Source organism: Erpetoichthys calabaricus, chromosome 8 (genome assembly GCF_900747795.2).
Source record: "Erpetoichthys calabaricus chromosome 8, fErpCal1.3, whole genome shotgun sequence".
Classification (NCBI taxonomy): Eukaryota; Metazoa; Chordata; class Cladistia; order Polypteriformes; family Polypteridae; genus Erpetoichthys; species Erpetoichthys calabaricus.
This window is the reverse complement of record NC_041401.2, coordinates 179,636,878-179,698,573: the sequence shown is the minus strand read 5'-3', so window position 1 is coordinate 179,698,573 and position 61,696 is coordinate 179,636,878. Positions and strand designations below refer to the sequence as shown.

The following is a 61,696-nucleotide window of genomic DNA, read 5'->3' as shown; positions in this document are numbered from 1 at the left end:
TGAGGGTTCAAGGTGTTGACAGCGCCCCCTATCTGTCACACAAGTTAAATTGTAACATGGAGAGAACATACATCTCTCAACTAACTTGATTAAGCTACCACAACATAATTTTTGTTTTTAATCAGTGATTTAATTCAATGTAGCTCAAATTACTTACAATAGTAAGTTGAAGTAATTATTATTATTATTGTGTCAGCACAACTTATTAAATAATGTTTGCAGTGTAAAAAGTTGCAAGTGACAGGCAGGATTGTCTAGCATCCCGACCAGGACTGAAGGTAACCCCTTGCCTGGAAGGGAGTCTAAAATAATAGAATTGATAGGGGAGATAGCCTTTTTAGAATGCATACTCCCCTGACATGATAGAGGGCCTATGTCACTGCTCCCATGCACCTACCTGCAGGGTATGCTGGGAATAGTAGTCCGGTGGGTTTTAGGGCTGCTGCCAGGTGGAGCTGTAGGGATGAATCATCCATACTTTAGGAAACTTCTTCCTGACTCAAGTACCTCCTCTGGACCATGCTCAAACACTGGATGTGCTGTACAGTTTAAAAACAGACCTTAGCCTCACCTCAAGGAGTCAGAAGGCAAAACTAACCAGAAGGAGTTAAAGGAGTAAGAGAACTGTTATTTCATTTAACAATTCTGTTAATATTGGTTGTGTTCATATTAACAGTGATCATGGCAAATAAAAACCCTTTATTTGAACCCAAATCCGTGTTGGGTGATATTGTGTCTGAGGTTTGGGGGCTCAGTGGCATCCTCTATTGGTTTTATAAAATCATTAAATTGGATTTATTTAAGTATTGGCTAAAATTCCCCTAAATATTTTTTGGAGTGTAGTGCACAGCACCCATCATGGCCTATAGGTCAGGCACTGTCATGCAATATATAGATATAATGCAGAATTAGGAATATTTTATCTCATAGTTAAATAAACCATGAGGTGGGGTATCAAAGACAAAAATGTATATGTTCACCTAATACAGCATTTTAAAAAATTCAGTCCCAACCCATATGCTACCAATGTAAACTGGGCATGTACTCTGATTTTCCTCCCACACCTCAAAGACATGCAAGTTAGGTAGGTTGTTTATGTCAGAAATAGGTGTATGCAGCAGGCAGCATTAGCTCTGTGAATGCACCAGTGGTGGAAAGGTAGTTCTGCTCAAAGTACCATCACAAAGCCACAAACAAGACAAAATAACTGCAACAAAATTCAAATATGGCACAAAAAAACAATTTTACACTTATCTTATATTAAGGAATTATTCAACATATTGTCCACATCAGAATCTGCAAAGAAACCCTCACTGAATACAGTAATCCCTCCTCCATCGTGGGGGTTGCGTTCCAGAGCCACCCGCGAAATAAGAAAATCCGCGATGTAGAAACCATATGTTTATATGGTTATTTTTATATTGTCATGCTTGGGTCACAGATTTGCGCAGAAACACAGGAGGTTGTAGAGAGACAGGAACGTTATTCAAACACTGCAAACAAACATTTGTCTCTTTTTCAAAAGTTTAAACTGTGCTCCATGACAAGACAGAGATGACAGTTCCGTCTCACAATTAAAAGAATGCAAACATATCTTCCTTTTCAAAGGAGTGCGCGTCAGGAGCAGATGTCAGAGAGATAGAGAAGAGCAAACAAATCAATAGGGCTGTTTGGCTTTTAAGTATGTGAAGCACCGTGGCACAAAGCTGTTGAAGGCGGCAGCTCACACCCCCTCCGTCAGGAGCAGACAAAGAGAGAGAGAGAGATAGAGACAGAGTTTGTTATTCAATCAAAAATCAATACGTGCCCTTCGAGCTTTTAAGTATGCGAAGCACCGTGCAGCATGTCGTTTCAGGAAGCAGCTGCACAAAAGATAGCAACGTGAAGATAATCTTTCAGCATTTTTAGACGAGTGTCCGTATCGTCGAGGTGTGCGAACAGCCCCCCTGCTCAATCCCCCTATGTCAGGATCAGAGAAAGTCAGCGCAAGAGAGAGAGAAAAGTAAGCTGGGTAGCTTCTCAGCCATCTGCCAATAGCGTCCCTTGTATGAAATCAACTGGGCAAACCAACTGAGGAAGCATGTACCAGAAATTAAAAGACCCATTGTCCGCAGAAATCCACGAACCAGCAAAAAATCCGCGATATATATTTAAATATGCTTACATATAAAATCCGCGATGGAGTGAAGCCGCGAAAGGCAAAGCGCGATATAGCGAGGGATCACTGTATCAGCAGAGTGAGTTTTGCTATAGTAATTAGGATACTCACCATGTGCCTTTAGAGTTTAATGCAAGTTGTTTTTACTACAGGTTCTGTTGAATGTTAGAATTGCTTTGCTTTTCTGTTTCAAAAACTGGTTGATAACTTTTTTGAAACTGGTTATACTTAAGCTGCCTAAAGTCCTGCAAAAATATTGAATTTACTCATCATTTGCTATGGATTAACTGTTCTGTTTCCTTATTTACCTTTAAACCACAACTGTCACACATATATCACCAGACTGAAGAACTGGATCTGGGTATGCATAGAAAATAGCCAATAAAAGGATTAGATGTACAGTATGTCTCTGCTTTATTCTCTGACTCTCTGACCAGAGTCCCCATCTCTGAGAACTGTCAAACCATACATTTCAGAGGTCTCACCTTGATCATACTTTGTGTTAGATGAGATGCTTTGGTGCTCCATGTGTTATTTTCCCTATGTGTTGTCAGAGTAATATGTTTGGAGAGTATAAGGTAACAGTTCCAGGGTTAAGCAGGTTTGTTGCAATGTGTCTATAGAGTCCAGCAGCTGTGCGGTCTCAAATGCAAGGTTATGGTAATACTTTTTTAACTTTTAAGATAATATTTTTGTTACAATAAATCAATCAGTATCAAGCCACGACCATTATCTGCATCTTTTCTTAGAAATCTCTAGAATTAAAGAACTTTCTAAATGTTTCTTCTGGCAGAGCCTAAGAAATATTTTTTCACATACTGACAACAGAAAGAAAATGAAAACAAAAAGCAAGAATGTACCATATAAAATATAACAGGGAAAAACAAGTAATGTAACATAATAGTAATAACTTGAAATAAAATACAAGTTGTATGTGAAAGAATAATGTGTCTTTTTAAAATATATAGATTACAGCTAGAAACCGAACAGTAACTAGACTTCACTGCTGCCCATAATGCGCTGGATTCTGTCTCTACCTTCTCCTTTATGTCTAGGATTGGCTGCGGCTCTGCCACTAGCTCTTTCCTCATCTAGAATTATCTGGGGGCTTTGTCATTAGCCCTACCCTTTGCCTGCGGTTTGCCTCAATCCCTTCCATCTATATATGTTGCTATGCAACACTTTATTATGTAGCAGTCACATCTTGAGAGGGTAAGAGAAATGAAAAGAGGGACGTTAGATTGTGGCATCGCTTGAGGTTTGCATTAGGTTATCTGAGAGACAGCCACCATTTAGAGCTTCAACGTCTGTTGCTTTTTTAAATTCTTTTTCACTTCTGCTTTGGCAATGTGGATCTTGCCTTGCAGTCTGGTTTTCAGTATGATCTATAGTTTATGGCATTCTGCCTGTTTTTTCTACGCTGTTTGTATTTCTGTATTTATTTTTTAATTTGTAGCTAAATCTCTTATTTTCTTTGTCATGTCATTCCATTTTCTAACCTGCTTAATCCAGACCAGAATCATTGGATGAGCTGCAGGCTGTCCCAGCTAGCATAGGGCACAAGGCAGGAACAAATTCTCGACAGGGAGCCAACTCATCATAGTTCTCTTGTTTTTGAATGACTGTATGCCTTGTTTTGTCCACTCATTTTGGATAACAGACTTGTTTATGAATACCACTAAAATGACAATATTTTTTTCAAGCCAGAATTCATGTCAGCTTCTCCCAGTCTGTAGTGCAACCAAGATGAGTACTTCCAACTGAATTTGTTCAGCCATGCTAAATATGTGTCCATCATGTCAGGTTGTAGTGAGCCTAAGAGGTAATTCGTAATGGGCAATGTATATGTGAGTGCAGGTGTGTATTTGTGCATAAATGTTTCTGTATCATGGAATGGCACAATTTCCATAGTTGGATCTTAAATTAGACCCAGTACTGTTGGGTTAGGCATATGGCTGTTCTGAAGTCACTACAGTGTTGTCTTCAGGTCATTGTCATGCTGAAAGGTGAACTGTTACCCCAGTCTAAGGTTACGTGCACTCTGGAGCAAAATTTCTTCAAGGACCTCTCTGTATTAGGCTGCATTAATTCTTCCCTCAATTCTGACCAGTCTCCCTGTCCCTGCCACTGAGAAACATTCCCAAAGCAATAGCTGCCACCACCATGCTTGACCATAGGGTTGGTAATAGGTAAGTGATAAGAATCACCAGGTCTATGCCAGTCATATTATTTGGAGTTCTGCCAAAACAGTTCAATTTTTGTGTTTTTCCACATTCTCCTAGACACCATTAAATGCAGTTTGGCATGAGTGGCTTTTGTCTAACCATTTTACCATAAACACCGGAGTGCTATTGAGATGGGTGTCATTTCCAACAGGTTCTTTGTGTCTATATATACTTTGACTTCTCTCTTCAAGCTCCTCTGTCTTTATTCCAGTTTACATCTGCATCCTAAAAACATGTATATCAACTTACATGTTACATACAGAAAGGTTGACATTTCTGCTCCAACTACCTGTCTTGTTAGTTTGTTCTAGATTCCCACAGCTCTTTGTATGAAGATGTGCTTCTTGGCTTCATTCCTAAATGCACTTCCCCATAATTTACACTGGTGTCCTTGAATACATGACCCACCAGAAAGTGAAAGAATTCTGCTTGACCTACTTTATCATTGCCTTTGAGGATTTTGAACACCTGGATTGGGCTCCATGTAGTCTCCTCTGGTTAAAACTAAACAGATTTAATTTTCTGAGTCTGTCAGAACAGAACATATCCTGAATTCCCAGGATGCTTTTATTTGCTCTCCTCTGCACAGCTTCAAGTGCAGCAAAGCCTTTTTTGTAGCATAATGCCAAGACCTGCACACAATACTGAACCTGCAGTGTTACATGATATAGTCTAGGCATAATACGTAATTCATAATACATTATATAGTCTAAGCATAATATCCCTTGATTTAAATTCAATAGTTTTTGGTAGATAATATTTTATTTGCCTTTTTCATTGCTTCTGCACATTGCTCAAATGATGAAAACATGTCTTTATAAGCACCTAAATCTTTTTCAGTGGTTGCTTTCTGTACGACTGTGTCTCCCATCTTGTATTTACAGATGACATTCCTTTTGTCCACATGTAGTACTTTTAAATTTCTGCATTAAACTGCATTTTGCAAGTGTTCGCCAAGTTCTAAAGTATGTCCAGGTCTTTTTGATTTTTTTTCATTACTTTTGCCGCCTCCTTAGTATCTGCCGTTCCTCTAATTTTAGTGTTATCTGCAAATTACACACGTTTAGTAACTACTAATCAATTTCATTGATATAAATCAGAAAAAGTAACAGTACAAGGACAGACCCCTGAGTGACACCACTGATGAACTCACTTCATGTGGTGCATTGCCCTCTTATCTGTATTCTGTGTCTCCTGTCTGTTAACCAACCTGAGATCTAATAATAATAATAATAATAATAATAATAATAATAATAATAATTGCATAGTTTCCCTCGATTCTTCAAAATTAAAATACAACAAGACAGTCTTGCTAGTCCAAGGTCTCTTGTGATATTTACACTGATGCAACGTGCATACGCACTGGGCACCATATCCCAAAATGGTATACAGTAATGAGATACACAGTAGGCTATCATCTGCTAAAATTCAAAAATAGGGATGTTTAAATATTTCAGAAAGATAAATGCCGTGCATCTCCGTCTGCTCACCTGTACAAGGATCAGCAGTATCAGGTGTTTTCGTTAAATGATCCTTCGCTGTAGTGACACTCACGCAAGATGAGTTTCGATTGAGCATTCGATCATTTGAGCACCCGTCCAGACACAGATGACTAAAGGCTTGTTATTGCCACGTACTGTATTGTTCGACATAGCATTATGAAGCTTTCTAATAGACTTAGCCAAAGCCTAAAAGAGCTTCAAAAGCTTTCGAAAGATTTTAAGCTTTCGGAGGATTTTAAGTAGGTCAAGCCAGATTAAAAACTGGAATTACAAAGTGCTAGAGTTGGATACTTCTATAAGAAAACAATAAGAGTGCTGCAGGGCTAAATTGCGAGTGGGCGGGTTGCTGGAAAGGGCGTGCCCGCTTTGAGGCAGCTGTTACGTGAGCGTCCATTGGCTGTTGGCAAAGTAAGGCGGAGTCCACCTGCGAACTGCTTTAAACGTTCGAAATCACAAAAGCAGTCGAGAAAGCAGAATTTGCTCCGGTTGTAAATCGTTTAAGGGGACTCAAAAAGTTTATTGGCGAAAAGCGGACGTCCAAAATGTTTGCACAGCGTACGGTTCGCCTTCAGTGTGGCCAAGCCAATCAAGTCTTGCATGTCCTGGGCACTCAGCTGCGGGTCGACCTGAGCAGGTGAGCTGGCAGAGAGAGGAGCAGGGCATAGCTAAAAAAGAAAAATAAGCAGTTGATATTTACATATGTTCCGATCATTTCTCAGTGGTTTTCCTAGAAGATGAATATATTATCATTCTTTAAGTTATACTGTGGGATGCATTTTGTTGTTTGTGTTTGCTTGCTTGTCAGACTGTCAACATGCATGATCTTGCAAGTGTTAGCATTTGCAAAAAGCAAGTATAGCATTGCAAACAAGATGTTAAGTATGTGTGTATAGAGGTGCTTACATTTCCTCTCTTAATTTTTTGTTAGTGAAAGCTTCAAATGTGCTGCCCAATATGTTTTGTATTCGTGTTAGTATCTCTGTTTTGCATAATGATGCTCTATAATATTGAAAATGTTGAATGATTTGTGCTTATACGGCAATGACGGTGATCAAGTGAGACATCGTGGAAATTTTTTCAATACACAGTCTAACGTATTTTGTATTACTCTGTTCTTTTTTTTAGGAACACCATTTATAAAAGATAATGTTCCTTCAAGGATTACTCGTACGTCTTCCACAAATTACGCATGCGTATGGTATATGTGTTATTTATGCGTGAGCTTGTTGGTACTGGTTTTGCAACGTTCTGCTAAAAGACAAAACATGGTGGACGTTATTATAGGGTGCTGAGGAAACTCAGACCTTTGTATCATATAATAACATAAAAGAGCTGTAATATGAGCGCTATAGCAAAGGAATTGCAGTCGCCTTAAGGAAACTTTTTTGTTGTAGAAGTTCACGGTCATACAATTAATAATTAACACTTTATAATGGCAATTTTTGATATAATTGACAGTTCAAGGCAAGAAGCGTTAAGGCCTGTTAAACAGTTCTTCCAAGAACAGTCAGTTATGTTGTATTATTTTAATTTTGTTTTCTAAATTACTCTTTATAGGTGTGCTTGCATAATGTACAATGTAAAATCGTAGTGGTTATGGTTTTGAACTTCAACCCATAAAGTTCTGGGCTCTCATTGGTGACGGTGTACGACCAAGAACAAGTCACTTCATCTGCCAATGCCCCAGTTAGGAAAACAAAAGAAATGTAAACAGTCATACCTTAAAATGTTGGATAAAGGGGTCAGCCAAATATGTAAAATGTAAATAACATTCACCAATTTGCCTAATCCATTTTTGGCTTCTGGGAAGTCTTTTGCTAAAGCACTGGGCTGAAGGTAGAAACTGGCTCTGCAGCCAGTCCATTGCAGTAAAATAAACACACACTAGTAATTCTGTGTATCCATTCATTTACTGAGACAACATTATTAAATGGTGTAATATGTTGTGCTTCCATACAACACAGGTGGAGCTGAATGTTTGTCAGAGTATTGCTTGTGAGTAACAGCATTTCTTAAATCTAATAATGCTGATCCTTTCTGGCTGCTGGTTTTCATTTTCACATATTGACTCAAGGTGACATGCTGCCTTTTAATAATTTGGCTTTACAAGGGTTGTGTTTCTGTTATGCTCATACAATTTAGCTGCAGGATACTTGGTGGTTCTAGTGTCAGAAAATGTTTTCAATGGTGGTAAATCAATTACAATTAACCATTTTAATTCTGTTATATTGTTTTCTAAATATTTTTCACAACGCCCCAAAGATGTGTGTCTGAGATTAAATAATTATAGATGCATGAATATGCCCAGCAATGGAGTAGTGGTTCCTGCCTGATGAAGTCCTTTCCTAACTGTTTTTATTTTGGTTTATTTGAAATAAAATTAAATGAAAAGATCATAGCTCATTTGAGCAAAATATTTGTGTTTAAGGATTAATGCATATTCAAGCAGTGTTGCCTACTTGTGGCTAAGGCTTTGGACTCTAAAGCAAGATGTTGAATATTCAGCCCATGAATTTACTATGCCGTAATAATTAAGTCATTTAGAAATACTTAAAATATAGAGTTATGTAAACAATTGCACAGAAATGTAGAAAAGTTTGTAATGGTCTTTACTTTTTCAGATAATTTTGGAGTTGCTGTAAAAGTCATATTTTTTTTTATATGTGAACAATTTGCAGATTTACCAGTCATCAGTTGACAGAAGACTGGTCTTCAGGGATAATTTGTAGCAAGTCATGAAGGAATAAAAGATATCAACTGTCTCTTACTCTCTCTCAGATAGATGTAAATATGTCGATTAAGCTGGCATCTTAGGAATGTTGCATTTAATTTAAATAGTCTTTTGTAAATGCTAAATTAATAAGAATAAACCAACTGGTTTGGATGAATTTCATGGCCTTTTCATAGGATCAAAAATATTTGATAAGATTTGAGGTGCAAAGCTGCCTCTCTGCAAGAAATGTTATATAATGGATAGGGGAACAATATGAATGACCAGAATGAGGAAGCAAGGCTGTACCACTCAAATTTTCTTACGATTACTGGAAAATACAAAGCCTGTTCTTTTATAAGCTGTAAGATGATAGCAATCTCCAGATATGCTTATTTGTACGTTGTAAGGGATGGCCGGCCAAATATTCCGGTCCATACCTCCAGGCCGCCAGATGGAGGTCTCCCAAAAAACATGGAAGGTCCCCAAATTCCAGCAGGGCATTATGGACATTGTAGTTGTTATAAACAACCCTGCTGGATACCATGGAGCTGCTGTAGGGAGGCTTACGGAAGGCTATGTGCCCTATAAACCGGAAGTGCGTCATGATCACATGACCGGAAGGAACGACTTGCTTCCAGGTTGAAGAAAAGGACTTTTAATCTGACCCGGAAGTGATGAGGACTTATAGACTGTTGGGATGGAACCACTTCCAGGTCAGGGACTATAAAGGACTCCAGACGGGTGAGCTGAGCTGGGAGGAAGGGTGGCTAAGTGTCTGGGAGAGGAGGATTGGTATTTGATATTGTAGTGTGTATTGGTGATTATTTATGAGTATTGTCGAGAGAAGGGTGCTTGGTGCACATTATTATTATAAAATAAATAATAATTGGATTTTTATTTGGTGTCTGACATCTGATCTGAGGGTTCAAGGGGACAACAGTACCTCTGTCTTTCACAATGTATATAATATAATAGTATAGGATTTCACTGTATTGAGTTTCCAGGATATAAATGAGAAAATGGCCCTGCAGGGGAATCAGGAGTCACCCCATTCTTCTAAATTCTTTGAAGTGTTTTCAGTTATAAAGCTGTCTTCAGCATTCTTTATATTTTATTAGTTCAAGGTATGTCTCCCCCTCTCTTCAAGAGGTTCTTTAGTCAGGAATGGGTAAAAATGTGAGTTTAATCTTAAGAAGGGCTTGGCAGATTCCTGAGTGAGTGCTTAGAAAAAAGGAATTGAATCCTAAGGGGACACTGGTTAAAGATGCTTCAAAGCCCCCCTCACTTTGCCTTTCAGCATCATGAAGATTTTATTTTTTTGAGCTCACACACCTGCATAGTACTAAATGAGATTTATATTTTTTTGTACTATGGTATGTCTGACAAGTGCCACTTAAAATAAATAATGACTGTTTGGAGGAAAGTGGTCTTTTTGGTGACGCTGCTGTCACCATTTTGTAGGCTTCAGCTCAAGATACATTAGTCAGGTGATAAGAAGTTTAGAATTGACACGTTATTTTATATGTATGTGTTTTGTTGTTATTCTTGTATGTGTTTATAATAAACCATATAATTTGAGTAACTACGTAATTGTGTGCTACCTTATACTGAACTTCTCAAATCTCAGCCTTTAATATCTTTGTGTTTTGTGAAAGTGTAGCTGGATGCTTTACAATCTGTTATATCCTGTTACTCAGAGTTTACCTTCAGCCCTTGTTACAGTCTAACTAAACATTTCAATTGTATAAGAAAAGAATAGCTTCACATTTGTAAGGCAATAAATACAGGGAAATTGAAAGTAAGGTGTTTTTTTTTCTTTCTGTGAATTGTTCTTGTCTTTTTATATACTTAAAGCAACAGTGACACATTTAGCTTAGATAATAGAATAATGTAGTTTATGGAAAAATAAAGATTATGTAAACTACTTGAATGGTCATACTTTATACAAAACTGAATAAAAAGCAAAATAAATTATAACAAAGGTGAAATTTGGAGGATGTTTTACTTTTTCAAAGGAACAGTGGGATACACATTTATGGTGCAGGGTGAGGAAGATCGGCTGACTTCTTAGTCCACAGCTATTGTGTGACTTTAGTCTCTGCAAATTTATTATAAATCTCTGAGTGGGATAGTAGCTAATTGCTTTCTGGATATGCAGTTATTTGTGATACTTCATGCATAGAAATAGTTGATCATGCATTTGTCTGTTTGCTAGCAATTAAAAGTTTAAGTTTATCTTGGCTCAGATAAAATATTTCAAAGTACCCTAGCTTTCTATGTGATGCTAGGCATTCTGTGGATTGTATTTGTTGTCTTGGATCCAATTTCCATTAAAGAACTCTGAGCAGTCTTGACCTGACCCAAGGTACTTTGCTATAAGTCTGAAGAAATATGTGATCTGTCTGTCGTGACGTGTCTTTTGAGGCTGTTTGCCCTTTGTTTTGTAGCTTTTGGAGTTCTTGAAGGATCCAACTAATGCATGTTCTACATTGTAGCAGTCCAGTTCTAGGATTTACTTCTTAAAGCAGAGCCTTATGGGAGCTGGGAAGCTTACACAACTTGTCTGTATACTTCCCTTTGTTAAGAAAGGACTGTGTGTCTTGCACAGACTGACCATGCCTTTCGCTCACACAGTGACTTCCAGATGTCGGCTTTCATGCCATTGTGAAGAGAACAAAGCAGAAAGCTGCCCTGTCACTTTCATCTGGCAGATCAAGCTAAAATGGGAATACAAACCGTTTAAGGACACACGTAAAGTGAAACAATAAGGAGCAATGTAAAAATAAAAATATTTCATTTTGTAGTTTCAGTAGTCAAAAACAGGCAGGAGATTGAAACACAGGTGGACAAGCACAAAAAAGCAGATGTATCCAAAATATTTAATTAAAAAACTAAGCAATAGAATCAAGAACAATAAACAGAAGAAGCATGGAGAATGGTTTTCAAAGAAGAAGCGCGTTCAAGCATTGAACTATGGAAGTGCAAATTTTTTATATCTACTTTAAGGGACATTTTCATTATTGCTCTATAATTGGACCTGCCAGTTAAAAGAAACACATTGGCAAGCAACTTGCAAAACGCATGTGAAAAGAGCTTCTGGAATGGAGGCCATGCCAACACCTGACAAGGATGTGCTCTCACCCCCCAAGTAGCCAATAGTTCATATTCTGGGTTTTTTTGGAGCCTACTACTTTGAAGGTCATAGATGCCTGAGTATTCCCATCAGATTTGCCAAAAGGTTATTTTAGGCTTAGAATTCATACTTGACTGTGTTTCTGGGTGTCTTTTGCCTGGCAACATTTGGAAAGTTGTCATCTTGTTCTTGCTTTGTTCTTCTCAAAAGGAGAGCAGCTGAGTTGCCAGATGTTAGTATGTATGTATATTTTATATATTTATATATATATTTATATATATATATATATATGGTTGAAATAGTTTACTGTCAAATAATGCAAAGAGTACGCGACACGTGTTTCGCCCTCATTCTGGGCTCATCAGGTGTACACACTCTAATGCACTCCCTCTCGGGAATCAAACCTCGGACGTCAGCGCCAGAGGCAATGCCCCTAACGTTGCGCCATGGCGTGTGGTTCGTTTATTTGACAGCATGTAGATCGGGGTAATTACATTCACGGCATTCGTAGTTTGTGTCACAATCTGATTATTTGGGTGGTTACCTACTAGGTAACGCTTGTGGTTGGTCAGCAACCATTCTATGATCTGCTTCTCACAACTGAGGGCACCGTGGCGGATGTTAGCAGACTTGCTGACCAACCACAAGCGTTACCTGGTAGGTAACCACCCAAATAATCAGATTGTGACACAGACTACGAATGCCATGAATATAATATATATATATATAATATACATCCATCCATCCTCCAACCCGCTATATCCTAACACAGGGTCACGGGGGTCTACTGGAGCCAATCCCAGCCAACACAGGGCGCAAGGCAGAAAACAAACCCTGGGCAGGGCGCAAGGCAGAAAACAAACCCTGGGCAGGGCGCCAGCCCACTACAGGGCATATATACATATATATATATTTGTAGCTGAAGATCCACAAAGGGAGAATATGAATCACGTATCATAAAGTAGTTTTTATTCCTGAGCTTTCAGATACTGGGTGGTTGCTGGCGAAGTGTAATATCTTGTCTGCATAGCATTCCTTATGGGAAACACTAGTGGTCAGGGTGGCATCATTATTTCATTCAATGTAGATGTCCTCTCCACTATGTAATTTTTTGCTATATATTGCTGTTGATTCTTGTAAGTCTAAGCATTATCCTCTGATGAAGGCCCCTGGTAGGGGCTGAAAGCTCAGGAATAAAAACTACTTTATGATACGTGATTCATTTTCTCCCTTTGTGGATCTTCAGCTGCAAATATGCAAACCATATAACAGACCTTCTCTTATATATATATATATATATATATATATATATATATATATATATATATATATATATATATATATATATATATATATATATATATAATATAGCCTATACAGGCCAAACAACTAATGGTATTTATTATCTTTCAGTGTTGTCTTTAGCACAGTTTACAGCTTTGTAGGCATTCTCTGTTTTGCTGTAAGAAAAAAAGGGGTAGTTTTTTTGTTTTTTTTTTATTATGAGTCACTATTGTGACAATTACAGAGTTAGGCGTGCCTCATAAACCACAATGACATGTTGAAATAAAGTTTCAGGCATTTAGGTATATTCTTAAAAGTGATTAAAAGTAAACTATGTTGTATCTAACTTACTAATAAATAACCGTTTGATCCACTTCAGAATGCTTTTTCAAACAACCTGATCAAGTGTTTTGTTTTTCTCTCAACCATCACTGAGTAATCCTTTGTCTATTGTTTTGCTTCATTTTTGAATTTTGCTCCTCAGTTATGCTTATAATTACCATTAATCTAAAATATTCATATATGTCAGAGATGACATAGGTGTGTTCTTTTTGAACACTACAACATTTCCCCACTTCTCATCTAGCTCATCCTGTTTGCTTTTAAGGTGTGCTCCTCATGGTACTAAGTTTTTCAAAGCCCAATGGACCGATGTGTTGGACTGCAGAATTTCTCCTGGTGTCACAGGTCCAGGCGAGTGGCCATTAGCAAAAATGACCAGCATGCTTGTGAGCATGGGTGCACCAAGCAAGGAGGCCAGTGATGCAAAGGTGATCTTACTCTTGTCTTTTTAATTTATTTATTTTGATGTCTATTGCACAAACAACTAACCCATACCACTTGGAATGACTTTATCAGGATTTAGACAGTAACATGAATTGCAGAGGAAATTTAGCTTTTTAATACTAGATGTTCTTTAAATATATGTATTGGGCAAAAATGCACAGTGGTTAGCAAAGTGTAATTCTCAATTATGTTAGAATTGGTGAAGTGCTTGTGGCATTTTGGGTGGGGGGTTGGATTCTTGCAGAAGTTGTACAGGCTTGCTTGTGTGTGCTGCTTTGTACAGAGGTAATGCATATTGCCCTTAGACACTAATTCAGCTTAGGCAATTGATCTATTGTGTCAGTGTATCCTCTACTGGTCAAAATCTACTGTCTAAGTGAATGCATGGGTATGGTGTCCTCTCAAGTAAGCCTATTTCCCAGTGCTGTTTTTTTCCCCCCAAGAATATATTAACATGTGTCAGACACATAATTGTTGTTTTTGTGTGATAGTAAACAGGTATAGTATCAGGTGGTTAGCACTCAAAACTTGTTCAGACCTGTGTTTTCAAAAAAACTGTTCAATCAATTTCAAGTGAACTTTGCTAATGTTGGTGCTTGCTATCACAGGGAGGTTGTCTACATAAAAACCTCTTAAATAGACAAGTACAACTCTTTTAAACACTGAACAATCTTCAAAACTTATAGCGCTCTACATGGACACATTTTGGGATAATAGTAAGTATTCTCAAGTGATATCGTAGACATGAAAATTTTTCCTTGAAGTTGAACTCTACAACTTCACCTAGAGGTCTGTAAGCCCCACATACAGTTGTGCTTGAAAGTTTGTGAACCCTTTAGAATCTTCTATATTTCTGCATAAATATGACCTAAAACATCATCAGATTTTTACTCAAGTCCTAAAAGTAGATAAAGAGAAACCAGTTAAACAAATGAGACAAAAATATTATACTTGGTCATTTATTTATTAAGGAAAATGATTGAATATTACATATTTGTGCGTGACAAAAGTATGTGAACCTCTAGGATTAGCAGTTGGTTTGAAGGTGAAATTAGAGTCCGGTGTTTTCAATCAATGGGATGACAATCAGGTGTGAGTGGGCACCCTGTGTTATTTAAAGAACAGGGATCTATCAAAGTTTGCCCTTCACAACACATGTTTGTGGAAGTGTATCATGGCACGAACAAAGGAGATTTCTGAGGACCTCAGAAAAAGAGTTGTTGATGCTCATCAGGCTGGAAAAGGTTACAAAACCATTTCTAAAGAGTTTGGACTCCACCAATCCACAGTCAGAGTGGTCGACCAACAAAGATCACTCCAAGAGCAAGGCATGTAATAGTTGGCGAGGTCACAAAGGACCCCAGGGTAACTTCTAAGCAACTGAAGGCCTCTCTCACATTGGCTAATGTTCATGAGTCCACCATCAGGAGAACAATGAACAACAATGGTGTGCATGGCAGGGTTGCAAGGAGAAAGCCACTGCTCTCCAAAAAAAACATTGCTGCTCGTCTGCAGTTTGCTAAAGATCACGTGGACAAACCAGAAGGCTATTGGAAGAATGTTTTATGGACGGATGAGACCAAAATAGAACTTTTTGGTTTAAATGAAAAGCGTTATGTTTAGCGAAAGGAAAACACTGCATTCCAGCATAAGAACCTTATCCCATCTGTGAAACGTGGTGGTAGTATCATGGTTTGGGCCTGTTTTGCTGCATCTGGGCCAGGACAGCTTTACTTCATTGGTGGAACAATGAATTCTGAATTATATCAGAGAATTCTAAAGGAAAATGTCAGGACATCTGTCCATGAACTGAATCTCAAGAGAAGGTGGGTCATGCAGCAAGACAATGACCCTAAGCACACAAGTTGTTCTACCAAAGAATGATTAAAGAAGAATAAAGTTAATGTTTTGGAATGGCCAAGTCAAAGTCCTGACCTTAATCCAATCGAAATGTTGTGGAAGGACCTGAAGCAAGCAGTTAATATGAGGAAACCCATGCCGGTGTGCAGGACTGATCAACAGTTATCAGAAATGTTTAGTTGCAGTTATTGCTGCAAAGGGGGGTCACACCAGATACTGAAAGCAAATGTTCACATACTTTTGCCACTCACAAATATGTAATTAACTGGTTTCTCATTATCTACTTTTAGGACTTGAGTGAAAATCTGATGATGTTTTAGGTCATATTTATGCAGAAATATAGAAAATTCTAAATGGTTCACAAACTTTCAAGCACAACTGTATGGCCCAAAGTGAGTATTCATAACATCATGATTACTGCAGCAAATGAAAGGTCTGAAATATAAAACCCCTTTAACATCAAACAAAGTTTATAGTTCTGAAATAGTTTGCTGTAGTCAGAATTTAGACCTTGGCCTCATTGGAGTGTTGTTATGCTCACAAATTTCATTACACCGAGGCAATGTCACAAAGGAGATGGTTCAAAAAACATCTTTAGTACTGTTTGAAGACTGACAAATAACTGCAGGAAATATCTGTCTATAGGTATTATTACTTCTAAAGAAAACCTAGATGATGAATCCAGTGGGTTAGTTGTTCTTTCATAGAAAAAACTGGATACTACATACATTTCTTTGAATAAATAAATCAGAAGTTCAGATTATTTGCTTACTTGGAATACCTTTTATATAAAAATAGGATTGTGTGAGATGGTCTAGCATATACCTTAATCCATAATTTTTGCAAAGAAGTTAGACAGGACAGACCAAAGATTTTTTTTTTTAACACATCGCTGTGTATGTTGGTGGTGCAGCATAGATTAATTAATATTTATTTTACGCTATTAAGACTCTGGCAACCATCACAAATGGATGAAGCCATACTCTGTGTATATCGTTTCAACAGGGACATCTTGTAGCTATAGTAACACTATAGTGCCAGCAAAAACAATGACTGTTACACAGAGAAGCTCCTTAATCCCAGAGCTCAAGCTATTTGTGTTCCATTATTAAAGGATTTCTTTTTTGATTTATTGATTCCATAGATTCCTGAATTTCTCAAATGCAAGCTTGGAGACTTAAAATTTTTTTTTTTTTGTAATTTTTGTCTGTCATTAACCAACATGTGCTGGAAGAAATTGCAATAGTTCATAATTTCTAGAATAACTAATAGTGCTGTAATATGAATCTGTCCATATTTTGAAACAGTGTATGTACGTTGGCCCTCATTTGAGAGACATTTATAGGGTCCTTATTGTCATGTGCTTAGGGTACAGGTGGCGCAGTGGTAGTGCTGCTGCTTTGCAGTAAGGAGACTGTGGAAGGTTGTGGGTGCGCTTCCCGGTTCCTCCCTGTGTGGATAGTGCTTTGAGTACTGAGAAAAGCGCTATATAAATGTAATGAATTATTATTATTATTATTATAGTATAGTGAATTTTTTACTTGCATGTACAAATTGACAGTCAACATATTGCCACTCTATAGCACCATGGTTAAGAGTTATAAATGCCTTCCCTCAACTTCTGTCTTTCTTTTCTAAAATATCTACTTTACCTCCAAATGTCTTTCTCTTATAAAAAATCTTATTTAGAAGTGAATCCAGTAGTATGCAATAGCAAAAAACAAGTTTATTTTTATATTTATTAAACTAGGAAGCTGTAAGCTATGAAATTGGAATATACTGTGGTAGAATGCTTTTATAGCAATGGAGCCAGTGTAGATTTCCTACACTGTCTTAAAAGATGTACCAAGGATTCCGTGAGACAAATATTTTGCAGAGGAGTTGGGTGGAAGAAGACCGAGCTTGCGAGGAGTGGAATAGAGACGGCAGAAGAAACATAGATAAGGACTGAGAGTATTGTGGTGGTTGGTGTTGAGTGTGAAGAAAAGAAGAATAAAAGTGTGCTTTTTGGACATCTGGCTATCTCACTGTCTGTCTGTGTCTGGGCTATCTTCGTGTCTCTGCTGCTCACGTTGTGAAGGGAGGGGGGAGGGTGAGCTGAACGCACCCTAAGAAGATGCAGACGGATCAGCTGCTGGCTTGCTGCGTCTGCTGCCAAGCTGCGTGTTCTTCTTGTCACACTGCATGTCGATCATTTAAAAGCCTGTACAGCAGCTGTCCTTTTGTCTCGCTGCCTTGTCTCGTGGGACGTTAAAGTGTCTCTCACGGGACGTCAAAGTGTCTTCTGAGAAGATCACGTCTCGACCCAAGATTTTTTATTATAACAGAGATATATATACACACACACACATTATATATATATATATGTATATATCTGAATGTGACCAAGTCCCTTAATTTGTCTGTACTCCAGTTGCAAAAAACACATCTGCAGTTGTATTTTAGATTTGTACTGATAAGGTGCCTTGACACAATAATCAGCAAAACAAAATGCTTTTTTAAATAAAACAAGTTTGATATTTTGCTAGTTACCTTTCCTTGTATTTTCTGACTTGGCCAAGCATTGTAGAAATTTTCATAGTAAGAAATGCTGCATTGTGATTGTGAAGAAGATGAAAGTTGCAGGTATCATAGGGCTATTTCTGAATGTTGGGTTAGAACCATTAGAGTCAAAAGAATATGATGGTGGCTGATGTTGCACACTAATAGTGAGTCAATAGTTTGCCAAAGAATGTAAGAAGAATAGAGTTGGGGAAACCTGAGTTCATAAGAGAGTTTAATAATGTAAGTAACATTTATTTGTCAATTTTCAATACTTTCTTCCAATGTTATGTCTGGTTCTGTCAGAAATAAAGCCGGTCATATAATTCATTCAAGAAGAAAGGTGTTGGGAGGTATGCTGTATTTTTAATCACCTAATAACTAACTTTGCAAGTAGTTTATAATGACTAATTAAAAAAGACAACTACATACAGTACGTTATAAAGATCTGTAAACATATTAGTATTCAGTTGTAGTGATTATTGGTAAGTTATAGTAAGTCTGAGCAATTACACTAATTTTTCTTCCTGTGCCAACAGGTTTCTGTTTCTTATTTTGGCGCTACTAAAGAAGAGTTGGGGAAAGCTATTTTGCACATAACATCCATTGGTAAGTTTAACCATGCTGTGTGACAAATAGATTATTGCTGACTAGATTTCACTCAGATAGGAGACTCCTGGTATCTGTAGAGCAAAAAATCTGCAGCTTGCTGACTCTGAAATTTATGGCTGTTTGAAATTTCTCTCTATTATAATAAAAAAAAATCTTGGAAGGAGACAATAATGATCTTCTCAGAAGTCAATTTGATGATATCTCATTACAGTGGCACCTATAAAAGGGTTGTGATCTATTAGCCAGCGAAGGGACAGTCATTTCTTGAAGGTGATGTTTTGGAAACAGGAAAAATGGACAAGTGTAAGGATCTGAGTGACTTTAACAAGATCAAAATTATGATGGCTAGACAACTGGTCAGATCATCTTCCAAATAGCAGATCTTGTCGGGTATTCGTAATATGCAGTGTTTAGTACCTACCACAGTTGGTCCAAGGAAGGACAACCGGTGAACTGACAAAAGGGTTATGGGCACCCAAGACTCCGTGTTAATCCTTGTTGAGAATGAAGGCTAACTCATTTGGTCTGAGTCCCCAGAAGAGCAACTATAGCACATATTGCTGAAAAATAAAATGCTGGCCATGAGACAAAGGTGTCAAAACACACAGTGCAGTAATCCACTTTTATATATACAAAAACTGAAGATATAGATAAGCAGCAGCAGTGAGGTGCCTGAGCAAATGCAAATGTACATTTCAGTTGTCAGGAACTGCAGCTGTACTCCATTTATTATTAGTATTGAACATTTCCCATCTTCCCCACCCAACACCTTTTTCTCTTTTCAAGGCTATGACAGATGCAAGACAGTATAACAGGTTAGACTGCAGTATTTATGTTATGAGTAAGCTACAGGACTCCTCTCAAAGTACATCAGATGGCCAAGATAAAAAGATATATATTTTTTTAATTAAGTGATTAATGGTGCCTTTTCATTTGTTAGTTTGTTCTGCTGCAAGATGTAAAACATGTTAGGGCACAAACATTAATAATAATACATTAATAAATAAATGAAAATCCTATAACTAGGTAACATTTAAAGTGTAGGTGCAGTCTGTCTAGTAGGCATTGGCAGGTTTACATTTAGATTTGGAAAGTAGCTAGGTTAGGTAAAGAGAACTTTTTGTAAAATACTCTGCCACTTGGTACAAATGTATTCTCATTTTTAAAACTTGAGAGTTAGAGACTGGTCATATTGTAAGTTGTATAGAACAAAAATTGCCACTCATAGTTTCAAGAATCTGTAGAGAGACTTTCTTGGAATGATTCTCTTAACAAACATCTTCTGTTTGTAAAAATCCTGGCAGATATGTTCTCACCACTGTCAGACCAATATTCTGTCTTTTATTCTCTCTCTGTTATTTAGGTATCCTTCTCATCAGCCAGGCTTTCCAATCCACATAACAATTCAGCCAACTGTGGACTAGAAGCAAATTCTTTATTTTGCTAATAGTTGTCTCTTTTGCAGGAATCTCTTTAGATGTTGATGCAGATCGAGATGGTGTAGTGGAAAAGAATAACCCAAATAAGGTGTGTGTGTTTTCTAATGTAAATCCTGTGAGAAATTTGCTCAACTGGATGTGCAGCCTAGAGTTGTAGATGTACTATAATTTATAGTGTACACAGGCTGAACAAACATTGGCTTGATACTGAAAACAGAATCTTGAATCACTAAGATCAATTTTGAATTGAAACTTAAATCTGAAAATACCCTTTATTTCTCCATACTGCTTCAAATAATTGCACCTCGAAGGAATAACAATGATTTTTATATAAACATAAAGTATAGTCTAACCCAGGGGTAGGCAACGTAGGTCCTGGAGTGCCACAGTATGTGCAGGTTTTTGTTCCAACCCAGTTCCTTAACGAGAACTCAATTATTGCTGATGAAGCACATATTGCTTAAGTGACATTTTAATGCTTCATTTTAGTGGTCTCGCTTGTTAAGGTTCTCCAACCTTAATTGCTTATTTCAATCTTAAACTGCTGCATTCAGTGTTTTAATTGCTCCTTATTAGCAATAAGATGTAAAAGACAAAGCAGCCAGCAGTTCTCCAGCTAGCTTTTTTCCAATTACATCTGTGTGTGTTCATCATGCACGGTTTGATTTAATAAAACACTTAATAGAAAAATGTGACAGACTGAAAATGATCTGTTTTAGGCTTCAAATCATTTGGATGATATCCTTGGAAAGGAAAAAAATCTACGATATAAAAGCCTTACATTGCACAGACTAACAAGCCATAAAATTAAATAAGGTCTGAGATTGGCAATGATTGGTTTCTAATTAAGCAATTGGGTTGAATGAAAACCTGTAGCCACTGCGGCTCACCAGGACCGACATTGCCTACCCCTGTTTTACATCTTATTGCTAATAAGGAGCAATTAAAACACTGAATGCAGCAGTTTAAGATTGAAATAAGCAATTAAGGTTGGAGAACCTTAACAAGCGAGACCACTAAAATGAAGCATTAAAATGTCACTTAAGCAATATGTGCTTCATCAGCAATAATTGAGTTCTCGTTAAGGAACTGGGTTGGAACAAAAACCTGCACATACTGTGGCACTCCAGGACCGACGTTGCCTACCCCTGGTCTAACCAACCCAACGATTGCATCAAATGTAGTGTATATAACCTCCTTGGACTTGTACTCTAACATTCTGTTTGCCTTCTTAATGGCTTCTGAACATTGTCTGGGAGTCATAGTGGGCTCTAAGCTATCGACTTCCAGACAATGTTCATAAGCCATTAAGAAGGCAAACAGAATCTTAGGTTATATAGCACAATGTATGGAGTACAAGTCCAAGCAGGTTATGCTCAACCTTTATAATGCACTGATAAGACCTCATCTGGAGTACTGGGTGCAGTTTTGGTCTCCAGGCTACAAAAAGGACATAGCAGCACTAGAAAAAGTCCAGAGAAGAGCAACAAAGCTGATTCCAGGGCTACAGGAGTTGAATTATGAGGAAAGATTAAAAGAGTTGAGCCTATACAGTTTAAGCAAAAGAAAATTAAGAGGTGACATGATTACGGTGGCGCAGTGGGTAGCACTGCTGCCTCGCAGTTGGGAGATCTGGGGACACTGGGTTCGCTTCCTGGGTCCTCCCTGCGTGGAGTTTGCATGTTCTCCCCGTGTCTGCGTGGGTTTCCTCCGGGTGCTCTGGTTTCCTCCCACAGTCCAAAGACATGCAGGTTAGGTGGATTGGCGATTCTAAATTGGCCCTAGTGTGTGCTTGGTGTGTGGGTGTGTTTGTGTGTGTCCTGCGGTGGGTTAGCACCCTGCCTGGGATTGGTTCCTGCCTTGTGCCCTGTGTTGGCTGGGATTGGCTCCAGCAGACCGCCGTGACCCTGTGTTCGGATTCAGCGGGTTGGAAAATGGATGGATGGATGGATGATTGAAGTGTTTAAAATTATGAAGGGAATTAGTACAGTAGATCGAGACTGTTATTTTAAAATAAGTTCATCAAGAATATGTGGAAACAGTTGGAAACTTGTTAAGGGTAAATTTCGCACAAACATTAGGAAGTTTTTATTTACACAAAGAACGATAGACACTTGGAATAAGCGACCAAGTAGTGTGGTAGACAGTAAGACTTTAGGGACTTTCAGAACTCGACTTGATGGTTTTTTGGAAGAAAGAAGTGGATAGGACTGGGGAGCTTTGTTGGGCTAAATGGTCTGTTCTCGTCTAGATTGTTCCAATATACAAACAAAATCCAACAACGAGGAAATCCTGCTATTGTACAAGTCCAACACGTAAATTTGATTGATTATCAAATACTCAAAGTTGTAATTTAAGGTCAGCTTTATAGGTTATGAAATTAAAAAGAACATGCATGAATGTAAGTATAGAAAATACAGAAAAATATGAGCATTGTCTAAGAAGTTGATTTATGTTATTAGCTGATGCATCTGCCTTAATAAATCAAGTTCATTGTATCAATATATTGAAAGAAGGTAGGTTTAAGACACACACACTTATAATGTGAAAGGCAGATTGGTGTACAATGAATATGCTAATAGAATAATAAAAGAATAAAATTAATCCAAAAGCTGTGCGTGTTTGTTAAACTGGGAATTATAAATTGGGTCACAAGTGTTTGAATCAGGTTTTGCTCTGTTGGCATCCAATGCAGCCGATAGAGGTTCTATCTTTACTGGAACCCTGATTTGGATTAAGTAGATTTGGAAGCAATATGCTGGCACTCTACCTGCTACAGGTCAGTCTAATACTGAGACTCAAATTCATGACCCCGCTCTTGTGAGCATGCCCAGGGAGCAGAAAACCAGCAACTATTTAGAGCTAAGGTATGCCTTTCATTTGGTATTCTGTCATTTCTGCAGTAGGCTCTTGTCCAAACATGTTTGAGCCCTAACAAATTAAGACCGAAGGAAAAAGCTTGGCTGTTTTAGTGGTTTTTTTTTTTTTGCAACCCAAGGCATTAAACCTATGCAGATATTTTAGAAGGAATTGTCATACAATGCCTAGTTTTTAAATACATTTTACTTTTCTGAAGATGCATATTTCTTCTGGACCTGCGCCAGGAGTAAATAATCTGAGGCAGAAAAATGCAAATAGACTAGGAGGCTACCTAAAAGAGGCAATTTTGTAAGTTGTTTAACTTATGTTATAACTCATTCAAACCTTAAGGTTTACATATCTGAATTAAAGTGACTTTCTATTATATATGGTGAATATAATCCACATCATGTTTTAAAATCAGCCTATGTAGTTTATCTTGTGTAACTAAGTGGTAAACATTCACAAACATCCAGCCATCCATCCATTTTCCAACCCGCTGAATCCGAACACAGGGTCACGGGGGGTCTGCTGGAGCCAATCCCAGCCAACACAGGGCACAAGGCAGGAACCAATCCCGGGCAGAGTGCCAACCCACCGCAGGACACACACAAACACACCCACACACCAAGCACACACTAGGGCCAATTTAGAATCGCCAATCCACCTAACCTGCATGTCTTTGGACTGTGGGAGGAAACCGGAGCGCCCGGAGGAAACCCACGCAGACACGGGGAGAACATGCAAACTCCACGCAGGGAGGACCCAGGAATCGAACCCAGGTCCCCAGGTCACCCAACTGCGAGGCAGCAGCGCTACCCACTGCGCCACCATGCCGCCCATTCACAAACATTTTACACTAAATCTGTTTTAGTGTTAGTTGATATATGATGTGATTTAACAGGATTCCTTTATCAAGCATTATTGTGCTATTATTTATTTATTGCATATTCTTTATATAGATACCATTTTGCACTTGAAATGACAGCACAACAATATATTGTCTGTGCATAACTGCTTTTAAAGATTTAGTCCGACAGTTTGGTGTCTTGCACCATTCAGTGTTCAATATTAGAGTTTCACAGTTTTTTGGGTTTGTGGCAGTGACAATGGCAGCTTGGAACCAAAAAAATCTGAGGTCATCCCATCTTATGAGCTAAAGTACTGAATGGGCATCATTCTGTCTTTCAGGCCCAATATACTCGAGCAATCGGTTTTGCATTAACAGAGTTAAGTTATCCATGTGACTATAAACCAAGCAAACCTGACATCCGTGTCCCCCAGCCCTCCTTCTCTGCCCCGAAACCAGCCTTTCAAATATATACTTGATCTATGAGCCTCTCCTGGTTAGAAACTGGTGGTTTAAAACAAAAATCGTCAATCCTTAACAAATGTAGGAAAATAGGTAACTCTCTGACACTGGTTAATGTAAACTATAAAGTACATTATTTATTTTATATGGAAAAGAATTGGTTATAGGTAAAGCTGCATTTGTTTTTCTGTAAGGCATAAGGACTTCTACAGAAACAATACATTTAAAGCAATGTGCTGCTTTAGAAGGAATACTGGTGGAAGCAAGGAAAATATAAAACATTGTCATAAGTTGAGTTTTTTTTTTCTATGTCTGTCCCCTTGAAAAATGTGTTATATGTCTGTCTTCTAGTCCTCCTGGAAGTGGGGCCCTAAAGGGCATGGAGCCATCCTTCTGGTCAACTGTGATACAGAGGAAAAGTTTCTTCACCGTCCCGACTTTGAGAGCAACACTATTAGTAAACTTTCAGGTATTTTCATCTGTGCCATATTCAAGAGGATCTTTTGGTGATGGACTGGGAAACTTTATTTTACTCTGCTAATAATTTTCATAATTTAATACAAAAATGTCTTTAAACTTTTACAGTTCAGGGCTTAAGGTTGGGTGTAAAAAAAGATGTATATGTCCTAATGATAGGTGAAAGGATGTACAGTATGCCAGTGTTATTTAATATCATGAATTTCATTTATTTACCCTGGTTTGAAACAAATTGGAAATACATGTGTATGTGTCAAAGTACTATTATACAAACCTTAAGTCTGAAAATAACACGGAGAATCAGAAATTAGCATCTTCTAGACGCAGAAAAGGAAGCATTGTAATAGAAGCTTACAACTAAAGTCATTTGCTGCATTACTCACTTTGAGCTGAGGTTTATTTGTTACATGCCTTTCAGATGTGTTTAAATTAAATTTGCTAATTCCCTAAAAAATTTTTTTTTTTTTACTTTTTTGCCATCCCTAATTTTTCTTTACATAATGTTTTAAAAAAGCATAATTGGTCACTGGTGAGTGTTGTTTTTATTAGATCTTTAGTGAGTGTTTTTCTTCTTTATTTTTGAAATGTAAACAAATGTTTATGTATAATCATGTTCTATCCCTCTCTTTTTTCTGATGTGATAGTAGAAGAAGAATTTGATTTCCTAAAAGACAGTATGATATTTACTGTACTTCAACAGTGCAGTTCAAGAAATCTTTCCTTTTATACATTCTAAAATTAGGTTGTGACGGCACACAAAATATCATGAACACGTAAATCCCTCAAAGCACCCCTCTTAAAGTGCTGGTTGTCAGTACACAAAGCTAGAAAGGATTTAAATGTTTATTGATTTAATAGCAAGCTGCAAGGCAAGATTCATTGACTCATCTAAACAATTAAATTCTAGTTCAGTTCCTTTCATAACTTTCTCATCATCCAGAATAACATAACACATGCTAGGCAGGCAATTGTAAATTGTTTGGGTGTGGCTGTCAAAAAGCATCAAAATGGACTTTTCTGATAATTTATCTGATTTTTGTTTTTCTGTCTGTTACCATATGCCAGGCAGAAAGCTTATTTTGGTCTATCATACAACAAAATAATGCAAACATGTTCTATATTAAAAATATACAGTACAGTGATCCCTCGCTATATCGCGCTTCGCCTTTCGCGGCTTCACTCCATCGCGGATTTTATATGTAAGCATATTTAAATATATATCGTGGATTTTTTGCTGGTTCGCGGATTTCTGCGGACAATGGGTCTTTTAATTTCTGGTACATGCTTCCTCAGTTGGTTTGCCCAGTTGATTTCATACAAGGGACGCTATTGGCAGATGGCTGAGAAGCTACCCAGCTTACTTTTCTCTGTCTCTCTTGCGCAGACTTTCTCTGATCCTGACATAGGGGGTGTGAGCAGGGGGGCTGTTCGCACACCTAGACGATACGGACGCTCGTCTAAAAATGCTGAAAGATTATCTTCACGTTGCTATCTTTTGTGCAGCTGCTTCCTGAAACGGGTGCTTCGCATACTTACAAGCTCGAAGGGCACGTATTGATTTTTGACTGAAAAACAAACTCTGTCTCTCTCTCTCTCTCTCTCTCCCTCTCTCTCTCCCTGCTCCTGACGGAGGGGGTGTGAGCTGCCGCCTTCAACAGCTTTGTGCTGCGGTGCTTCACATACTTAAAAGCCAAACAGCCCTATTGATTTGTTTGCTAGAGATTGTTTTCTCTATCTATGTGACATTCTGTGCTCCTGACACGCACTCCTTTGAAGAGGAAGATATGTTTGCATTCTTTTAATTGTGAGACAGAACTGTCATCTCTGTCTTGTCATGGAGCACAGTTTAAACTTTTGAAAAAGAGACAAATGTTTGTTTGCAGTGTTTGAATAACGTTCCTGTCTCTCTATAACCTCCTGTGTTTCTGCGCAAATCTGTGACCCAAGCATGACAATCTAAAAATAACCATATAAACATATGGTTTCTACTTCGCGGATTTTCTTATTTCGCAGGTGGCTCTGGAACGCAACCCCCGCGATGGAGGAGGGATTACTGTATACATTCTAGAGCTGAAATATACCTTTTACTCAAATATCATTTAACATACGTCATTTGTATAATATGCCTTTAGAATGAGTTATTCTAAATGGTTGGTAGAAGATTTTCTGTATTTCTATGCTGTTCCCTGTACTACTTCTTCTTATTTAACAAGTAAGTGTTGCTGTAAAACATGAATTGTTTTTGGTATTTGGTTATGCCCTCTTTATATGTATGCACTGAAAGGAGAAGTATGGTAATATGAACTTCTAGATAAATCCGGAGGGAATGCTTTTACAAATATGCAGTCTTCTAAACAGACAGTGGTAAAATAACTTTTTCCTTCAAACATAAAACATCTACTTTTTTGGAATTTGAAGTCTTAGATTTGGAAGAAAGTTTTTTATGTATTATCACAAACACGCATTTTTCGACAGTATAGTTTGCAGAACTATACACATTTGCATTGACAGAATTCAGGTCTATAAATAAGCTTTAAACCTGATTTGTTCTATCTCTTTTTTTTTTTTCTTTTTACAAATAGATTTAGAGGATATGTCCCGCATGATTCTGCGGGTCAGTGGCCCAAAAGATCTTTCCAAAGATTATAAACTGATGTTACATATTTCCCAGGGGGATGCAGACAAGATAAAGATTTTTCAGGCAATCAGTAAGTTTTATTGTATAACATTTATACTTAATATTTATTTCTTATATATATATAAGAAATATAGAAATTACCTTATGGTATTATTTAAATTTGTAATTTGCCCCTTAATGTTTATTTCTAGGGGAAAAAATGAACATTAACATTATTTATTATGACATTTCAGAATAATTGCTCAGTGTTTGTTGTCTGTTATGTATCTCCATTATTTTAAAATGTATTTTCTTGTTTATTCAGATTATTATTGAAGTTTGTTTTTTGTGGAGTTTTTTCCCCCCTCATATATATATATATATATATATATATATATATATATATATATATATATATATATATATATGTTTGCTGACCTCTTGTCTCAAGTCCTCTATGTTGTAAGATTAAATACGTGTTTTGATCACTTATTAAGAAATTGAATTAAAATGGATTAAGTGTAGTTTTAAGAAACACCAATGCCAGGTCACTCTAGTTGTAGGTCATGACTCACACCTTTTGTGGGTTAAAATTCCTTACCAGAAATATGCAGTGTGAGGGCTTGTATTGACTAGTTGAGTAGTGAAAAATACTTGGGTGAATCTACCCTAAAGCCATAGATAGAAAACTTGAACTCTGAGGAGCTATTAAGCATGGGGGTGACATCAAATAACAACCATTTTATTTTTTAATCATCTGACTAATCCAGAGTCCTCAAACATATGGTTAACTTTTGGTTGTACATGATATAACCGCAGATGATTATGCTGTCCTGTTAGAGGTATAGGCCAGTTTTGTCCTTAATGATGGTGTACCTATCGCAGATGATTAGTATTATCCCATCTTGCTAGCATTATTTTTCTTACTATGTGCTTGAATGGAAAGTATTATTCTGTGTTAAATTTATTACTGGCAGAGAAATTGGCTCAGATTATTTTAAAAGTATTAGATTCCTTCTGTAGCACTTTTCAGCTACTTAAATGTTTAATTTAAGTGCTTCTTGACAAAAGATCTTTGTCAAAATGTACTTTGCTAAAGGCAGGTTATATGTAACATCAAGGAAGCAAGAAGAGTGCCAATATTGCCATGTATTACAAGTCCAAACCAATTAAGGGTATACATTTTATGACCATCAAGAAACTGAGTTCCTGTCCTTTCTGCTCCATATTCTCACATGGAAATGCTGGATACAAATACCAGCTTGCTTAGTTGAGCCAAGGAGCCTCTCACAAAACAAAGAGGTCTGGCGCACTAAGCGACTTCTCACTGGTGACATTTAGGGCCTCATCTGGTATTGTTCAGGGAGAGGCCAGTTTAGTGAGGCTGAAATAAGAGAGCCTGCTGGACACCCTTACACTTGTAGTTTGATGCTTGCTTGAACTTGAACTTTATTTATTGCCAGGCAACATGGTTGCTAGGAATTTCTCTTGGTGTTACATCTGTACACATAACAAAGTAAATACAATTATACACAATACATGTGCAATACATATACAATGTTATATACAGTAGTAGTGAAAGATATATTGCACAAATATATAAAACTAGCTGTGTAAGCCTGTGCTGTAAAAAGCCCAGGGTCCTAGAAACTATTGAAATCGTCAGAAAAAAAATTGAAGTGTAGAGATGTCCGGTAATTGAAAGGAACTACTCTGGGTGTCTCTCTCCTAGGAGGATTCATTTTGCCGACATGCTCGCATCGCTTGTGCATTAGTGGTGGGAGGAAAAGTAAAAGGGATACCATTTTGCCAATGTCAGCACCTAAGCAACTTTGTCTTTCTTTGGAGGTTTCGTTTTGCAGACATGCTCGTCTCACTTGTGTATTAGCGGCGGGAGGAAAAGTAAAAGGGATACCGTTTTGACGATTTTAGCGGCTAAGCGACTTTGTCTTTCTTCTGAGGTTTCATTTTGCTGACATGCTGGCCTAGGTTGTGTTATTAGCGGCTAAGCGAGTTTTCTGTTTCCTCTGAGGTGGAGCCCTTACCCCGACTCTACCACTCACTTCCGAGCCAGACAGACACACACACTTCCATGCCTAGACATTTATATACAAGACAATAATACATAAGACAATAATAATAATAAATAATATGGAATTGCACTCCTGCCCAGTAATATACCAAACATAATCTAGACTATATGGAGAGGGTTTAGAAATCCTGAAAAGACAGAGATGAATCGGAGAGTCTGTTTAATAATAGTGGCTACAGTAGGAAAAAACTGTTTTATAGTGTATGTGTAGTTGTTCTTGCCTTTTAGCTAGTGGTAATATTTCCTCAATGGTAATAAGAGGATAGTGTCCTGAGTTAGTGGAGTCTTTGATTAATTTTCCAGTGCAGCTTGATGTATACTCCTCAATGGAGTCTGGTTTGATCTTTTCTGCTATCTGAATAACATGCTGTAGTTTGTTCCAAGTGAGCACATGCATTGCCATACCAGACTGTTATGGAGAAAGTGAGGATGCTTTTGAATAACAGCTCTATAAAACTGTATTGGCACAGGTTCAGCTTTTTAAGTTGATGGAAAAAGGAAAACAAAAACTGTACTAACCTGCTCATTTGAGTAGATGGAGTTCCCATTAGCTCCATGTGAGGATGTGAAATGGACAAGGCGGGCTTTTAGCAACTTCACACCGGTGATAAATGTTAAGGTGTATATTACTGGAGTTTAGCTGGTTCACCAATAAACTGGGAATTTATACAAATAAGCTGTAGTACTATTGCTTGCTCTTTACTCCTCTGCGGACTCCCAGGATCAGTGGGTTATCTCCTAAATGCAACGATTCTGTGGGCTTTGTGTTCTTAACTCAAATGGCATGACAGATGCATAGCCAAAATACACTCAAAAAAGCTTGTCTGCCATCTGAAAACCATGCCAATATCAACATCTTAGCCAAGGCTAGAAATTAATATTTGAAAAGTTTTGTTTTATTATTATGTTAGCATATTTGAAACATCTCATGCCTTGCTTTATATGGGAGTTTTATTTTGGAGATTAATTTATAAAGAATTGAAATAACAGAAATGAAAGATTCAGCACAAACATACTCCCTCAAAATTGTTCTATACAGTATATGATCATGAGGAATGTATTTAAGGAGAAAATCTTTTATAAAATATGATTTATTTCATATTATAAAATATGAAAATTTAAAATATTATGTAAATTACATAATATCCATGTCCTGCGGTGGGTTGGCACCCTGCCCAGGATTGGTTCCTGCCTTGTGCCCTGTGTTGGCTGGGATTGGCTCCAGCAGACCCCCGTGACCCTTTGTTCGGATTCAGCGGGTTGGAAAATGGATGGATGGATGGACATAATATCCATTCTTTCAATGCAGATCCCAAATTGAATATTTGCAATATTTTAGTATCTTTAAATGAAGGCACCTTGTACATTAATTCAGTTCAGTCCAAACCATTCAGTTAAACTGTAAATGTGCCATCCTTGCAAATATTTTGTGAAGTTAGTAGCCAAGTGTGGATAAAATACATTTTCAGTAAAATTCTATTTTGCTCTTATTTATATATAGAAAATCCCAGACCTGATTACTCATATGTGCTTGGCCAGAAAACGCTCTCGCACATTGTCAAGTATGAGGGTGAAGAGACGGTGTTCTTTGTGGAGGGATGTCGGTTTCCAGATGAGGATTTTGATGGCCTGGTGACAATCTACCTCAGTGTTTTGGAACCACTTTTCAGTGTAAGAGTGGATGCCTGTTAATTTCTCTACTACAGATGCAAGTACTTAATTGGATGTAGGAAGGGCTCTTTATCCACTAATTTAGTTCCTATGGTATTTTAATTTTCCCTTTAAATCATATTAATTGAGGTAAATGGTAATGTTTAATAATTTAGTCCAAATATGGGGTGGAGTGGTGGCTCTGAGGCTAAGGATCTGCGCTGGTATCCAGAAGGTTGCCGGTTCGAATCCCCATCACTGCCAAAAGAGATCCTACTCTGCTGGGCCCTTGAGCAAGACCCTTAACCTGTAATTGCTCCAGGGGCGCTGTACAATGGCTGACCCTGCGCTCTGACCCCAAGGGGTATGCGAAAACTAACAAATTTCTAATACGAGAAATCGTATAAGACGAAATAAAGAACAAAATAAATATGTTAGAAGGTGTTTTTTTTTTTTTTTTCTAACTCCCTACACACCACATTCAATGCTCTTGTAGTAGAAGAGAGTACAGCCTCTTAGCTCCAGGAGTACTGAGTTTCATTCCTGGTAATAGTCACTTTCTGTGTAGAGGTTTTGCATGTACAGTATTTACTTCTGCTGGTTCAGTTTATTATTACCAGCTAAATTACACCTTTGGGGACTGGTAGGAAACCTAAATCCTGCAGTAGTCCAGCCTTCCAGTTGGAACCAATTCCTGTACACCTGATCATACTGCACCAATTTAGAGTAGTTTAATGACTTAACATATACTGTATGTCTTTTGAACATGAGGCACTGTAGTTTACAAAGACCAAATCAGTGTAGACACAGGAGGAATTTATGTGGTCAGTGGCTAAATTAGGATTCCAATCCAATCTTCTGGAGCTGTAATACAACAGTGCTTTTTACTGCACCATTCTGGTCCTTGAATGCATAAATGTTTAGTTTTATTTTACATTTTCTGTACATCTATTTTATATTTTAACAGAAATTTCCTGAGACACCTATTTTTATGGACAAGGTGGTGTTCAGAATTGCTCCCTGGATCATGACCCCCAATATTTTGAAGCCCATAGAGGTATATGTGTGTAGGTAAGTGACACATTGCACATAGTATATAAGAACTGGTTAGTACCCTTCATTGATTGATTTTTTTTTTTACTTGTATACAAAATTTGACCCTGAGCAACTGCACTTATAATAAATGAAATTCTGCAGGACATTTGTTTAAAATGCTGTTTACCAGTGACCTATGCAAAACCTTGATTAAGCATGCAGCTCAATACCTTAGTTAGAGGAATATTGTACATCCTGTTCACACCATTATACCTCTTAACCTGCAGTTATAAAGTATGAAAAATAAATGTTTTTGTTATCCTCTTTAAATTCAAATCCCTAGGAACTGATGACTTCTAACTTCTAAAACCCATCACATTCACTGTACAAAACACACTAGTCAGTGATTTCATGCAATTCTATTACCTTAACATGCACACGACTATAGTAGTAACATACCTTGATATTTTTTAAGCCAAAATACTGTACATGATATTATAAAACCAATTGCTGTTGTAAATAAGCAGGAGATCAGTAATTGCAGTATAGTTAAAGAATCCTTATTATTAGAATGACATCATGATATCTTGTAATAGCAGAGGAATGCAGTTATGAAGAAATGACAGCCCATGTATAATGACTCCGGAATATTCTTTTCACACCACAGTCTTCTGTCCCTGTAGTCTGAAATATTTTCAGGGTAAACTCTCGCTTCCCTTGTCATACAAATGTTGTGTATAAAATAACATTACATTTTAAATTTTATTTTCCCAATACTCTTATGACTTTAATAACAAACACATTTATTTTGAGGTTAAACTTGATGTCTCTGTAATATTTATTGTAAAAATGCAAACAAGTGATTGTGAAATTTACTATTTTGCTTGAAATAGTTTCATGCAATATTTTAGTTGTCTGTGACCAATCTGTTGTAAATGCCCATAAGAATGACATTTTAAAAGAAGGCATCTAAATTAGTTATTCACGTTAGGCACATGTTCTTTTTGGAAAAAGACAATCTTCTCATACAATTAAATTGCTAGATTTCCTGTTACATACAGCAGTGTATTATACCAGCAGGCCTAATATCAAAGAGGTGAAATCTGAAGTGACTATTTTGTATTTATTTATTTTTTAATTTTTTTTTAATTTTATTTTATGTTTTTAAAATTTTATAAATTGTATTGTAATCATTTTGTATTTAACTACAAAAGGCACTAGCAAAATTCTTTACCTGCACTTTTCTTTCAGCACATTTGACAATTCCAGCTTTCGAAAGGGACTTAAAGAGGTAGTGGACTGCAGCAGTTGCAAACTGAAAGTGTGTAGTTGGATTGAAAATCGAGGAGATCGATGGATGCAGGTTAGAAACAAATCATCTTGTTTTGTTACATTTAATACCTAGATGTACAGCACCTGAATCCTTGCATAGTAAATTTAGATTACACTTTATTTGTCCTATATAGGAAATTCAGCTTTTTTTTTTTTTACAGAAGCTCATTGAATGAATGGGTAAATAAATTAAATAAATATTATAGCAAATAACAACCCCACTCAAATATACTCTAGAGTTACTAAAAAGAGAACTTGTGACTTGGCTAAAGATAAAAAGAGCAGTCAGAGTTGTAGTGTGACATTATAAAGCCATATTGCCATAGGTATATAAAAAAAGCCTCAGAAGCATTTCTTTACATACTTCTGCTGAGTAATTCATTGGCTAAACATCCTCGATACTAGTGTGAAAGAGAGAGGATGTTACAGTATTGTTCATAAATGCCATGAATTCTGACTCTTCTCTTCTATGGTCTCCAATGGCTTAAAAGTGTGCCCCATACCTGAGCCTGCCTTCTTAATTACCTTGTTGATTTTCTACACCACAGTGCAGAAAATCCCATTGGCAATAACAGATTTTTAGAATCTGTAAAAGACGTCACTACCCATATTAAAGGAATGTAGTCTCCTAAGAAAAAAAAAGTTTGCTGTGCCCTTTCTGATATAGTTCCTCTGTGTTACGAGACCAGCCCAGCCTGTCATTGATGTGGACCCCCAAGTACTTGCAGTAGTGCACCACCTCCACTTCCATTCCCTGAACAGTGACCAGGCGTAGAGGCTGTTTGTTGTGGCAAAAGTCAATAAGCAGGTCCCTGGTTTTGTTGAGACCTGGGGACCCGGGTTCGCTTCCCGGGTCCTCCCTGCGTGGAGTTTGCATGTTCTCCCCGTGTCTGCGTGGGTTTCCTCCGGGCGCTCCGGTTTCCTCCCGCAGTCCAAAGACATGCAGGTTAGGTGGATTGGCGATTCTAAATTGGCCCAGGTGTGTTTGTGTGTGGGTGTGTTTGTGTGTGTCCTGCGGTGGGTTGGCATCCTGCCCGGGATTGGTTCCTGCCTTGTGCCCTGTGTTGGCTGGGATTGGCTCCAGCAGACCCCCGTGACCCTGTGTTTGGATTCAGCGGGTTGGAAAATGGATGGATGGATGGTTTTGTTGATGTTAAGATGCAGGCAATTCTCTTTGCACCAAGTAACAATCTTTTCCACCTGACTTTTATATTCTGTCTCATCACCCTTATCAATATACCTCATAAGTGCAGGGTCATCTGAGAATTTCTGAAAGTGACCTGACCTGGTGTCATATTTCAAGTCTGAGGTGAACAGAGTGAAGAGAAAATTAGACAGAATTGTTCCTTGCGGTGCTACTGTGCTGCTCACATCTGCATCAGAGACACAGTCCTTCAGTCTCACAAACTGTGGTCTACCCTACAGATAGTCCATTACCCAGAACACCATAGGCTCATCCTCCTGCATACTGTATAGCTCTGCAAACCCCTTAACAGGTGTGATGGAGAGAATAATATCTAGCATCCATCCACTTTCCAACCCGCTGAATCCGAACACAGGGTCACGGGGGTCTGCTGGAGCCAATCCCAGCCAACACAGGGCACAAGGCAGAGAACCAATCCCGGGCAGGGTGCCAACCCACCGCAGAATATCTAGCATACAGGTTGATAATATTTTTGTTATTAGTGTCTAACAATATACATTTTAAGCCAGTCAACTTATCAAATAAAAACCTTTGCATGCTGTCAGATTAGCCTTTGGGGATACAGGTGAGCTTGGATGAAAAGGTGGTGTACCGGGGATGGAATGGGACCAAGTTGTGCTGGAACAAAAATTAGTATGAAGTAGGGAGCTCTCTTATTACGGATTGTAACTGATTTAAGCTTGGTCACTGAATCAGGAGAGTTGCTCTGTACCATGATACACCATTGGTCCATGACATGTGACAGGAAACCAAAAGATTTACATACGTTTGCTCTCTCTCTCTCTCTCTCTCTCTCTCTCTCTCTCTCTCTCTCTCTCTCTCTCTCTCTCTCTCTCTCTCTCTCTCTCTCAGCTATTTTTCCATCTTGAGAAGTATAACTCTTTCTTGGCAACCATATTGAAGTAGGCAGGCTGCTTGGCCCTGTGAATACAATGAGCTAGTTAAGAAGAGAATTGAGTGTAACTACAAGTTTAAATTTAGAATTATCACATTGTATGGTTTTGCAAAGTCACATTCAATTTGCTTTTATATGGCACCAGTACAGTATATATAAAAGATAAATAAATGTGTAACTTTCTGCTCCCTGTTCTTTTACACTGTTTAATTGCCTGGGGTTACAGATGTGAAACGGAAAGGGGAAGTGCTGAATTTCAGTACTTGACAGTATGGTAAAACTGTGAGAAGTGAGACATTTTGTTAAAGTCTACATAATAAAGAATTTAAAGGGGAGAGTAGGAGTTGCCTTAAGACCCTATTGCAACAAAAAACAGGGATGGCTGGTTGGTATTAAAGACCCTGGAGAACTCAAAAACCATAACCTTCACATTGGAGCAGAGTGAGAACTGCATTTTCCACTCAATCTTTGTCTGATGAGGCAAGCTGCATTGGGTCCAAGTGGTCTGTCACAAGAAAACTTCTATAGTACTGGACTATCCTCTTAAATCTCGTCATGATGAGGGACATAAGAGCCACTAGTCTGTAGTCATTCTGTAAAGAACCACCTACTTTATTTATACTAGAATAATGCAGGATGTTTTCCTCCACACCAGCACTTTTTAAAGCCTTAGGTTATGTCCACACTAGCTTTTTCACATCATTTACAAAAGTATCTCCACTCACACTTAAAACAACTGCAAACACATTTGCCATAGTTATTCACCTACGGTGGGCATGTGCACATCAGCAGAAACTGGAACAGGAAGAGGAAGTGTCCTCTTTGCTAGACATTCATTTGCAGCTTGTGTTTGTACATGAGGAATAACAATGGAAAATACAAAAAACAGTGTTTTGTTTGAACTGATATTGATGTGGAATTGATATTAAGAGTAACGCACAAGTATAAAGCGAGCAAAGCGGCTGAGGAAATGTAATGGTGGTGGATTTTAGGAGGCCCAGACCCCTCATAGACCCAGTGATCATCAAAGGTGACTGTGTGCAGATGGTGCAGACCTATAAATATCTGGGAGTGCAGCTGGATGATAAATTAGACTGGACTGCCAATACTGATGCTCTTTGTAAGAAAGGACAGAGCCGGTTATACTTCCTTAGAAGGCTGGCGTCCTTCAACATCTGCAATAAGATGCTGCAGATGTTCTATCAGACGGTTGTGGCGAGCGCCCTCTTCTACGCAGTGGTGTGCTGGGGAGGCAGCATTAAGAGGAAAGACGGTGAGGAAACTGGTGAGGAAGGCAAGCTCTATTGTTGGCATGGAGCTGGACAGTTTAACATCTGTGGCAGAGCGAAGGGCGCTCAGCAGGCTCCTATCAATTATGGAGAATCCACTGCATCCACTTAATAGTATCATCTCCAGACAGAAGAGCAGCTTCAGCGACAGACTGCTGTCACTGTCCTGCTCCACTGACAGATTGAGGAGATCGTTTCTCCCCCAAACTATGCGACTCTTTAATTCCACCCGGAGGGGTAAACGTTAACATTCAACATTATACATAGTTATTGTCTGTTTTTCTGTTTTTCACCTGCATTGTTATCATTCTTTAATTTAATATTATTTATTGTATCAGTATGCTGCTGCTGAAGAATGTGAATTTCCCATTGGGATTAATAAAGTATCTATCTATCTATCTATCTATCTATCTATCTATCTATCTATCTATCTATCTATCTATCTATCTAATAAGCATGAACAAATTCAATTTCAGTTAAGAGTTTGTGTTGTCAAAGCTCTCTGTTTTGACCCATCCACACTGCTGCACCGAGCCAGCGTTTTCAGAAATATGCAGTTCTGGAGAGAGTTTTCAAAAGTCTATTTTTGGGCGTTAAAAATTGCCAGGTTAGCATGGATGAAAGGCAAGTGTAATATATGCAGGTGCTACATTTACAATGTACAAAGAAAATGTAGTAGTGTGAATGTAGCCTTTGTGACAGACTCGCCAGATAATTGCGGATACCACAAAGTTGGAGAATATAGGCCTTAGGTACTCATGGACTAATTCCATCTGGCCCCACGGCTTTTGATTCATGTGGCCTCTTCAGTAGTCTCCTCACTTGGTCATTGGTTATGCTCAACCCACACTGATTGTCTGAAGAGGACTTATGACTCGTCATACCAGTTAAAACTAACAATTGCCAAATAAATGTTTCTGAAGATAATTTTTTAAATACTAGTTTATAAGATGAACAAGAATGTATTCAATATAGAAAACTGGTGTAGAATGATATTAAGTCCAGAGGGAATAATCTGAAATGACGCTGTGATGCAGTGTCATTTCAGAGGTCTCCACGCTGTTTTTTTTTCCAAATTCAGAAGCTTTTTACATTTGCTGTATGTACTGCCATTTCTCTTATTAATAATTGATTAGAACAAAGATATTACTGGCATATTCAGAGGAAGACACTTAGAAATACTAACCCTGAATTTTCATCAAAAAGTGTAGATTGCTATTATGACAAACCTGGTCAAGTTATATATGCTGAAAAATGGATTAATAAATAGTGTTCTGTTAATCCATCCATTTTTAAACCTACACACCATGTTCCAGGATATTAGTGGTGTGGGGAACAGCCCGGACACAGACAGGTAGACATGATGTTTCTTCACCACACACGTTTATTGACAACTATTATATACAATAGAAGTGCACAAACCCAGTGCCTCAGCACCAATCACCCCTTAAGTCCTGGCCACACTCACAATGCCTTTCACAGTCTCTGGTCCGCCTCCACTCCTCTCCACCAAGCTCTGTCCTTCTTCCACCCGACTCTTGCCCCTGACTGGAGGGAGGCAGCCCCTTTTATTCACCCCGGTAGGACTCCAGGTGTATCCTAAGGGGCTCCGTAGCCACACCCCTGTGTGGCGGAAGCTCTGACGGTACATCCGGAAGTCCTCCGGGTGTCCACAATCCTCTTCCCCCCAGTACTTCCAGGTGTGGCGGAAGTACTGAGGACCAGGGCTCCCAAGGCATCGGGGCGCCCCCTGGTGGTGACCACGGGCCCCTACAGGGTTGAGCTTCCATGCTCTGTACCCGTGGCCCCCAAAGCAACCAGGGCGGACACCCCCTCATGTTCTGGAGGAGGCATGAGCCCTCCTCCAGTCCTCCTGTCCGGGTAGGAACCCCAGCCGGGTGCCACAGTGGCCACTGTCTATCCCAGCAGTATAAGTGTGTGTTTAGTTTTTACATTTTACATTTACAACATTTAGCAGATGCTCTTATCCAGAGCGACTTACAACAGTGCTTAGTAGTCTACGACTGTTCTTCAGTCTTTAAGGCTAGGATTAAATCTACTGTCATTAAACAAGTTACCGCTGACCAAGTTGTACACAAAACCCTGCTAGACGAAAATAGTAAGTTGTTAGTACATTTATTTTTTTATTTGAGAAAAGGGTAGAAAAAAGTATGGGGACTTTAGTCCCTCAAGTGCTGTTTAAAGAAGTGTGTCTTCAGACGACGTTTGAAGACAGTGAGGGTCTCCGCTGTTCGTACAGCAAGAGGAAGTTCGTTCCACCACTGAGGAGCCAACACTGCAAAGAGTCTTGATGCATGTCGTCCTCTTCTTTTAAGTAAGGGTGGTTCGAGACGAGCAGTGCTTGATGTTCTGAGAGAGCGAGAAGTGACACGCTGCTTAACCAGTGCTGATATGTAAGGTGGTGCAGTTCCAGTTTTGGCCTTAAAGGCAAGTGTTACGGTTTTGAACCTGATGCGGGCAGCCACAGGGAGCCAGTGCAGGTTCCGCAGCAGAGGTGCAGTGTGTGAGAATTTGGGAATATTAAAAATGAGTCTTGCAGTTGCATTCTGGATCAATTGAAGTGGTTGTGTTGCCTTTAGTGAAAGTCCAGACATCAGAGAGTTGCAGTAGTCCAGCTTAGAGATGACCAAGGTCTGGACGAGAAGCTGAGTAGCCTCTGTAGTGAGAAAGGGGCGGATTCTCCTGATGTTGTAAAGAAGATATCTGCAGGACCTGGAGAGGTTGCTGATGTGTGGAGAAAAAGACAATTCTTCATCTAGAGTGACACCAAGACTTCTTGCCGTTTTTGAGGGGACGATAACCGAGTTGTCAAAAGAGATTGCAAGGTCAAGATTCGGAGATGAGTGCCTTTGATGTAGCTCATTTGCATATAATGTGCAAAGCATCTGTTACAGACAGACATAACTATTACATGAAACAATTTTACCCCCCATAGACCAGTTTTGTTGAAATGTGGCATGCTTATTCTTAAAGGAAATTTGTTAGGTTTAGAAATGGAGCTGCACTTGATCAGTGAGCAGACAATCACACCAGCTGGGCATGCAACAATGAGCACAGCAACTGCTAAAGCAGGGACAGGACATGATTACAGTTTGCACCATGCTGATTACTTGGCAGTATAACATACAACACACTGAGTGGGCATTATCTGTACCCAAAGACCTGCTTTTGCTTCTATTTATCTTCAGACTGGAATTAAAATCTTTTAAGATAAATGTCACCCTTTGTATTCCTGTTATACAATAAATTATTTATTTTCCATGTTCTTACTTATTTATATACTTTTCAAGAATTACTGTGTTATAACTAGAATTAATAGCTAGACAGGGAATTTTATTTCGGCTGCTTTTCTTTCATAGGGTAACATTGATACTGATTTCATGCTAGATACAGATTTAATGTATTATACTAACATATATGATTGAATCCTATTATTTTTTAATATGAATAATTACTATTTTTGTTTATTAAATATTTTTACATGTTAACTGACTGTTCGTTGCATAAAAAAAATTGAAATGCCTCAACTTTCACATCAGTTAGCAGTCGCCAAATGCACCTGAATATTGCACATTGTGTATATTTTCTAACTTGTTTTTTTGCCCTCCATTACAGGATGAGCTTGAATTTGGATATATTGACTCTCCACATAAGAGCTTCCCTGTGGTTCTTGACTCTCCACGGGATCGTGGACTGAAGGAATTCCCTTATAGGGAACTACTGGTATGACGTTTGTGGGGTTTTCTTCCCACTTTTAAAAAAAAAAGAAAAGAAAAGAGAGAGAGCGAGAACTAATTTCTATTTTTATTTTAATAACATATTCTTTTTCAGGGTCCAGATTTTGGCTATGTGACTCGAATGGCAAAAAATGAAACGGTGACAAGCCTGGACTCGTTTGGTAACCTGGAGGTGAGCCCACCAGTCACAGTTAACGGCAAACAGTACCCACTTGGCAGGATCATTATTGGATGTGCCTTTCCAACGTAAGTAGGCAAATGGTTACTAACCAATAAACCTGATGAACACACAAAACTGTGATAAATCGAATCACCCAGCTAATGCTGAAACCTGACTTCTTAAAGACCAGCGTTGACATGTATAAGTGCACTCCTGAAGTTCTCCATTGGCAAACACACCAACATCATTAAACTGCACAAAAAAAAAGAGTTAACTTTTATCATCATTGACCGCTGTGAATCCAAAAACAAGTATAAAGCCTGTAATAATTTTCTCGTGTTTTAAAAATATGTCTATGTGCTTTGCAATAAATAACACCCATCCCCTTTTCACATCTTCAACCTGAGCCAATGAAGAACAATGATGAACACTGGCACTGCATGACCGGATCGCTGTTTTTACATATCTGTAGTAAATAGCTGAATTAAAACTAAACAGATACCTGAATGCATGCAGAACACTACAGTATTTTCTGCTTGGCTGTGCGAACTGGTGTACCAGTACATGTGCTTCTTGCCTTACACCCAGTGCTGATAGGATAATAACACAGCCATTTTTACTTCAATACAATGAGTATTGCATTAGGCTACTCATTAATTTAATACATAATCAGACCATGCAACACAGTCAGTCAGTCATTCTCCAATCTGCTATATCCTAACTACAGGGTCACGGGGGTCTGCTGGAGCCAATCCCAGCCAACACAGGGCACAAGGCAGGAAACAAACCCCGGGCAGGGCGCCAGCCCACCGCAGTATGCAACACAAGTTTCTTTTAATGGATTACCCATAACACTGCTCTTGAGATTGTGCTGCTGAGCTTTATTACATAAAGTTTGTAATTTTTAAAATACAGATACAGTTTATTTCATCTAGGCGAAGGAGTACAGTAATCCCTCGCTACTTCGCGGTTCACTTTTCGCGGATTCACGACTTTGCGGGTTTTTAAATACAAGTGATTGCCCACCTATCGCGGAAGTTATGCTCCAGACCCATCAGCAATAGGAGAAAATCCGCGATATAGAAAGACCATATAAATAAACATTTTTATAGTTTAAGCCTTAAAATACCCATCCCACATGCTTTAAACACATGTAAACTTATAAAACACACTTTGTTAACACATATGATATGTGGATGTCGGGCTAAGGATATGAGTAACATCTCACTATTATAAAACATTTTAACTTCACGCAAGACAAGACAGTGAGACAGGAAAATAGGTGATGTACAGGCTTTTAAATTATTGCCACGCAGAGCGACAAGCAGCACAAAGCCAGCACAAAGTCCACTTCTCCTTAGCGTTCATTCAGCTCCCCACCCCCTTGACAATGCGAAGTGGCAGGAGCATACTGCGCTTCCGGGGAGGGGGGGTTTGAGCGAAGGTGCGTTCAGCCCTCACACACACACCCACACACACACACACTCCTCGGGAAGAGCAACAAGCAGGCATTTTGGCAGAAGCAGCACAAAGTCCATTTCTGCTCTGCTTAGAGTTCAGCTGCCCCTCTTCACAAAGCGAGTGCAGACACATTGACGTCTGATCGCTGCGTGCAGTGTGCAGTGTTGGTCTGCGGTGTTTAAGAATGTAGAAAGTGTTTAAGAGCATAGGAAGTGTCTATAAGAGTGTGGGAAAGGTTAACAAGAGAGTGAGAAAGGTTTATAAGAGTGTGGGAAGGTTTTATAAAGCCTTAAAATATGTATAAATAATAAAATAAATATAGGTCGCTACTTTGCGGATTTTCACCTATCGCAGGGGGCTCTGGAACGTAACCCCCGCGATAGGTGAGGGATTACTGTAATGCAATCACCCGAGCCAGTGCCTCAGAAAATGTATCTTGTGGATGCTTCCACCGTATTCTACCTGTAGATGCTGAAAATGCTAACATACGCTCAGGCTGATGGAGTGCAACAGACCTGCGCAGACTACAAAATCCTTAACTGTAACCTGATTAAGGGTTTACATAGCCAAATAAATAGGTTACTCATGGAGAAATCCATGTATGTTAACCTGCTTTCTCTAATCTGAATAAGGGTTTACATGGCATTTTAGAAACCAGGCTTCTGAATAACCGGGTATTAAAGCGCATGAAAACGCACCGATTTACACACATGAATGCTTCTTTCAATTCAATAGACTATTGTTTTGGCAAATATAGCCGTCAAAATGAATTGTCAAGAGTGGCTAGCTGGTGAAAATACAGTACTTTATGGATAGACTCAGCCTCGATGTTCTTTCTAGTTTGGTGATTCTTACACAATGCTGATTTGGAAATTTTGGAGTCTGTAGGCCATTAGTCAGCTGGCTCTGTTGGAGATGTCACTTTCATTTATATTTACTCACTCAGCAGAGCTTTTATCCAATGTAGCCTACAAAAGAGATCAAAATATCTGCATAAACATCAGTCTGGGGACTGTTTTGAAACAAGTGCTATAGGGCAATGTTACAAAATTGACCATTACAGGTGAAGACCTCTAAATCAAACAGAAACCATGACTAATCTTTCTTTAGTTGCAAGAACTTAACAAAGCCATTATCAATTAGAAACATAGTCACAGACCAACAGAGTCTTCAACCACTTCTTAAACATGTTGACGGAGTCGGCAGTTTGGATGGAAGTGGGAAGCTCATTCCACCAGCTAGGAGCTACACATGAAGAAGTTGGATTGAGACTTGGTGCCATTCAGAGGTGACATCACCAGATATCATTCAGTAGCAGATCTGAATAGGCAAGAAGGTGCTGAGTTTCACATCAGTGCCTCCATGTATGCACAGGTGCCGACCCATTGACTACTCTGTAATGGAGTATCAAAGATTTGGAAAGAGGAGTGACATTCGGCCATCTCTGCTGCTTTAATACAAGACATGCCACTTCATTTTGAATGACAGTATCTTCAGCAGATGTCATGGATACATACATTCCAGTTTCTTCTTGTGTGGTTCCTTCTACCATCCCAATCCCCACCCCCAACCCTCCAAACCAAACAGCAGTGATAAACCTAAAATTAAAAAAAATCAGGAATGCAATCGGGGACCGAGCTTTTTCTACTTTCACATTCCATATTCTGTAAATGTTTCTTTCTTTCTAGTGCTGAAAGTGGAAGAAACATGACCAGAGTTGTCCAGAACTTCCTGCGGGCTCAGAAGGTTCAAGAACCCATTGCACTCTTCTCTGACTGGCTTTTTGTGGGTCATGTTGATGAATTCATGACATTTGTTCCTGCTCCCAACAGAAAGGTATTGGCTGGCTCACCTTTCAGAGGTTTAATAATGGTTTGTTGGCTAGTGTAGGGGGAGTTAATCACTGGGGAGACTCACAGGATGCAGCATTTTAGCTTTTATCATTGATCAAATGTTAATGTCGGCTGGACTTCATTGTTTAATGTTTTTATAGTGAAAATACTGTGCTTAACTGAGATTAGACTAGTAATCCAACAATTTTCAGTCCCTCTTAATCCAGTGGATGTCAGTGGCCGGAGCATATCCTGGAAGCATTAAGTGCAATGAAGAGACGACCCCTGGACAGAGAGTCAGGCCGTGCTCGTCTATATACCTAAACACGCACATCTGCATACACTTGATCCTTTTTTTTTCTTAAGCTTACCAGTTTTGTAGAACTACTGTGACACTAAGGGTCGATGTTGCCCCATAAAACCCACAGGCAACACGTCCAAACACCAGGTAAAAGTCCCAGTAATATTTTTAATTATTACAATAATGTGCACAAAGCACCTCCACAATACACAATAATCAATACAATAATAGCAGTAATCAATCCTCCACTCCCACTTCCTCCCAACTCCGTCTCTCTTTGCTGGGTCTCAACCAGTCCTTTAAATAGTCTGTGACCCGGAAGTGCTTCTGTCCTTCAGTCCATGTGATTCCATAGCACTTCCGGGTCAGATGGAAATTCTTTATTTTTCTTCAGCCTGGTACTTCCGTCCCCATGACTAGGGAGTACTTCCGGGCTACAGTAATCCCTCGCTACTTCGCGGTTCACTTTTCGCAGATTCACGACTTCGCGGATTTTATATGTAAGCATATCTAAATACATAACGCGGATTTTTCGATGCTTCGCGGGTTTCTGCGGACAATGGGTCTTTTTACTTGCTTCCTCAGTTGGTTTGCCCAGTTGATTTCATACAAGAGATGCTATTGGCGGATGGCTGAGAAGCTACCCAATCAGAGCACGCAGTTAAGTTCCTGTGTGCTGCTGATTGGCTCAGCGACGGAGTGTTGCATTAACCAGGAAGTCTCATCTCACTCATTCATCATTAACGTGCTAATGCTTCAGGGGCCGTGTCCAAGCACCAACAGAAGATGCAAATGATTGCAGAAAAGGTAAAAGTTTTGGATATGCTGAAGGAAGGGAACAGCTACAAGCTGCTACGTGTACTTCGCTATACAGTAAGTGTAAACTTATCTACCGATTTAATTTTGCTTAGCAGTTGTCCCTGTTATTAATAGAGTAAATGGTGGGTTGTAAACAATACAGGGAGGGTTTAAAAACGTCCAAATACACGTTAAATAATTAAATAAATATAGTGTCCCTACTTCGCGGAAATTCAGTTATCGCGGTCGGCCTTGGAACCTATCTCTTGCGATAAGTGAGGGATTACTGTATAGGGAAAATAACAATCCCTGTGCCTCCCTGCAGCACCCACGGTATCCAGCAGGGCTGTGAAGTCGAACTCCATTTTCCATGATGTCCTGCGGGGACCCGGGGCACCTCCATGTTGCAGGGAGGATGCCATCTAGCGGTCTGGAGGTGCTGGCTGGGATAAACTGCCGGCCATCTCTCACACTACTAAAATTCTAGTGTTACTTCAGCTAGAAGTTTACTTATTTATAAAGTTTAACTTCATTCAGTGGTTAATGATTTACAGAGACTGTCATTTATAAATGAAGTTACCAGTTCATCATTTTGTTTGACTTTTTCTTTTTTGTTTCCTACCTCCTTCATCTTCAGGGATTTCGCCTGCTACTTGCCAGTCCAGACGCTGGAATCCGTTTATTCCAAGGCCTGCAGAAGACGGGTAATGGAACACTGAAAATGTTTCAAGGTATCCGGCTTTGTTTCTCTTGTATCAGCCTGAGCAGTTAGAAGATAGTCAGTCCGACATACCTGAGATTGCAGTGCCCATCTACTGGCAGCACCACAAACTGTATATCGAACATCTTTTGCTCAGATTGCTTTGTTCTAAGCAAGACATAACAAGCTGGGACCCTGAGGAATTTGAAAGGCAATGCTTGCTTCGCATTTCCCGAAATGTGGTATTGTTTGCCAGATACTAACTTTTACAGTTTTGTCCTCAAAAAAAGATTCCTAAAAACCAGTGAGGAATGAATTTGCACAGAAATATTTAGCACGGTAGCACAGCAGTACAAGTAGCGCCACTGCCTCGCAGTAAGGAGACCAGGGTTCACATCCTGGGTCTTCCCTGCTTACATCTGCATGTTCTCCCAGTGCCTGCATTAGAAAATGGTGTGGTACATTTAACCAAGGGGGTTAAGGGGGTGAAAGACGCAGAATATTTGAATTGACTAGGAGCAGCATGGAGGCACAGTGGTAGTGCCTTCTGCCTTGCTGTAAGGAAACTAGGATTTGCATCCCAGGTCCCTCAGCTTTAAGTTTGCATGTTCTCCTCGTGGGCACATGGGTTTCCTCCCAATGCCCAAAGACATGCAGGTTGGGTGAACCTGCAATGCTAAACTGGCCCTGATCTGTATGTGTCCACTCTTCGATGGCCTTGCACTCTACGCTTGCTGGGATAGGCTCCAGCTTCCCCACAACCTTGCTCAGGATAAAGCGGGCATAGAAAATGGATGGATGGACAAACTGACTGGCATTCTTTTCAGGGACAGAGCTGGTTTACATTACTCTGCCAGTGTGTTTTCCCCATCTTGTATTGTTACCTCATTTGCTTTAAAAAGCAACTGGTATGATATAGAAAACAGTACTTTGGGTGCCAGTAAGGAACCTAAGTGAATAATTTCAAATGGTATGAAATGATTTCTATGTAGACATTTTAGAACAGCACTAGTGATCTTTACACACTAATCATTTGGATCTGCTTCAAACAGCATCTCAATGTATTTGAAATCATAGCGCTCAATTGTAATTCCTGATCAATCTTCTTTTTGTACCCACAGGAATAAAAACTGAAGAGGTTACTGTGGATCAAATTTTGAGTAATAAAACATTACAGAAGGCAAATACTTTTGTGCAGGTACTCTTGGACTCTTCTAGAGTACAATGACAATTACTTCATGCTTTTTTGCACCTCATTTTTCAGTGCACCAAGTGTGTTAGAGGTTATGATTTGTATAGCCAAAGTTTCTCTAAATAGTCGTCAAAATAAAAAGTACTCGCCCCTTTTTGTGAAACTTTGAATTATAGGGTATTTTAATTTGGATTTTTTGACACTGATCAGTGGGAAAACACTCTTCAATGTTAAAGTGAAAATACATCTCTGCAAAGTGGTCTAAATTAATTACAGATATAAAGCACAAAATTATTAATCACTGAAGTATTCAGCCCCTTCAAGTCCATATTTAGTTGATGCACAGCCTTGAGTCTGTGTGCACAGGACCTTCTTCTTCATCATCAGTTCTGCACATCTCCACACAACCACAAATTCTCCATTGGATTGAGGTCTGTACTCGGCCACTTCAACATCTTCACATTGTTGTTTAGAAACCATTACAGTGTAGCTTTGGCTTTATGCCTGAGGTGGTTGTCCTGCTGGACACAAACCTGCCAAGGCTTTGATTCCTTGCAGACAGAGTCAAGGTCTTCCCCTAACAAGCCTTTCAGGGCTTTGCTGCTACTGCCATGGTTCATGGCAGGGAGGTGTGTATTTGATTTAATGTGCAGCATTAATCTGATAGACAAAAATTTCAATTTTGGTCTCATCAGACCATAAAACCTTCTTCCAGCTGACTTCAGAGTCTCCCATGTGCCTTCTGTCAAATTATTATCATTATTATTATTAAACTGAGAAGTCAGCTATGTTTTTTCTATTTGCCACTCTCCCATAAAGGTGCAAGTGGTGATGCACTCGAGCGCAGTTGCTGCCTGCGTGGTCTCTCCAGTCTTGCATACTGTAGCCTGGAAGTCCTTCAGAGTTCTCTTGGTAGTCTTCAACACTTGTCATCTTCTTCTGTGCACAGCCTGATATAGCAGATTGTCAGCACTGCCATACTCTTTCCATTTCTTTCTAATTTAACTTGATGTTCAGTGACTTGGACGTTTTTTTGTTTCCATCCCCTGACTTGTGCTTTTCAAAGTTGCTTGGTGTGTTTGTTGTCATTGTTCATGATACTAACTCACCACAAGTTGGCCATTTTAAATAAGGTGCATTTATACCCCAATAAACTGAAACCTCACATCTTGATGGGACGTCTAAAGACAAAGTGCTGCACCAGTGATGATCCAGGGTTCCGTTTTAAAGGGGTGAATATTTCTCTGATTAATTTTTTTATTTTTTTTCCTGTAGCGAAGTATCAAAAAAGCTAAATTCAGTCCACTGTGATCTAATGTCATATGACAATAAAAAGTGAAAACCTCAAAGGGCTGAATACCACTTACAGGCGCACGTTCACACTGATGTGAGCAAAGCCCATCCTGCGTTGGCCAGGCAGCTACTCACAGTGGATTATTGCTCATTTACAGCAGTCCCAGGAGTGCCAATCACTGCTGTATTTATGACTTTGTCAGTGTGTACATGCATGTTTAAGCACTGAGGACCATCTTTCTTGGGTGGTGTGTGCCACTCCATCAAAAGTTTAACCAGGTCCTGTTTTATCTTTACTGCAAAAGGAAGATTTTTTTTTTCTTTGCTCTCAAGTGCCTCTTCCGGCTTTTTGATTCTAATTGCTCACTTGTATACAAACCACAGTAAACACAAATTAAAATCAAATTTATAGGACATGCAGTGATGAGAGTGTGCAGAATGTGTATACTGGCACAGATGCATCAAACGCTCTGTTTTGATCTAGATTGAGTGTTTGCCAATTAGAAACAAATCAAATTGTAGCTGTTGGAACGGATTTTTGCAGCACCAGTTTAGCCCCCCATGTGAATGCCACAAAATAATTTCACCGAGGGCTGCAGAGAATCGGGCAGTTCCATTAATGTTAGAGGCTTTGCACTTTTCCTCCACGGATCCAGAGCTTCTTGGAGCGTAAAGGTTACATTTCAGTACTTAAGCTGCTTGACTTTCTTTTTCCAGAGCTGTATTGATTGGAACCGGGATGTGCTGAAGAAAGAGCTGGCACTTGAAGAGGAGGACATCATTGATCTTCCTATCCTATTCACGTTCCAACCTGACGGGCGGGCTGTAGCCTACTATCCTGACATGGTAAACAGGAGCAGATGTTATACTAGTTTAAATATCAATCGTTTCATCTGAATGAGACTGAGTTGGTGTACACTGTGTGTGTTTGTTCCAACAGGTGAATATGATTGTTCTGGGAAAGAATCTCGGTATTCCCAAACCATATGGACCACAGATAAATGGAAAGTGTGTGCTTGAAGAGGAGGTGCGCTCACTGCTGTCAGGGCTAGGGCTCAACTGTACCTTCATTGATGACTTTGCTTCTTATCACAAGAATCTGGGGGAAGTGCACTGTGGCTCCAATGTAAGGCGGGAAACCTTTACCTTCAAGTGGTGGAACATGGAACTTTGAGTTGGCCTTAAACAGCTTCTCTCCATATGAATACATTAATTTTTGTGACAGTGACCACTAGTTAACTGAGCAATAATAAAAGTCTCTGTACACCCATAAAAGGTATGGAGGTTTATATTGATAACTGTCTCACTCTTATGGAGTACGTTGAGCTAAAATAAGTTTGTTTTAAACCAGACATGTCAAACTCAAATTCTGGAGGGCAGTTACATATAGCTTTTTGTTCAAGCCACGTGATTAGTAGCCAGTTTCTACTGTTAAGTGTGTTCTATTATTTTCCCTTCATTTTAATTAACTTGAACATTTTGGGACATTTTTTCTCCTTACCACAAACTAAAAAATACACACCAAGCCAACAAATCATCCAATTGACAATAATCAATCTAACCTGTATCTGCTCCAATAAGGGTTGTTAGAACCAGCTAAGTTCTATTAGAGTTAGTAAAGACTGTCACTTATTAAACTGTTTCAATGTTCATTTTTCATGATGCCATTTCAGCAGCCTACATTACAAATGTACTTCCAACTGTGCCAGCCTCCGAGCATAGCTCATGCTGCAGCCTGCTTTTCACCTGCACACAGGTTGTTAATTACATGGCCACTTCAGCAGTGTTGGATTCTTCACCAAGAGTACTTACTTGGCCAAGGAAGGTGAAAACGGTGTCTGTAAATACATCAGCTTTTAGGACAAAAAGGTACAGAAAAACACAAACTACATGCAAACTTTTTGAGTACTGAATATCAACTAAAGGGGCAAACACAACCAGTTTACATGGTCAATACAAACAATTTTGAGATATCGCTATCATTTCTAAATTGCAAAAACAAATCGGTATAAACCTCTAAACTGCTGTATCTAAAGTAGGATGTGCCATTTTTTGCCGTCAGTTAAATGATTAAACACAGTAAAGGTAGAGGTCTGCAATTTTATACCTGTGGGCTGATTTGACTCTGTGCTGTTCATTCACTCCGTCACTCTCAGTTTTTACACCATTACCACAAAGTGTGCTGTTGTAGCAGGTTACTTTATTAAAGCAATTTTAAAATTATATATTGCCACATTTACTAAATAATGCAAGGTGCTCTAATTTTTCAATGCTTAATTACATAAACAGTGCCACTACTGTATGCCTATGTATTCAGATTTAAACCTGTATACTTAATTGTTTAAAGAATTTTAATCTTTTAAGTTACTGCACAAATTGAAGCATTTGCATTCAAAGACTACATTTGTTTACATCAAAATAAGGATTTGAATGTATACAGAATTTAAATACTTTTGAGTTACATCATACAAGTGCTGGTCATAAAATTAGAATATCATGACAAAGTTGATTTATTTCAGTAATTCCATTCAAAAAGTGAAACTTGTATATTAGATTGATTCATTACACACAGACTGATGTATTTCAAATGTTTATTTCTTTTAATGTTGATGATTATAACTGACAACTAATGAAAGTCCCAAATTCAGTATCTCAGAAAATTAGAATATCAATTAAGACCAATGCAAAAAAAGGATTTTTAATTATTGTTGGCCAACTGAAAGGTATGAACATGAAAAGTATGAGCATGTACAGCACTCAATATTTAGTTGGGGCTCCTTTGGCCTGGATTACTGCAGCAATGCGGCGTGGCATGGAGTCGATCAGTCTGTGGCACTGCTCAGGTGTTATGAGAGCCCATGTTGCTCTGATAGTGGCCTTCAGCTCTTCTGAATTGTTGGGTCTGGCGTATTGCATCTTCCTCTTCACAATACCCCACAGATTTTCTATGGGGTTAAGGTCAGGCGAGTTTGCTGACCAATCAAGAACAGGGATACCATGGTCCTTAAACCAGGTACTGGTAGCTTTGGCACTGTGTGCAGGTGCCAGGTCCTGTTGGAAAATGAAATCTGCATCTTCATAAAGTTCGTCAGCAGCGGGAAGCATGAAGTGCTCTAAAACTTCCTGGTAGATGGCTGCGTTGACCTTGGACCTCAGAAAACACAATGGACCAACACCAGCAGATGACATGGCACCCCAAACCATCACCGACTGTGGAAAACTACACTGGACCTCACGCAACGTGGATTCTGTGCCTCTCCTCTCTTCCTCCAGACTCTGGGACCTTGATTTCCAAAGGAAATGCAGCAGCAGTCCAGTCCTTTTTGTCTTTAGCCCAGGCGAGATGCTTCTGACGCTGTCTCTTGTTCAAGAGTGGCTTGACACAAGGAATGCGACAGCTGAAACCCATGTCTTGCATACGTCTTGTGTGTGGTGGTTCTTGAAGCACTGACTCCAGCTGCAGTCCACTCTTTGTGAATCTCCCCCACATTTTTGAATGGGTTTTGTTTCACAATCCTCTCCAGGGTGCGGTTATCCCTATTGCTTGTACACTTTTTTCTACCACATCTTGTCCTTCGCCTCTCTATTAATGTGCTTGGACACAGAGCTCTGTGAACAGCCAGCCTCTTTAACAATGACCTTTTGTGTCTTGCCCTCCTTGTGCAAGGTGTCAATGGTCGTCTTTTGGACAACTGTCAAGTCAGCAGTCTTCCCCATGATTGTGTAGCCTACAGAACTAGACTGAGACCATTTAAAGGCTTTTGCAGGTGTTTTGCGTTAATTAGCTGATTAGAGTGTGGCACCAGGTGTCTTCAATATTGAACTTTTTCATAATATTCTAATTTTCCGAGATACTGAATTTGGGACTTTCATTAGTTGTCAGTTATAATCATCAACATTAAAAGAAATAAACATTTGATTAAACATCAGTCTGTGTGTAATGAATGAATCTAATATACAAGTTTCACTTTTTGAATGGAATTACTGAAATAAATCAACTTTGTCATGATAGTCTAATTTTATGACCAGCATCTGTATACTGCATTGGGTATCAAAAGTGTTAAATTATTTTATAACCCTAGTTCCTATCCTGCTATACTCACTTCAATAAAATATTTCAAAAGAAAAAAAAACACATGGTGGTCTGAGAAGTAGCGATCTGCTCTAATCAAAAACAAACTGGATTTTGTTTTCATAAAAAGGAAAACGGTTTAAAAATCTCTAGTATGGCAAAATGAAAGCCCAAAAAAGGTACACAACTAAACCTTGTTCATTAACAGCAAGAATTCGCTTCTAGTAAAGTGCCTGTGTAGAGTGGCAGTGAAGCAGTTTGTGAATCCTCAGTTAGCTGGTCAGCTTTTGACTCAACTTTCATCTCACTGCTTTCCTGCCATTTTAATGATTGGAAATCTGCAGCCACAGTGACCCTCCAGGTTTGACACCCTTGTTAAAGCACGGAGTTACAAACTCCAAGGTTGCAGTAGAAATAAAGTGTAATTAAAGATGCTATGAACAATCTCTGCACAAGATGTTATGCAATGGTGGAATAATTTACTGGCTTAAGCAATACAGCTAAGCATCCATACATTTGCCAAACCGGCTTTACCTTGGGGGAAGCTGAAGCCCATCACAGCAAGCCTTGGGCGCAAGGCAGGAACAATCCCTGCACAGGATGACTACAGCTCGACAATCATCGATTAAATGACGGTTTTTCTCTTATATGTGATGTTCCCTATGTGGTGAAAGTGGACTGAGACATCAATAGTTCACCCTTTCATTGTTAAGTTTGAATATAGTAGCACTGAGTGGTCCGGTTATCCAGCTAGTTCAGGTGTATACTATAATGTGATTTACATCTGGAAAGGTCACATTTTTTTCATGAGAGCAACCATAACCCAGGCCATCACTGAAAAGGGCATAAAAAAGTACACATGAACCATAAGAAAAAAGCAGAGGCAGAATACAAACCTTTATTTAAGACTTGGCTTCCATCCCACTCCCCAACACCATTAAATGAATGAACATTAAACCATATAAGAAATCAGTTTAACAAAAATTAAAACCTGCAACTGTTCAGGCCCAACACAGCCAAACTGTAAAGAAGTCATTTACACTGCCTGCACAAAGGGCGGCTTAAAGGTCTGAAAGACTTAACAGTAAGTGATGCGAGATCTCCAGTTCATGAGCATACCTAGAATTCACAAAAGGGAATATATGGCCAAGATAAATTCAAGGGGCCATACTTAAAAGTGACACCAATGTTCAGTGTTACAAGTTTTAATGGGAAGCTCTGGTATTGTTCAATCGAAAGGAACAGACTACATTACAGCGAAGTGCCACTTGGCCCAAAGCTGTATGATTTTCTATATTCCTCCCTGAGGAATTTACAGATAAACTTGCAACAAAGCAACACCATATGAATGAAACAAATTCAAAAGAGTACCAAAAAAAATAACCAGTACATGAAATGACCTGAGCCAAGACAAAAGAAAACCCTCCAAACATGTACAAGGCACCAAACAATTCAGGCACAGCAAAAAGAAAACCAGTTACTGCAAGTGAGCACCTCATCTGCGGGTGCAATGGAGTAGAGATGGCCAGTTGCCAGCCAGGCTATAGCTTACTTTAAGCTTACAAAGACCTGCTAAGAGATTTCTGGTAATGCCTCAAGTATTTTGAACCTACAATTACATTACAGAATTGAGTTGTTTTTTTTTGGTAGACAGTTTGTCCACCTTTTAAAGAGCAAATCTGCTCATACCCGTACACATGACTTTGTACCACTTGACTGAAGATCCAGACTTTGAATATGGCCTAGTCTCAACAAGCTAGGAATGTGATGAGATGCTCCCACATTTGAGAAGGGTGGTGTATTCTCTCCACTGAATAACATTCAGGTCTATTTTTCCAGAACCTGCTTCTAAACAAAGTATTTATTTAGAAGAAAACATTAAGAAGCCGAACAATTTTGCCTTAGAAGCAAACCTGGGGCACCCAAAATGTTTTTCTTTTGTACTTTTATTTAATAAAAATCCCCTCCCCTCATCCCTCCCCCCCAAAAAAATAGTAACATTTTAAGTGAAAGTTCCATAAAGTTCCACATGTCCAGTTGTCTCCCAGTTGCACCAAGGCAGAACTGGGAGCCAGTGCATTTCGGAAGGTAATCAACTGCCTCCTGGTGATCACAAATCATATCACAGTATTCGAGGGTTGTACTCCGGCAGCTTTTTCAGCTTCTCCTTGTCTTGCTCATTTTCATCCCTGGCAATAACGAGTGTATGCGAATATCCCATTGCAACCTGAAGCATTACATCATTAAAGTTAATTTTCAAGTCATAATGAAATATCCGACAATCATTACACATTTCAGAATATTCATTATTGTGGACAGAAAGTGACTACTTGGAAACAACCAAACAATTAAATAAAATGTCATACTATTCTTATTAGTAACAAGTGACTAAGAATCCTAGTACCTTTTATCTTTATTAGGTGTTAACTATCACCACAGTACAGGGAGTCACCAGGGAGAAAACCTCTTGTGTGATCCTTCCAACTATCCCATAAACCAAGTTCAGTCCTGGGGTTCCAACTATGACTGCAGGCTCTCATTCCAAGTAAATGGCTCAGTCTTACTTCTAAATGATCAAATTGTTTAGTCTTTTCTCTTATTTTGCATTCAGAAATATGTGCAGGTATATTTACAGTACATGTAAACAAAATTCATAAATGTGCATTTTTTGCCACAGCTTTAAATGTTAATTTTCTTTTATAAATTCACCTTTCCGTGTAGAGTTTACTCAATTAAATCTGATTACTGATAATTAGTGATGAGTAGAACAGGGGCAAATGACGCTGAATACTAAACGGAAGCAGCTACTTCAGTATAACAAACTTAAGGGCCAACTAATAGAAAAAATGCAGTCTTTCTACTTCGTTCTTTGCTTTGAGTGTCAATGGCTGATTGTCGTCTTTGTAACGGCCATGAAATCACAGGATAGAGGTGTGCAAATAGAGGGTCAACTAATCATATGAAGAAAATTGGAGACAGTGCTTGTTAGTAACAAGGCTCTCACTGGAGTAACAATTAGATTAATCTGCAAAAACTCACAATTGCATACACCTGATGAAACTGGAATACAACAAAGACTTGGCACACAATTGATTATAGAATCATTTGATACGCAGTTAACATGCCACGACCAGTTGTACCATCACACAAAAAAGTACTATAACCATCACTTCTAAACATACAACAATGCACTGCATTGCGGGTTGAATGTTGTTAGGCTATGCTTTAGCTTTCAGTCATGGTCTACACTACTGCAGAAATTTATGTAGGAATTTCTGAAAGCTCACAAAATAGGTTTTTCTCTGCATTTCTGGCGGGACCACAGGCTGGGCCACTCGTGAATAGGCCGGCTATAGGGCTTACACAGACCCTGGTCCAGAACTGAAAAAGGCATAAAAAAAACTTTCCAAATACGTTCAATTGGAAGCAGCAAATGTTTTGATTTAAGTGAACAAGCCTTCCACATTTAGGAGGCACAGTTGTGATAATGAAAATAAACTTTTTTTTCTTTTTAATCACAGATTCTTGGAGCCAATTTTCTTGAAGTAAAAACACATTTCCTGATCACTTGTCTGCTTACAGCCTCAGTCATGGGTGGAGTTCTAACAAAACAAACGTCCCTAAGCACCAAGTTATATTGTGCTTACCAAGTTATATTCCGCTTATAATCCTGTTTTTACTTTAGTAATTCTGTTTCTGTAGCAGTTATTTTCTGCCATGGCTTATAACGGACAGATGGTATGCGTGTGTGTTTGCCCTGCAATGGACTGGCATCATGTCCAAGAATTGTTCCCGATTTGCACCCAATGATTGCTGGCAAAGGCACCAGCTTCTCCAATACCCAGGCCTGAATAAGCTGTTTAGGAAACTGGATGGATTATTATTGTGTCTACAACAGAAAAACACAAATGAACAGATTAATCTTTTTGCTAGCATTTGTCCAGCAGTGACATAGGGTCCTGCTTTTCAGCATATTGCCAAACCACTGGAGGCACACTGTTCTATTTGAGTAATGGATGGAAGATATTGAATGTTTGTTTAACCCTTTAACCGCCAACTCCCTAAATATTCCCCACGCCTGGCGAAATCTGAACAATTTTCGTTTTTTTACTTTTTTACATTTTTTTTACATTTTTTACATTTATTCAAGCAGTATTGACCACTAAATGTTGTGCAAGTTCTAGAAATGGGCAAACACATAATAAAACACAAAATGTACCTTTTCTCAGGCTTCTGGATTTATTGTCAACTACAAAAACGGAACAGTCAAAAGTAATTCAAAAGTCAAAAGTAGTTCAGTCAATCATAGTTTCATTCCCAGTATTTGAGTTTGCTGTGCCACAGGCCAAAGCAGGGAACTGCACAAAGTCCTGGATTGCTGGGACACTTTGAGCAGAAGGTCTTGACGTCTCTACGCTGACCCTTCTTTGAACAGACATGACAGCGTTTTTCTGAAAGTCCAAAGTCCTTACATTCATCTGGCAACACTGCTGAAATACTACTCATAGGATCCTCTTTGCCAGTGTATACACGAAATCTATAAATGTAACCTGAATTCTCAGCTAAGCAAAACATCTTGATACCAAACCGTGCCCTTTTCAATGGTAGATACTGTCGAAACTGTAAGCGGCCCTTCCACGACAATAAACTTTCATCAACTGCAACTGACGGTCCTGGCATGTAGGGCAACTGAAATGCTTCAAATAAATGATCAATCAAAGGACGTAGCTTGAACAAGTGGTCGCGGTTTGGATCTTTCTTATCTGGCTCGTTTCTGTTGTCATTCAAATGAAAGAATTTCAGCAGCAAAGAGAATCGGTTACGTGTCATGACAGCTGCAAAAATAGGTGTTGCATACATAGGATCTGTAGACCAGTACATCTCAATATCTGGTTTTCTGATTATTCCCATCAACATCAAAATCCCAATGAATTTTTTCATTTCGTTTTCATCAGTGTCAAACCAAGCACGAACACGGGAATGTGGAGGTAAATTGGGATTTTTCTCAATAAACTGTGCTGCATACAGATTTGTCTGATGAACAAAATGTCTGATCAAATCAGGTGACACAAATAGCTCATAAAACTGCTCAGCAGTGTAATTGTTTACATCAACAATAAAGCCACACTTTCCCTCAAACGAATGCAGAAAAGGTAGTTCACCACGGGCAGCAGCCCAGCTGAGATGCTGGGGATACACCCACTCAGCGCCGTCATCCGATGCGTCTTCATTCACAGTATCATGCAGCGCACGTTGCTGCTCATCACTGTCGCTAAAATCTTCTTCAGAACTGCTACAATCATGATCAGAACTGTCCAAAATCGCCTGCAAAGCCTCACTTGAAGTCAGTTTACGTTTCGCCATATTCACAGCTGTTACATGCGAATCACGTCACATGACCGGCCAAAACCACCACAGACTTGTCGAAATACAACGTAGTAATAATACCCACGCCAAACCGTCAGTTATACTACTTGCCAGGCATTCATATAACCACAGGCAAATGTGCCGGATAATTCCGGCAGTATGGCGTTAGCAATAAAACAACGGTGCCGGATATATCCGGCAGAGGGCGGTTAAGGGGTTAAGACACAGATCAATACTCACTTTTGGCTTGAAACATGGACATAAGTTTTTTACTCACCTATGGACTTGTGTACCCTTAAGCCCTACTGTAAGGTGGCCACAGGACTGAACATGACCACTTATTATTAATTAGCACAAAAATTAATGTAACACTGTAGTTGCAGCTCTGCCTTAACATTGTGTCTGCACTGCTCATTACTAATTGTCAGTATTTTGGATACAATTTAAGGAGCAAACTATACAGAAAAGAGGTGAATTGAAATAAAAATGGAAAATACGTAACTGTTTATGACAAAGAAAACGCATTTATGAATTTCTTCTAAATGTGAATATCATAACAGAACACTTTTCTGAATGCAGAATAAGAAAAGAGAAAAGGCCAGCCAAACAATGAGATGAGACAGAACAGTGACCCGCTGGTTTGTGAAATAGTTTGAAATAAAAGCCTGTAGCAGTGGTACACTAGGACTGAATTTGCAAACCCCAGCCATTAAAGGAAAAAACTACACCTCTATGTTATACCTAGGCAAGGGAGCACATACCACGGGCATTCGGAGACTCACAAAACCTACACTTAGGTTGGTGTTTAGGAATGGCCCCAAGCATCTTTGAAATTTCAAAAGCTTAGGACTTCTCTTTTTAGAAAAGATTCCACATTCTTAAATCTATATAATTGTGTAAAGAAAAGAAAAACAAACAAACTCACCTGTTCTGAATATATGCCATCCAATGTCTTTACTTCCTGAGCCGAGGTGGATGACTTGGGTTTGTTGTCTCCATAACCCTGGAAATAAATGTCACATCTAATATATGTATGTATGTTCAGGTCTAATGATTTAGTACAATTGTGCAAGTTTCACTCTGAAAGAAGCCAAGATAAAGAATCTTTATACAGCTATTAGAAACTGCAATTAAGTTATTATGTGTGCATGTCTGGTAACATATTTAAGTAATTAAAAAAAAATCTTAAAAGATATACACGCTTTCAAAAGCACCAGAGAGACTCTGAAGGACCTACTAACTCCTTGTCTTTCAAGACCGGAAAGCAAATGAATCAAGCAGATAATTCATATAAAATTTTGCTTTCAAAACAAGAAGCTATATTTTTAGTTACACAAAGAGTAGCTTATTAAAAATAGGTTGTGTAAATATAACAAACATTCATCAAAACAGCATCCAGTACAGGTTAGAAAAAGGAAAACAACATTTACTCTCAGATTAGAAATGAACATTTATGCTGTTTTAATAGTGACTGCAAGTGCCAAAAAGTGTATAAGCGTTTTGTAAAACTTAACCCTGACGACTGTAAGGCATATTGTTCTCTACATTGATACTCCATACTGAATTTAAACCAAAAAAAAAAAAAAACAATAGTGTTTTACCAATTCTCCAAATGTGGGTGAGGGTCCCCAGCTGATTGTGCTTTCATCTGCAGCAATGATGATACTGCTTTTTCTACAAGACAAAGATAACGCAGACTGTTTAAATAATACAATAAAAACTAGATGCTCAAGTAAATCACTATTTTTTGTTTTTTAATTAGATGAAAAAATGTGAATACATTTCTTACCCACAGGCGAGACTGCGAATCTTCCAACCACACAAATCTTGTACAACTTTTGGGTACATTGTGGACTCCCGAGAAGTGTTAGTCACACCCCAGAAAAACAAACCACCTACAGTAATCACATCAATTAGTTGGATGAACAACATTCAGGCCCCAAAAGCAATATCTCTCATTTAAGGTAAAGGAGCTTGACCATAAATACAAAACAATCCTTGCTTTTATATTCAAAAACATTTCTCCTTACCCGTTTCACTCACAGCAAAAGAACACTGATAGCCAGTATAGATTTGTGTTGCACCACGACCAGGGAAGTCAAAGAGCTTGACAAGGCGTGGTACCATCTCATCCTTCTGCTCAGCATGGCCCAAGCGACCATAGCCACCAAAACCCCAGGAGAACACCCTCTTCTGGGAATCTAGTACTAGCTGAGGGGAGAAAATCGTCAGATTACTGCTAAAAAGATTAGTTAGGATTCTCAAAATAGTAAACTGAATTGACAGTTGCAAATGGCAACTTTGCCCCTTCATAAAATTTTAAGAGGGTAATAGTTAACTTCATGATAGGAGGTTAAAATCTAAAAATCAGTTCATTCCATCACATTTAACATTCATTTACACAAGTAGTATTTGCTTAATACTAGGTTCTGTGTTCTCTCAACTGATCAAATAAAAGTAACAATACACCTATTAAAATTACCAAGTTGTCAAATCTACAGTATTTATTACTAACCATAATACATACAGTAAGCACCCAGGCATGCTTTCACTGTATTGCATTTTGAAGTGCAAGAAGGATTTCTTACTACAATATTGGGGACAAGCAACAGTAGCTAATTAACCACCGGGCATCATGCTGGCAATGAATTGCAGAGGCAGTGGTACTGCTATACTCTTTCTGGGTGGCAAAGAGAAAGAGAGAACAGTATGTGCCATTCTTTGTATCTTTTAAATAAAAACATTTATTATGACCAATCACTTTGCAATACTTTAATATTTAACAGAGGTTTACATTTATCAGAAAGAAATGCAATTTTTTTTGACTCTCTTGTTCTTACTTAATTCAGCCATGAGAGCATGTATCCCATATTAACATTTTACAAGGTGGGTTGGACTATGGAAGCTAATTATGGCAGATTTTAAAACATTACACATCAAATATAAAACTAAGAACACAAGGGCAACACTTGGCTATAACCAAAATCTGTAATCTATTTCTCTATAAGATACACATACATATACACACACAGCAGCACTAGAAAAAAAATACTGAAAGGAAATTAAAACTATTAATTAAAACATAGCAGTTATAAGAAAAGATTGAGAGGTACAGTTTCACAGAATGTTGGACCATGCAGTGCACCTAATATTAACTTAAAAAACACACCACACACACTCTTACCGTATGATTGACACCACAGGCTACATCACGAACAACAACATTGGGTACAGGTAGAATCTGGCCATCCTTGGTCTTCTCAATGAAAATGGCCACCCTTCGTGGAATGAGCTCACAGTCAAACTCAATGCGCTGTGCCCTGGCAATGAACTTCCCATCAGAGTTGTGCCCTATGGAGTTACATAAGTCGTTTTAAAACAATCCTTATTCTACAGACTATTTCATGCTGCATCAACAGACAACTACTGCAAGGTTTATATGACTGGCAATGAAACTGACTTACCTAACTGACCATACTCTGGACACCCAAATGAGTAAAGGTTGCCTTTGCAGTCCACCACCATACTGAACTCTGCTCCACATGCTACCTTCACTATTGGTTGCCCATTGTACTGAATCTAAGAGAGATAAAGGTTGGCAAGTATTATAAAAGGAAATTTCAATAAAACTTATGCCTCTTTAAAATTTCATGCATTTATGTATCAGGATATAAATGACTACCTCCCTGACCAAGTGCTAAAATGAAATGAGATTAGGATAAAATAGATTAGATTAGGATAGATAGA

General features: G+C 38.7%; 2 protein-coding genes across 3 annotated transcripts in view; one reads left to right on the top strand and one right to left on the bottom strand.

Annotated features, from left to right (window-relative positions):
• The first annotated feature begins 6,311 nt into the window (after positions 1–6,311).
• On the top strand, positions 6,312–50,152 carry padi2 (peptidyl arginine deiminase, type II). The gene is made up of 16 exons (XM_028807929.2): positions 6,312–6,519; positions 13,623–13,785; positions 18,742–18,811; positions 20,280–20,341; positions 24,776–24,893; positions 27,484–27,609; positions 31,112–31,281; positions 32,228–32,331; positions 33,547–33,658; positions 40,652–40,759; positions 40,868–41,019; positions 44,083–44,230; positions 45,963–46,056; positions 47,147–47,223; positions 49,228–49,356; positions 49,451–50,152. Exons 1-16 carry the CDS (start codon positions 6,428–6,430, stop codon positions 49,682–49,684), a joined length of 1,959 nt encoding a protein of 652 aa, XP_028663762.1. The 5' UTR covers positions 6,312–6,427; the 3' UTR covers positions 49,685–50,152.
• A 3,314-nt stretch (positions 50,153–53,466) lies between these two features.
• The window catches only part of rcc2 (regulator of chromosome condensation 2), a 36,965-nt gene continuing 28,735 nt past the window's right edge, over positions 53,467–61,696 (bottom strand). For both annotated transcript variants that reach the window (XM_028807927.2, XM_051930872.1), the window contains exons 7-13: positions 61,414–61,528; positions 61,134–61,300; positions 59,980–60,160; positions 59,739–59,844; positions 59,551–59,623; positions 58,875–58,952; positions 53,467–54,809 (exon numbers count right to left, since the gene is read on the bottom strand). In XM_028807927.2, the coding sequence (XP_028663760.1) occupies positions 54,705–54,809; positions 58,875–58,952; positions 59,551–59,623; positions 59,739–59,844; positions 59,980–60,160; positions 61,134–61,300; positions 61,414–61,528 (825 nt within the window). In that variant the 3' untranslated portion in view covers positions 53,467–54,704. The remainder of the gene's footprint in view (positions 54,810–58,874; positions 58,953–59,550; positions 59,624–59,738; positions 59,845–59,979; positions 60,161–61,133; positions 61,301–61,413; positions 61,529–61,696) is intronic.

Bases quoted from the DNA above. Each gene is read 5' to 3' on its own strand.
- padi2 (XM_028807929.2), top strand. From the start codon at position 6,428: ATGTTTGCACAGCGTACGGTTCGCCTTCAGTGTGGCCAAGCCAATCAA. The intron at 20,342-24,775 runs GTGTGTGTGTTT...TCTGTCTTCTAG, and splicing joins AAAAGAATAACCCAAATAAG to TCCTCCTGGAAGTGGGGCCC. The intron at 44,231-45,962 runs GTATTGGCTGGC...CTTCATCTTCAG, and splicing joins TTCCTGCTCCCAACAGAAAG to GGATTTCGCCTGCTACTTGC.